At 39.0% G+C, this 72,089-nt stretch overlaps 1 protein-coding gene across 5 annotated transcripts; it reads left to right on the forward strand.

Moving 5' to 3' along the window:
- Positions 1 to 15,323: 15,323 nt before the first annotated feature.
- LOC138815291 (intracellular hyaluronan-binding protein 4-like) lies at positions 15,324 to 58,885 on the forward strand. 5 transcript variants are annotated; one of them, XR_011368260.1, is made up of 5 exons: positions 15,324 to 15,507; positions 27,063 to 27,225; positions 28,110 to 28,160; positions 55,309 to 55,491; positions 57,506 to 58,885. XR_011368260.1 is itself a non-coding variant. In XM_070004585.1 (4 exons), exons 1-4 carry the CDS (start codon positions 15,453 to 15,455, stop codon positions 32,652 to 32,654), a joined length of 342 nt encoding a protein of 113 aa, XP_069860686.1. In that variant the 5' UTR covers positions 15,324 to 15,452; the 3' UTR covers positions 32,655 to 32,719. The 5 variants fall into 5 exon arrangements, 2 of the variants coding, with proteins under 2 accessions (XP_069860686.1, XP_069860687.1); XR_011368262.1 differs by lacking the exons at positions 55,309 to 55,491; positions 57,506 to 58,885 and adding an exon at positions 24,543 to 24,636 and having other exon boundaries at positions 28,106 to 28,784; XM_070004585.1 differs by lacking the exons at positions 55,309 to 55,491; positions 57,506 to 58,885 and adding an exon at positions 32,582 to 32,719.
- The last annotated feature ends 13,204 nt before the right edge of the window (positions 58,886 to 72,089 follow it).

Consider the following 72,089-nt stretch of genomic DNA (forward strand, 5'->3'; position numbering starts at 1 on the left):
TTTTTTTTTGTGTGTGACATAATTAGTGGAAGCTTTAATCAATTTAAAAATAACCACAAACAATGCAATCACTGGATATTGCTCTATTTCTGAAGAAAAAATCGGGTTATAGTAGAAATAATTCTCAATATTTCAGCAAAGGCTGTTCCACACATTTCACTCCACAGAAAAGACAAACCCCATTTATTGTTCAGAACAAAGTGAATGTGCTTAGATACCCAGGATAATGGAGTTAGTTTTGAAGGAGGAAATCATTCTGAGAAGAGCTTCATGATTCTTATGTCTCTCCTTGCTTGGTTGAAAGTCTAATGTTGGTGAATATCCACAAAGTCAATCTCCAGACTGCTTTTTTGTTTTGTTTTGTTTTTATATTATTAAATTTTTTGGGCATCAGCAAATACAGAGTAATACAATTAACATATGAATACATAACACTTAACCTCCACTCAAATGAAGAAATGTTGTTCTCTGAATATAATCTTTGGTCATTCTTCTTTTTATTAATTTTAATTTTTATTTTTTGTGAACATATTGTACATAGGGGTTACAATTACATGGGCAAAATAATGAGTACATTTCTTATCAAGCATTGCAGCCTCCTCCTTTGTTTACCCTTCACATCCCTTCCCAGCCTCCCCCCACCCCCCCACCCAATCCTAACCCTCCTCCCCCCCCGCACCAAAGTTGTAAAGTTTCTTTTTGACATGACAACTTGTACTTCTCATAGTTGCATCGGGTCTACCTGTATCCTTAACCAACTTGTTTTTCCCCATATCCTCCACAAATTATACCGACATCAAATATAGTGGAAGCAGGTGTTGTACTGTGGGGGAGGGACATACAAAGCTACAAAGAAATAATCTTATAAATGATTTAGAAACAAATGCATGAAAGAAAAAAAACATTTAAATACTTATCTAAGGGTTCATTTTCCCAACATCACATTATCTGACCTGTCCTGCTTGACTCATACATATACTAGATATTGCAAATAAGGGAAACCATGGGACCTTTGTATCTTTGGGCTTGGCTTACTTCACTTAATATAATTTTTTCCAAGCCTTTCCATTTCCTTCAAATGGGGAAATGTCATTCTTTCTGATGGAGGCATAGAATTCCATTGTGTATATATACCACATTTTCTTGATCCATTCATCTACTGAGGGGCATCTGGGTTGGTTCCATATCTTAGCTATGGTAATTTAATCAAATTAATTTATTTTTGCTTGCCAAACATCTAATGTGATTTTTGTTTATACAAACATTTGATTTATAATATAGGGCTCCGTAAATAATTTTATGTAAGTGAATGAGCTAGGTCCAGGAAACAAATAAGAAAAGAGTTGTAAAGAGATTATTAGACTTAAATTTTTTTGTTATACTATTTATGTTAGGGTTGTTTCTAAGGTGCTATTCTTTCTTCAATACTTTTGAATTATATGCACATATACAGCACAATAGCACATATATTAGCACAATAGTTTAGTTACATATGGAAAAAAATGATGCTTTCTTTCTTTCTTTTTTTTTTGTGGTGTCCTGCTACAGAATTAACCTATTTTCTCTCATACGCAGGAGATATACAAACATAACAAACCTCAAGTTGTTGAATAGGATTTTAGAGAACGTATTATGAATTTGGTTCACATTTTGTCAAATTCTACTGGTGCTATAATAATATTTTAACAAAGACTTTGGTCATTTTCATTAACATCCACTTGTGTTATAAGGTATCTCAGATGCAAATCCAGATAAGCCACATTTTGAAAGCTCAAATCAGGAATCTTTATTTAAAGGCCCGTGTCTACATGGTAGACTCCTGTCTCATAGACCAGCAGCCTAGACTAGAGCTTACACCAAACTTTTAAAGACCAAAACCTCATGCTTGGGTCGTGACAAAACCCCAACATAAAACAAAAGGCACCAAGAGAGGCAGGATTTCCCAGGGGCTTAATCACAGTATATCTGCATATCCTATCTGTGTTTAACAACAAGGTGAATCTGCAATTCAAAGGGTGGCTTGACTTACCTCTAGGCCTCCTAAGCTGGGCTGACAGCACATCACCTGGTCAGGCTCCATTATGGCTGTGAAAACAGGTGAGGACTGACTTAGACCTAGTCTTTCCCTTATTTGACTTGAACTCAAGTTCTGTAACAATGAAACACTGTAAGGATTTACACTGAATCATGTATGCACTGTTCATAGAGTGTAGAGAAACTGTTATAGAAATAGGAACATCATACAAATATATGTATTGTAACATGTCATTAGACTTTAATGTTTAAAATATTTTGTATATCCTTTTAGCAGAAAAATCATGAGAAAATATATTAAATGTTTTTAGCCTTTTTCCTAAGAAGAAAAATGAAGAAAACACATATAACACTGTGGTAGTTTCACTGTTTTGTCATCTTTTTAAAAATACAAACTTTTGCCGGGCACCGATGTCTCACACCTGTAATACTAGCTACTCAGGAAGCTGAGATCTGAGGATCAGGGTTCAAAGCCAGCTCAATCCGGGCAGAGAAGTTTGTGAGACTCTTACCTCCAATTAATTATAGAAAAAGCCAGAAGTAGTGCTGTGGCTCAAGTGCTAGCTGTGAGCAAAAGGAGCTCAGGGACAGTGCCAAGGCCCAATGTTCAAGCCCCAAAACTGGCAAAAGAAAAAAAAGTAAAAATAAAAATGTTTACAGTTCTGTGAAATTTTCAAAAATCAAGTTAAAATTTTTCTTATGGGAAAGTATCATATATGATACACAGAATTTATTAGTTTTTTTCAATAAATTATTTGAAACATCTGTTGAGGAGGCAGTTCTTCACATAGCTCTCAATGTCCATGTTTTGCCACAAAAGGCAATGACTGCTTTAGTCCGGAACTAACTTCTAAAATATTTTTGTATTGTGAACCACTATAGAAGACACTGTCTCTCCTTGGATAAAGAACACCTATACTATTTTGTATTATAAAGTGTTCAGGTTTCCTAAAGTTGATGTTCCGTTCTCACCATACAACTTACTGCATGAGCAGTGATCACTCAGCTGTCTTCATGTTACCCTGCTGCGTGAATTGGGTCTCAGAGAACCAGGACAAGAAGATGGGGGTTCTTGGGCCACTGCTATTACTGTGACTAATAAAGTCCTTTGTTTCTAAAAAAAAGAAGAGGAAGACACACTGATGCTCCTCCTCCCAGGCTCTCCAAGAATGTCATCAGCATCCACTAGTCCACGAGTGGGAGTAAAATGGTGAACACTCAACCAGGAGGAGAGCACTCACTAGGAGAACATATACACCAGGAGGAGAGCACATACTCACCAGGAAAAGAGCACTCATGAGGAAAAGAGCACTCATCAGGGTGAGGAAGCCTTTATAACAATTGTTTACATCATTCCCTGGCCTCCTACAATCACCCAAAATATGTCAGTATACCAGGATGAGATCTGGAGGACAGATAGCTGCCTCAATGACATAGTATGGGAACAAGCCCTACTTAGGCCCAAGTTTCTCCCTAAACATTACCCTTACCAGCCTATCCCTCTGGGCTGCTTACCTGAGCTATTCAGGACTTGCCAGGCCTCTCTATGCCCATGTATCTACCCAGACATCTCACAGGGCATACACAGTTCACCTGCCTGCTCTGCTGCTACTGCATCTGTAGAGAACCTGGAACAGAAGTGGAAAAGTTGTTCCAATGTCTAAGAAATGAAGTTCCAAGTCCTCGTGCTGGAAAAGATGGTAGTGTTTCCCCCCTAAGTCTTCCATGGCTAACATCATTCTGGAAGGCAAAGAAAGGTCAGAGCCAACCTTCCACACCCCATCAACTGTTGCAGACATCAGAGTTTTGGATAACCTCTTCCCCTAAACCCCCTTTGAGCCCACAGGTACAATCTTCACAGTTATTTGAGCCAAAACTGTCTGTGTCCAAAGAGAAATTAGGAAAACAAGCGTGCCACCAAGTCCAAGCACAGAATGGGGCACAGAAGAGGTGGTCAGCAACCCGGTGGCACAACCCCCACAGGAATACCCACTAAATGTATGGCCTCTGGGAGTCAGAATCAATGCCTGCAAAGGCAGGACAAGGGCAGTGGTTAAATGTGAACAACAGCCAGTCCACCACTCTTTCTGATTTAAAACTACACATCCATGATCAACAAGCCTCACAAAAACTAAACCTCAGGTGTAGATTAAGGAAATTCTAGAACACAGGGAAGACTTCAAGACTCAACAATATGAACACCGAAATGTTCCAAATCCAATATAGACAATTAGAACAATGATCAAAGCAAAGGAATCGCTGCTGCTGACACACTGAACGGTATTAACACTTAAGTGATATTACATCCTAAAAATTGCCACAACAAGGAAAAATTGACACAAGTAATCTTTGCAAGAAAAGTGATTTTTGTTATTGCTACTGAAGTCAAAGCAAAACTTGTATGCCTAATTTATAGCTCTGTGTTAACAGAAGTGGAAAAAGCCAATCTGGAACATAATTCAAGCTCAAAGCAGGCTAACTAGAGGTAGAAGTAGAGAAGAAAGAGCAGAGGTAAGGTCAGATGTATAAGATCTTGTAGCCATTGTAGGATCTGGTTATTCGTTCCTGCTATCTCTGATAAATTAATGAAAACAATCAGAAGGCAAAAGAAGCTAGGCTAATCAGCAAGCTTAGAGTAAAATACAAAGAATCGTATCCTAAAATCTTCTCTCACCAGGATACTTCAAAAGATTTTAAAAATTAGACTCCTTTGAGTATGACAGTTCATTTCTGTAATCTCAGCTCCCTGGGAGACATAGGTAGAAGGAAGGGGGAAGTGAGAACCTATAAGAAAAATAATGGAAAAAGGGCCAAGGTGGGAAGTGTGGTGCTAAGGTTGAAATGCCTATATACCAAAGGCAATGCCCTGGGTTCAAACCCCAGTACTGCCAAAAATTAAAATAAATGAGCCAGCCACCCCATAATCCAAGCACTTGGGAAAAAGAGGCATGAGGAAAGCTACACCAAAGTCCAGCCTAAGGCACAGAGCAAGACCTGTTCTCAAGATAGTTAAGAGAAGAATGATTGTTTACCTCTGAATTCCACATTTAACAAGAGCTTTAGCATCAGTTCCCCATACACAGCACAAAGAAAAAATGGGGTGGGCAGAGAGGATAGACACATGAGCACATGTATGTGGTCAGAGGCAACTGAACTCTGTCACCCCTCCCCCCTTCTAATCCTAAATCCATTCAGTTGTCAAGACCGGATGAAAACCACATTTAAAGTCCTCCTATCCTACACATCACTGACACCTGCCTGGGCTAACTTACCAGAACAAAACACTGTGCATGTTCAACTTCCAGGAATCTGATCCCTCTAGTCTTGCAACAAGGTGCCAGGCCAGGCTGCACATCCACTTCATCAATTCAGAGACCTTGTGGCTTCTCCTGCCCACTGCCAACTGCCCAAGGCATTTCCTCAGCAGCACACTGGGAGTTAGGCACACTGCCCCTATAATGTGGCAAAGAAATGAGCACAGTGTGGTGGTTTCCTCAGGAGGAATGTAAGTTCAAGGATGGCCTGGGCTTGATTGAGACACTGTCTCATTTCTCACAAAATAAAACAAAATGTCTTTCATAGAAAACATCTACACATGGCCAGGAAGCCTGCCAGCCACAGCCTGGCCACACCAGTACCTTCATGAGTCTACATACTTGAGAGAAGCTCCCAGTGGGCTACCCTGAGCCCCAAGGTAACCCTTTCAATGTGGAGTGCACAGCTCAGAGCATGCTGAGCCTCTAATAGGAGGAATGCAAATGGCAGGGTGTCTGGGCAGACCAGGTCTAGGGGCTGAGGGCTGGACATGTTCTTGGCAAGAGGCCAAGAGCCAGCTGGCTGAGACTGGGAAAACTCCAGGGCAAGGGGTCAAAGGTCTTCCAGCTCTGGTGTTAGGGAGGTCATGGGCTAAGGGCCAGACAGCATCTCAAGACAACCTGGGCAGAGGATCTGGGGTCCAGATAGGGTGTTGGGCCACCCAGGGAAAGTGGCCCAAGGCTGGCCAGTGGGATCTGCAGGTACCATGAGATGAGTGACCAGGGCCAACAGGGGTCCCCTGGCAGCTGGGATGAGAGGCTGAGGGCCAGAATGAGGTTTCAGGCAGCCGGATTGAGGAGACAGGATTTCCGAGAAGTCCAGGAGGTCCTCAGTGCCAACCATTCTCAGGAACGGCCATTGTAGGCCCAACAGTCAGCCTCTTACCTTTCTTCCCAGAATCAATACTCCACTGCATGTATGTATTGTGTTCTCCACGTAGTCCACTATGTGTGAATACTCCACTGCAATCACACGTCATGTTCTGTGGGTATAGTCCACTGTTTGTAAATACTCCACTGCATGCACAAATCATGTTCCCTGTGTATAGTCCATTGTATGTAAATACTCCACTATATGTATATGTAATGTTCTCCGTGTACAGTCCACTGTGTGTCAATACTCCCCTGGGTGTACATGCTGTGTTCTCTGTGTGCAGTTCACTGTGTGTCAGTATTCCCCTGTGTGCCCACACTGTGTCCTCCATGTACAGCCCACTGTGTGTCAGTACTCCACTGCATGGACACACCACGCTCTCCGTGTACAGTGCACTGTGTGTAAATACTCCACTGCATGCACAGGCCGTGTTCTACATGTACACCCCATGGTGTATCAATACCCCTCTGTGTGTACACACCCTGTTCTCTGTGTATAGTCCACAGTTTGTAATTCCACTGTGTGAACAGGTCATGTCTCCATGTACAGTCCACTGTGTATAAGTTCTCCGCTGTGGGCACATGCTGTGTTCTCCATGTACAGTCCACTGTGTGTCAATATTCCACTTGTGCACACTCTGTGCTCTCTGTGTGCAGCCCACTGTGTGTCAATACTCCATTGTGTGCACATGCCATGTCTCTGTGTACAGCCCACTGTTTGTCAATACTCCACTGTGTGCATATACCATGTTCTCCGAGTCTCATTATGTGTAAATAATCCACTGTGTGTGCATGTCATGTTCTCTGTATAGCCCACTATGTGTCAATACTCCAGTGTGGGCACATATTCTGTGTACAGCCCATGGCGTTTAAATACTCCACTGTTCATACATGTGATGTTCTCTGTGCACAGTCACCTGCCAAGGGGTCCTTAGGGTGCTTCTGGCTTCTTTGACTATGGTGAGCAATGTAGTATGCACATAGGTGTGTGTCACTGCCTTCTGCTGTTGTCATGCACTTGGGAGCTAGAGGTGCATACCATCTCCCTGCACCGCCATTTGGAAAACAAGCCTCTGCTCTGTAAACCTCCAGTAAACTCTAAGCACATCACCTCTTAGAATCTAGCACAATCAGTCCTCTCTGATTTTGTCACTTTAATGAATTTAATGTTAATTTGGATCCACATTTCCCTAATCACTGGTGTTGGGCATGTTCTCCCTGTACCTCTCATAATATCCACAGGGTCTTTTTTGACCTGTTGGATGAATTTTGCCTAATTTTTACCATGTTTCTTATTGCTACCTTCAAATAGTTTTACAGAAGAGTTTTGATTTATGTGCATAGCGCTTCTTCAACAATCATTCTCCCTCCATCAGTTTCTGTTCCTGCACCTATCCCAAACCCAAACTCACCTATCTCATTCAGTTTCCAAGTTCCATTTTCACATACATCTATTGAGACTGATATGTACATTCTCCCACCATTCTTCTTTATTTTCATTTCCACTCCCATTAGCATCCACCTGCTCTAGTCAAGACACATTTCAGTTTCTTGATAGTCATTTTTGTTAAACTATTAGCTTTTTGATGGGGTTATGGTATGGAATCTCACTACAGCTTGTACCATACTCTAGTCAATTTGGTATGACATACATATATATAGATAGATAGATAGATAGATAGATAGATAGATAGATAGATAGATAGATAGATAGATAGATAGATAGATATCTACATATATATGTTTATGTTTTAGATATATGTCATGCCAGCTTATACCATAGTAAGTTTGGTAAGACCTGTATGTATTTATATATATTTGTTTTAGGTGTAAGACCCACATGTGTTCCAGGCACTAGTGGCTTATGGCCATAATTCTAGTCACTTGGGAGGCTGAGGTCTGATTGTAGTTCAAAGCCAGTCAGGCAAGAAAGTCTGTGATATTATTATCTCCAATTAACCAGCCAAAACCTAAGAATGGAGTTGTAGCTCAAGTGGTAGAGGGCTAGCATTGAGTGAAAAAAATTAGGGACAGCACCCTGAATTCAAGGTCCTGTATTGGCAACAAAAAAGAAGTTTAAAAAGATTTGCATATGAGAGAAGACATGAGCTCCTTATCTTTCTGAGCCTGGTTGCTGCACATCAGATCCATCCATTGCCCAGCCAAAAACAAAAATTCTTCTGTATGTGTGTGTGTGTGTGAGTATGTGTGTGTGTGTGTGTGTGTGTGTGTGTGTGTGTGTGTGTGTGTGTGTGTGTGTGTGTGTGTGTGTGTATGCATGTACGTAATGGTCCTGGGGTTTGAACTCAGGGCTTGGGTACTATCCCTGAGCTTTTATACTCAAGGTTATCATTCTACCACTTGACTCATCTCTGCTTCTGGCTTTTTGGCGGTTAATTGAAGAGAAGAGTCTCACTGACTTTCCTGCTCAGGCTACCTTTGAACCACAAGCAGCATCAGATCTCAGCCTTCTGAGTAGCTAAGATTACAGATGTGAGCACCAGAATCCAGAAGAAGTATTTATGATTTTACTGTTTTTTTTTACAGGAGTCTAAAGTTCCCTGAGCCTTATAAAAGACTTTATATTAGACTCTTGACCATTGTTGGAACTGTTAAGACTTTGGAGAGTCTTGGAGAATTTGCCTTGTGAGAGGAACATGAGCCTGCAGGGCCCAGGGTCAGAATGTTATACCTTAATATGAAATGTCCCCCACCAGCTCATATTTTCAAGGCATAGTGCTCAACTAGTGCTGCTGTTTTGTGAGACCATGGAATCTTTGGGAGGGAGGACTGCCTGGAGGAAGTAGGTTACAGGGGAAGTTGGGCAGCGTGGAGGCTTTGAGGTTATACAGGGTCTCCAGTTTCCTCTCCTTTCTCTGCATCGTGGCCTTCGTGATGTGGGCTGCTCTACTCTATCCCACCCTCAACCATGATGAACTAACATCTCTAATACCATGGATATAACTACACAAAAATGACCAACGCAAATATCTCAGCCGTACATGATGATTGGGCTCCCAAAAGATGGTTCTGAGAGATCCAAATGCTGACTTTGTATTTTTTTGCTCTAGCTAAAAGCTTCTCAAGTTTTACAGAGCACTGGAATTTCCTAGGGATGTTATAAAGTATAAATTCATATTTGGCAGCTCTTAAGGTAGGCCTGAAATTCTGCCGGTCAACAAATCATCCTTGGAGGAGAAAGGTATTAGCTTACTTCTGAACACAAATTTGAAATAGATGTAGAATGGCAGCTATATTTCAGCATCTTAGACAATCCAGCATTAGCAGTGACCTGGTATAGTTTTCAGATAGCAAAACAGTATTTTGGAGGATCTAAGTATCTTGTCTGTACCCACTAGCTCCTTTATATAATTTGGATTAATGATAGAATTATGGATCTATACAGAAGTCTGCTTTTAAGGTGTTTCTGAAAAACAGTACCTCCAGCTAACAATATTGTTTGTTCCTTGTTTACATAGGCCTTCCTCCTCCTCCTCCTGCTCTTGCCCCTCCTTCTCCTCCTCCTCCTCCTCCTTCATTTCTATTTTTATTTTTGGTTGGTTGTGAGGCTTTAGCTTTTTTGTTCAAGGCAGTGTTCTACCACTTGAGCCATACTTCTTTTTCTGGTTAATTGGAGATAAGAGTTTCATGGACTTGTCTGCACAAGCAATCCTCAGATCTCAGCCTCCTAAGTAGCTAGGATTACAGGCTTGAGCACTGGTTCCCATTATTATTGTAAATAGGTCTTTAAGAAGAGCTTGCCCTACTAAAACCCCAACTTTTAGCTCAGTGCTTATCACTAAAACACCAGGTCAGGAGAGAAGACTCAGTACACTCTCCCTGGACTGACAAACCTAGCTCTTCTTCTTAGAACACTCATGCCACAGAACATGGGGAAATGAAGGCATCCATGTCATTAAGGAGATACATGGATTCCACGAGCAGGTCAGAAGTATGACTGGCACTTAGTAGGCACTGTATAAGATTCAGCTGCAATTACCAGCAAAAATAAACAGTATCACATCCACTTGATCCTGTTATGTATCTTGTTTGTCATATATTAATTTGTTGAATTTTTATGCTTTTTTTCTTTTTGCCTGTCCTGGGGCTTGAACTCAGGATCTGGGTGCTGTCCCTGAGATTTTGTGCTCAAGACTAGTGCTCTACCACTTGAGCCACAACTCCACTTTGGGCTTTTGGTGGTTAATCGAAGATAAGAATCTCATGGCCATTCCTACCTGGGCTAGCTTTGAACCTTAAACTTCAGATCTCAGCCTCCTGAGTAACTAGGATACAGGAATACGTCACAGGCACCTAGCCCTTTATATAATTTTAACACATTAAAAATATTTGCCTTGAGCAAAGACACACAAACAAGAAATTCATTCATCCAGAGAATAAATAATTACAGAAAGAAAGGTGACTTTCAAGGCGCTTGAAGCTGCTCTTCGTTGGCTTCACCAAAATGTAATTGCAAGGAGTAACTATTGAGAGTTGAACTCTCAATTGAATTAAATTCTAAGTCTATCTGAAGATTTTGGCACCAAGGCTTTCATGTAAGGCTTGGGCACTGCCTCTAAGCTTTTCAGCTTAAGATTTGAGCCATGGCTCCTCTTGGGGCCTTTTTTGTGGTTGATTGGAAATGAAAGTCTCATAGACTTTCTGCCATGGGCTGGCTTTGAACTACAATCCTTAGATCTCAGCCTCCTGATTAGCTACGACTATAGGCATGAGCCACTGGTACTTGGCAATTTTATATTATATTTAATGAAACTTTTGAAACTCAAAGCATTTTACATTTTGTGTACAGTTTACCTTAACTGTGTATCCATTGGTTGTAATAACCACTGGGATATATATAATATTATATATATATTTTCTACTTCATGGGGATGTGTGTATTTATTTATAATTACTACAGATCATTTTCACATCTTGAGTTATTTGATGTTTGCAAAATTGATCACATCAAACACAGTGTTGTAAGTAACTCATGCTAATGCAGTCTGATTGTATTTCATGAATGTATTTAAGATTGCAATCTCCCAGCAGAAAAATGATCAGTAAAATAGGTGAGACCTATTATTATAAGGTCTACAGTAAATTCAGAAACCAGTGACCAGATAATATCAGCAAGAGACAACTTATCTCCATTTCAGCCATCTTAAAGCAGTTCTTAGTTCTGAAGCAAATAGGATTGGTTTACTTACACTTATTATGGTCCTTTGTGATTTGGACATTAAGATTCAATGCTCATAGGACAAGCCCTAAGAACTTGTATGCTAACCTTGCTGGAAGGAAAATAGGAATAACTGGGGGACGTTGTCTGATTCCAGAAGTCCAATAATAAAACAATAACTCCTTCTCTCAAGTGGATGGTTTTATGGTAGTATAGTGACAGCTTAAAGGTACCAGAGACAACATTGGCTTGCTACCGTTCTTCACAAAGTATGGTCTCTTGTACAGGTATTAATGTTGTTGCATAAAGAATCTTCAGGATGGGATGTAGCTCAGTGGCAAAGTGATTGTCTAGCAAGCACAGTGTCCTGGGTTCAATTCCCACAACCAAAAAAGAACAGACCAAAAAAATAATCTTCTGGTAGTTCACACCTGTGTTCACACCTGTGGTCCTAGCTACTTAGGAGGCTGAGATAGGAGATCAAGGTTAGAAGCCAGCCTCTGTAGAAAATCGTGAGACTATTATATCTAATTAACCAGGAAAAAGCCAAAAGTAGAGCTGTGGTTCAAGTGGTAGAATGTCAAACTTCACAAAAAAAAGCAAAGCAAGAATGAGAGGACCTGAATTCAAAACCCAGTATCAGCACAATTCAAAAAAGAAAACTTCAGAATTTGGGTGCTGGTGGCTCACACCTCTAATCTTAGCTACTCATGAGGCTGACGTCTGAGGATTGAGATTTGACGCTGGATGGGCAGAAAAGTCCCCATGAGATTTTTATCTCCAATTAGACACTCAAAAACTGGGAATAGAGTTGTGTCTCAAGTGGTAGAACACTAATCTTGAGCACAAAGAGGTCCAGCGACAGCGCTCGGGCTCTATGATCAAGCCCCAAAACAGAAACAAAAACAAATCTTAAGAAAATTTAAGATGACTCTATCTGCTATTAAGTCTGACTGAAAATTATGTGATCGATGATGAATGACACTAATAACATTTAATAACAAGACTTCTCATGATGAGTTATTATGTGATGGCACTGTGCTGATCACTGTATATGAATGATCTCATTCCAACTTCAAAGTAGCCCTTGGAGGTAGGGACTGTGATGTCTCCATTTTATGGATGAGAAAACAAGGCCAAGAAATACGTGTCCAAAATCACAGAGTTAATGGGTGGCAGGACAGGGTTCAAATCTTGATCTGGGTACAAAGTACATTTTCTCCTTAAGTTGTGGTTAAAAATTATTATTTTCACAATGTGAAATGTGTAAATCAGTGACATTTAGCAATTCACAATTTTGTGTTACTGTTGCATTATTTCTGGAGTATTTTTATTACCTTACAGAAGACCTATTAAGGAGTAATTCTCCAACATTACATTGCTCCTAATTCCTGTTAGCACCAATCTACTCTGTCTCTATGGATTTGCCTGTTCTACACATATTTTATATCAGTGGAATCATACAATAAATGGCCTTTTACCTCTGGCTTCTTTTAGTTAATACAGTGTTTGGGAGGTTAACTATGTCACTGCATTTATCAAAACCTTTTGTCCAACCAGAAGGCAGTGGCTCACTTCTGTAATACTAATCATAAGGCTGAGATATGAGATTCTTTTTTTTTTTTGGTGCGGTCATGGGGCCTGAACTCTGGGCCTGGGCACTGTCCCTCAGCTCTTCAGCTCAAGGCTAGTGCTCTACCACTTAAGCCACAGTGCCACTTCCTGCTTTTGTCTTTTTGCTTATGTGGTGCTGACTAATTGAACCCAGGGCCTCATGCATGCAAGGCAAGTGCTCTACCACTGAGCCACCTTCCCAACCCCAGTCTATGAGATTCTTATCTCCGATTAACCACCAGAAAGCTAGGAGTGCCAGTATGGCTCAAACTGGTAGAGCACTAACCATGAGAGAAAAAAGCTCAGGGCAGCAAGCAGGCCCTGCATTCAAGCCCCATGACCACAAAAAAGTAAAAAATGAAACACGCCTTCTGTCCATATTATCTTTTTCCCACTTTATTTTATTGGTGAACTTATTTAATGACAAGTAGGGAGGTAGGGAGGTTCCCAAGTGGGTTAAGTTGGAAGTACCAAAAAATTCAGGATCTAGGCTTTCTCCATATGTGTAGTTGCAATGAAGGGTTAGTTGGAGAGAAGAGTTTTTTCCAGACTTGTCTGCCCAGGATGGTTTTGAACCACGATCCTGACATATTAGTCTTCTCAGTAGTTAGGATGCTAGGCATACCACCCGTACCCAGCTTCAATTTCTTTTTACGTATAAGAAAAGCTTGCCCTGAATTTTCCCCCTCCAATCTGCTCTGCCAGATATTCAAGGCAACCTATTCCTCAGCAGTTGCTGGCAAAGAAATGGAATTACAATGAATGATGTAAGATTAATGAAGGTTGAGGCTGGAAGGGGCCCTGTTTCCCCTGTGGTCCACAGTTACCTGATACCTGAACAAAATCCAAAATGTAAGAGAAAGTGATGTCTGTAAGATGGGGCAGCCACTAGTATGTGGGAAAGATTTCCTGAAAGAAACCCATCTGTTCTGAGCTCCAGGCCTTAACTGAATGTCTGAAATGACAAACAAAACTATCCAATCACCAACCTCAACTTGCCCAAGATGAAACTCATGGTCCCTTCCCAGTGTTGTATTTAGTTGTGACAAGCATTCCCATTTCAGATGCCCATGCCAGCAAAAGAATCGTCACATCAGCTTTATCATCCATACCAAACACAGTCCCAAGTCCTGCTGATCTAGTCACTCTTACTTATATCCACTGCTACCATCCTAAGTCCAAGTGACCTCATCAGTTCTTCCCTGGATAATCCACTGTAGTTTCTTCACAGCACAGTTAGAGTGGTCCTTTCAAATATAAATTGGTTGTGTTTAAGGCACTGCTCCTGGAAGAAAGACTAAAATTAGGTCTTTGTCTAATCCTTCTAGTCCCAGTCACACTGCTTTCCTTTGAGCTTAATAAGGTTTGCACTCCATCCCACCTCAAGACGTCTTCATCTGCCCCTTATCACTTTTCCCTTTCACCTTAACCTTCATTTCCAAAGGAAAGCTTTCCCACGCATCCTCATGGTAAGACCCTTGCACTAGGAATCACATCTTGATGGTCAGATTCTTGTACTAGAAGTCATGTCCTCATGCTCAGACCCTTGCACTAGGAGTCACATCCTCATGGCTAGACACTAGCACTTGGAGTCACATCCTCATGGTCACATTCGTGCATTAGGAGTCACATTCTCATGGTCAGACCCTTTCACTAGAAGTCACATCCTCATGGTCAGACACTTGCACTGGGAATCACATCCTCATGGTCAAATCCTTGCACTGGGAGTCACGACCTCATGATTAGATCCTTGCACTTGTGCTGGGAGTCATGTCCTCATGGCTATTTCCTTGCACTAGGAATCACATCTTCAAGGTAGAACCTTGGACTGGAAGTTAGAAAGGATTCCTTCTTTTTTCTCAGTATGCAGACTAAGGTCTAAGGTCCATAACAAGAAGCAGCTGGTGCTTCTTCAACAACACACTAAATGCTAAGTACATGGCTGTTGAATGGCTATGTTAATGTGTAACCTTAACAGAAGTGTGGCAGACATGGAAAGTACCCCAATTCCATGCGGTTACAGGATAGCCAAGACTGACCCCCTGGTTGGCAGTGCAAGTCACCTGCGTCCATCTGTTGTGGTTTCACCTCTGGCCCCATCTCTCCGGAATGGGCCGGGGGTGGGGTGCAGAGGTCAAGTGAAGTAACAGCCACCGGCCTGTGATTGGGCTCTCTGGCTCGCCGGTTGGGAAAGGGGAATGTCTCTGGGTGCTGATTGGCTGTCTCACTGCGGTTGGGTAGGCAGCGGTAGCAGCAGTGGCAGGGGCAGGTGCTTGGAGGGACTGGACAGAGCCCAGCAGAGAGGGAGGAGGCAGGCGGAATGGGTCCTTGCCACAGGATGTGCTGAACGTTGCTTGTGTGGGCTGCCAGCCTAGACCTGCAGTGACCAAAGCTGGATAAGGGTGTTCTGGTGCCCTGTGACAACCACCAGCGATTCTATGCAGGAGAGCTTTTGCTGGGTCGTGGCCAACCGCTTCTACCAGCTGCTGGAAGGTGAGTAGGACCAGTTCCACATCCTGTGCGATGCCAATCGCTCTCGCCAGCAGCAGCAGCTGCATAGCCGCAAGCAAGACAAGACCGCCATGGTGGCTGCAGCTCCGGTGGAGCTACACAGGAACTTAGGTTCCCAGGCCGGACGCTGGCGGCAGCCACAGGGAGTCTCAGAAGGAGCTCAAGAGCCTCCCGGTGCCCGGTGAGCCTTGGCAGGACAGCCCAGGCCCTCAGCCACCAGGTACATGGGTAGGAGAGGAGAGGAAGGGCACCGGGTGCAGGACAACCAGGCCAGCTGCCTAGATCCTCGGCATGAGACCAAGGCACTGTGTGCAGCGAGGATGAGCGCCCTGGAGGCATTTCATGTGCCAAGAGTGCTCTTGGCCAGGAAGGTGGGAGCCTATGAAACGGGGAGCCTGGCTGGCGCCCCAGGTGGTCCTGGGGTGCCACCGAGCCAGCAAGCAAGTCTGGAGCGGGCTGGTGCTACCAGCATGAAGGGAAGGGGGTGGCCGGTGGGGGGCCACAGAGGACGGGGGGTGGGGTTGCCTTTCTCTAACTGGCGCTGGCCTGGCTGCACTTGCATTCCTGAATCACCCCTGACTGCTCTAAGACAGGCGTTCCTAACCCTGGCACCTCCAAGCTTCTAGATGTCTCCTGCCTCATCAGACCATGGCCTGGTGCAGGAAGAGGAAGGGCACCTCAGAAAACACTTCCACCTGACCCGCCCTGGCCTGAGGCATCTGCACCTGCCTCCCACTTCTTCCCTGAGTGCTGAGTGAGGCGAGTGGTTTTCATGAGGTGAGGTGTGTGGTTGTCACTCTTCTGATTGTTGAGGTTAGCTGTGTGGTTGTCACTGTTCTAGGTGTTGAGGTTAGATGTGCAATTGTAACTGTTCTGAGTATTGAGGTTAGGTATGTGGTTGTCACTTTTCTGAGAAATGAAGTTAGGTGTGTAGTTGTCACTGTTCTGAGTACTGAGGTTAAATGTGTAGTTGTCACTATTCTGAGTGTTGAGGTTAGGTGTGTAGTTGTTACTGTTCTGACTGAGATTAGGTGGGTAGTTATCTCTGGTCTGAGTCGAGGTTAGGTGTGCGGTTGTCACTGTTCTGAGTACTGAGGTTATGTGGTAGTTGTCACTGTTCAGAAAACTGAGGTTAGGTGTGTATTTGTCACTGTTCTGAGTATTGAGTTTAGGTATGTAGTTGTCACTATTCTGATGACTGAAGTTAGATGTACAGTTGTTGCTTTTGTGTGTATTTAAGTTAGGTGTGTGGTTGTCACAGTTCTGAGTGCTGAGGTTAGGTATATAGCTGTCACTGTTCTGAGTAGTGAGGTTAGGTGTGCAGTTGTCATTGTTCTGACTGTTCTGATATTGATGTTAGGTGTGCAGTTGTCACTGTTCTGAGTTTTGAAGTTAGGTGTGTGGATGTCACTTTTCTGAGTGTTTGAGATATGCAGTTGTCACTGATCTGAGTACTGAGGTTAGGTGTGCTATTGTCATTGTTCTGAGTATTGATGTTAGGTGTGTGGTTGTCACTGTTCAGAGTACTGGGGTTAGGAGTGTAGTTGTCACTGCTCTGAGTGTTGAGGTTAGATGTGTAGTTGTCACCATTCTGAGTGTTGAGTTTAGGTGTTCTGTTGTCACTGTTCTGAGTATTCAAGTTAGGTGTGCAGTTGTCACTAGTCTGAGTATTGAGATTAGATGTGCATTTGTTACTGTTTTGACTGTTCTGAGTATTGATGTTAGGTGTGCAGGTGTCACTGTTCTGAGTACTGAGGTTATGTGTTTGGTTGTCACTGTTTTTAGTGTTGAAATGAGGTGTGTAATTGCCACTGTTTTGAGTAGTGAGTTCATGTGTATATTTGTCACTTCTGAGTATTGAGGTTTGGTGTGCTGTTGTCAGTGTTCTGAGTATTGAAGTTAGTAGTGTGGTTGTCACGATTCTGAGTATTGAGTATAGCTATGTAGTTTTCACTGTTCTGAGTATTGAGGTTGGGTGTGTATTTTTCACTGTTCTGAGTACTGGGGTTAGCTGTGAAATTATCACTTTTCTGAGTATTGAGATTAGGTGTGTAGCTGTGTCTGTTCTGAGTTGAGATTAGGTGTACAATTGTCACTGTTCTGAGTGTTGAGGTTAGGTGTGTAGTTGTCACTGTTCTGAGTGTTGGGGTTAGGTGTGCTGTCATCACTGTTCTGAGTATTGAGGTTAGGTGTGTGGTTGTCACTTTTCTGAGTAGTGAGATTAGGTGTGCATTTGTCACTGTTTTGACTGTTCTAATTATTGATGTTAGCTGTACAGTTGTCACTGTTCTGATTACTGAGATTAGATTTGTAGTTGTCACTTTTCTGAATGTTGAATTTAGGTGTGCAGTTGTCAATGTTGTGAGTACTGAGCTTATGTGTGTAGTTTTCACTGTTCTGAGTATTGAGGTTTGGTGTTCTGTATTCAGTTTTCTGAGTATTGTAGTTTTGAGTGTGGTTGTCACTGTTCTGAGTATTGAGATTAGGTGTGCAGTTGTCACTGTTCTGAGTACTGCAGTTAGGTGTGTAGTTGTCAATGTTCTGAGTAGTGATCTTAGGTGTGTAGTTGTTATCGTTAGCAGAGCTTGTTTGCCTATTCCTGGCTTGGTCAAGACTCATCCACTGCTTTCTAGGCAGCAGAAGCTCACGCCTGTTCTCCTAGGTCTTCAGGATGCTAAAACGGAATCAAGGTTCAAAGACAGCCTGGCAGGAAAGTTCAGGAGACACTTACCTCCTGTTAACCATGGTGGGGCTGCAGTTCATTGGTGGAGTGACAACCCTGAGCCAGAAATCTTGAGGGACAGTGCTCAGGCCTGAGCATGGACATGCGTGCACACTCACATATACATGTGTGCACATACACACACAAAGTGTGAGTTCATGCCCTGTCAGAAAATTTTAAGTGCTAGCACCTTGACTTGTGAAAATCGCGACTCTACCTTTATCTGTGTGGAGAAGATTTGTTGCTTGAGAATCAGAAGTCTGTAAAATAAAATCTGTAAAATAAAGATGCTGAAAACCAAATGCTATTCGGTATGTCAGTAAGTGTATGACCTTACTTAATCAAATGAGATAATGCACTTTTACCTTACTTTTTTTCTCAAATTAGAGAAATATAAAATTAAATGAGGCAAGGATTCTCCATTTATTTACTGATCTACGTAGTTTTTGCTGTAATAGTTTGAACTGATGGCCTCACTAATTTTTAGATATAGCTGTCTCCCTATGCTTCCTACAAAGCTGAGATTAGAAGTGCATGCCATCATGACTTCATGTCTAGCTTCATTTTTTTAAACAAATGAAAATGTTGTGTCCTTTAGAAGAGTGTGACACTGCAGCTAGTATTGCTAATAAGCTGACTTTTCACAGTTTTCAATTTTAAAATAAATTTTTGTCATTTTTTTCTTATAGTATTGAGGATCAAACTTGGGGCCTCAAGCAAGCCAGGCCAAAGGACATTATCAATGAACTATAGTCCTACCCTGTGGTGGAAATTTTAAACATGTATGACATTGAATGAACACCCTTTATTTTTCCTGACATCAGCACTGTGAATTTATATACACAAATTTAATTACATAAATGCACAGTGCTTTTTCTTTTTTCAAAACTTAAGTGATATAATCGGGGATGCAGTCCACTTCCTGCCTGACAGTGCACTACCAACTTTTCTGTCCATTTAGAGTCTAGGCAATCTGGCTTTTGAGATATATATTTACAAATCTTGAGGTAATTTTATAGGTAGAATAACATTGTAGTTTTTTTCAAGGTGCATAATAGAAGAAAGCACCTCATTAATTTCCATTTATGTAGTTACTGTACTAAATTTATCTGTAATGAGTGTTAAAGTTCTACACAAATTTCTGTAAGCCCTGTTATGAAGGTCTGTGATTTTCTCTACTTAAATATTTTATTTATTTATTTTATTGTGAAAAAACCATACAGAGGGGTTACAATTACATGGGCAAGATAATGAGTATATTTCTTATGAAGCCTTGTTGCCTCCTCCATTGTTTCCCATTCCCGTCCTTTCCCCTATCCACCCCACCCCCACCCCTGCCAAAGTTGTAAAGTACATTTTTCAACATAATGTATTGTAAATCTCATTGTTGCAATGGGTCCACCTGTATCCCTATTTAAACGATGTGTTTTTTTCCTTCCCCTTTAAAATTATACATGTTATGCCAAGGTCACAGGACCCCCACCAAGAAGAACTCTACAGCTGTTTTATTTAAACAGGCTGTAGCTTGGGCCTCATCTTACACTCTGACACAGTGGCGCTCAGGAGGAGAGCACTGAGCTAAGGATGTGCAGGTCTTATAAAGGTACACACCCAGGTGGTTTATCACCACCTATTGCTCTGCTACAAACAAGCAACAAGTGGTCACTGCCTCCAAATTTTAACCCTTCATTTCCCCCCCATTGACTTATAGTCCTGAGACACAATCTTGTAGCTCTGGGCCAAAACTAAATTCCAATACCTCTCGAACTTGAACGGGTATAGTCCCTCTCTGACCTTAGCCATAATATTAAACAATAATATCAATAACAATCAGTTTATTTTTCTTTTCTTGAGGTGTATGCGGAGTGGTTGGGTAGGATGCTTGCAGACTTCTCATGTTTCCCCACGGTCATCCAGGGCAAAGGGTTCAGCTGGTCTGGCATGGGAGCAGTGGATCCAAGCAGCAAGGTCAGGAGGAGTAGTCAGTAGCACCATGTAAGGTCCCTTCCACCGTGGTTCCAGAGATCTCAAGTTGTGCCTTCGAACAAACACCCAGTCCCCTGGTTTAAACAAATGGGGGGTAGGAATAGAAGCAGAATCATAATGCTCTAAGCTGGGGCCACATACTCTTATGCAACAGCTGTAAATAGTCAAGCTTACACAGAAATTCAGTATCATCCAAATCAGCAAGCAATTCAGTCTGAAGACTAGGGATAATGGGTGGAGGGGGTCCATGCATTATTTCAAAAGGAGTAAAGCCAAACTGATAGGGTGAAGTTCTTATTCTAAACAGGGGCAAAAGGAAGGAGTGATACCCAATCTGCGCCAGTCTCCAAGGCCAATTTATTTAAGGTCTCCTTTCTGATTCATTCTTTCTACCTGCACTGAACTCTGGGGTCTATAAGCACAGTGCACATTCTAATCCATCCCAGGTGCTGTGGCTATTCCCTGACTTACTTTTGAGATGAAGGCCCATCCATTATCTGTCCCAACACTGGATGGGAAGACATACCTGGGTAGGATTTCTTCCAGGATCTTCTTAGCCATGATTTTCACAGTCTCATGTTTGTTGGGTAGGCTTCAACCCATCCTGAAAAAGTGTCTACAAAAACTAGCAAATATTTATATCCAAATTTTCCAGTTTTAATTTCTGTGAAGTCTACTTCCCAATACACACCTGGCCTATCTCCACGGAGGCAAGCTCCCTTTGTAACCAGTTGATTGGTGGCATTGGTGAGCTGACAGGCTTCACAATTTTTTTTAAATTTAATTTTATTTTATTTGTTAACATACTGTACAGAGGAGTTACAATTACATGGGCAGGATAATGCATACATTTCTTACCAAACATTGCAGCCTCCTCCTTTGTTTACCCTTCACATCCCTTCCCAGCCTCCCCCCTCCCCCCCATCCCAATCCTATTCCTTCCCCCCCACACACCGACGTTGTAAAGCTCGTTTTGGACATGACAACTTGTACTTCTCATTGCTGCAACAGGTCCACCTGTATCCTTAAACAACTGGTTTTTCCCCATCTTCTCCACAAGTTATACTGACATCAAATATAGTGAAAGCAGGGGTTATACTGTGGGGGAGGGACATACAAAGCAACAAAGAGATAATCTTATAAATGCGTAAGAAACACATGCATGGAAGAAAAAAACATTAAAATACACATCTAAGGGTTCATTTTCCTGACATCACATTATCTGACCTTTTCCGCTTGACTCATATATATACTAGATATTACAAATAAGGGAAACCATGGGACCTATGTTTCTTGGGCCTGGCTTACTTCACTTAATATAATTTTTGCCAAGTTTTTCCATTTTCTAACAAATGGGGCAATATCATTCTTTCTGATGGAGGCATAGAATTCCATTGTGTATATATACCACATTTTCTTGATCCAATCATCTACTGAGGGGCATCAGGGTAGGTTCCATATCTTAGCTATGGTAAATAATGCTGCAATAAACATAGTTGTGCTGGTAGCTTTAGTGTGGTCTTGTTTGTATACATTTGGGTAAATGCCCAAAAGTGGGATTGCTGGGTCATAGGGGAGTTCTATGTGAAGTCTTTTGAGGAACCTCCATACTGCTTTCCAAAGTGGTTGAACAAGTTTACATTCCCACCAACAATGAAGTAAAGTTCCTTTCTGTCCACATCCCCTCCAGCATCTGTTGTTGTTAGAGTTCTTGATTTTTGCCATTCTAACTGGAGTGAGGTCATATCTCCATGTTGTTTTGATTTGCATTTCTTTTATGGCTAGGGATGTTGAACATTTCTTCATGTGTCTATTGGCCATCCTTCTTTCTTCTTCAGAGAAGTTTCTCTTTAAATCTTTTGCCCACTTATTTATTGGGCAGTTGTTTCTTTGAGGATTTGTTGTTGGGGGGTTTAATTTTTTGAGTTCCAAGTATATTTTAGATATGAGACCCTTGTCAGTTGTATGGCTAGTAAAGATCTTCTCCCAATCCGTGGGTTTTCTATTGATCTTGCTAGCTATGAGGCTTCACAATTTTTAACAATTTCCTTGATGAGTTGATTTTTACTTTGGAGTGTTAGAGCATGTCCTGCAGTCTTCGTGTTCCCATGTGAGGGACGCAATGGATTCTCTTTAGAATCCCCTTCCCCAATCTTTTTAGCAAGATAACTTTCCCCTCACCAGTTTTCCTTCTCTGTCCAGAGGTTTATAGGCCATGGTAATTTTCTTTATCCACTGCAAGTCTTCTTGGGGATACTGAGGCTCAGGAGGCAAAGCTCGTGGCCCTGGGTCTACTAGAGTCAGCTCTGGGCTGGAGGGCCAACTCCTTAGCTGCCTGATCGGCCAAGTTATTTCCTTTGGTTATAGAATCAGTTCCGTTTTGATATCCAGGGCAGTGCATAATGGCAATATTTGCTGGTTCCCATCTAGCCGAGGCTTAAAATTTCTTGTTTGTTTTTAATATATTTTCCCTCAGCTGTCAGCAGCCCCCTCTCTTGGGAAATGGCTCCATGGCCATGCACGTTGGCAAAAGCATACCGACTGTCTGTGTAAATGTTTAGTCTCTTCCATTTTCCCATTTGTAGGGCTTTTGTTAGTGCCACTAGCTCTGCTCTTTGTGCAGACATTCCCTGGGGGAGTGCTTCTGCCCACACTATCTCAGTGTCCGTGATGATTGCTGCGCCTGCGTATCTTGTTCCATCTCAAATGAAACTGCTGCCCTCTGTGAACCATGTATGCTCAGCATGTGATAGTGGCGATTCCAACAAGTCTGGCCTCTTTTCCTTTACCCAGTCTCTCTTTTCACGCTCAATTTCATGTTTTCTGTCCTTCCTTTCCTGTTTTTGCCACGGCTACTAGATCCCTAATAGACCTCTCACCGAGAGTCAGATTCTACAGCTGTTTTATTTAAACAGGCTGCAGCTTGGGCCTCGTCTTCAACTCCGACACAGCGGAGCCCAGGAGGAGAGCCCTGAGCTAAGGATTTTCAGGTCTTATAAAGGCACACAACAGTGCAGTTTAGCCCCATTTGTTGCTTTGCTACAAACAAGCAACAAGTGGTCACTGCCTCAAAACTTTAACCTTTCAATACCAACATCAAATACAGTGAAAGCAGGGATTATACCATAGGGGAGGGACATAAAAAGCAACAAAGAAATCATCTTACAAATATGTTCGAAACAACCGCAGGAGAGAAAAAAAAAACATTTCTTCATGTATCTATTGACTATCCTTTCCTCTTCAGAGAAGTTTCTCTTTAAGTCGTTAGCCCACTTATTTATTGGGCAGTTGTTTCTTTGAAGATTTGGTTTTGGGGGATTTAATTTTTTAAGTTCTAGGTATATTCTAGATATGAGTCCCTTGTCTGTATAACCCATGCTTTCACTGTATTTGATGTTGGTATAATTTGTGGAGGGGAAGGGAAAAAACAAATCGTTTAACTAAGGATACAGGTAGACTCATTGCAATAATGAGATGTATTAATCGTTATGTCAAAAAACGAACTTTACAACTTTGGTGAGGGGTGGGGAGAGTGTCGGGTGGGGAGAGGGGGGAGTATGGAAAGGGATGGGAAGTGGAAACAAAGAGGAGGCTACAATGCTTGATAAGAAATGTACTCGTTATCTTGCCCATGTTATTGTAATTCCTCTGTACGGTATTCTCATAATAAAAAAGAAAAGAAGAAACATTTGAATCCTTATCTTGGGGTTCCAATCCAGATGCCCCTCAATAGATGAATGGATCAAGAAAATGTGGTATGTATACACAATGGAAGTCTATGCCTCCATCAGAAACAATGACATTGCCCCATTAGTTAGGAAATAGAAATGCTTGGCAAAACTCATATTAAGTGAAGTAAGCCAGGCCCAAAGAAACATAGATCCTATGGTTTCCTTTATTTGCAACAACTAGTATATGTCTGAGACAAACAGAAACTGTCAGATAAGTTGATGTTAGGCAAAATGAAACATTTTAAATTTAGTCTGAAGATTGAGTGAATGCTTAGCATAGAGAAATGTCAAGCATTTGGGAATACACTTTTTGACATACACCAGAAACATTAATCCTCCAGAATGTGGGAATTAGATGCTTGCCCCGTGGAATTGGAAGTTTTACTGTACTAAACTATCCAAAGCTGTACAGAAACCTATGAGAGGCCCTTTGCTCAGTATATTCTCGAACCATCAGAGACTGTTTCAGCTCGCTTTCCTCAGCTTTCTTCAGAGCCTAGAAACCCTTTGAGCCAAAATGCAACTATTTTATGGGAACTCTTGCTGGAAATTTTACTGTATTCTTTTCCTTTTCTAAGCTTGTGTTTAGATCAGTGATCCAATGCTAATGCAAGCCTTTTATTGGAAAAGGCTGGTGAAATGCAAGCTGCTGTTCTAGTGTGGAAAAGCAAGGTGGGTTCAATTGCAGTTTTGGCCTCTTACAACTGATTTGGGGGGAAAATGTCTGTCACTATTAGCTTTGGTCTTTGGAGATTTAGAGGGAGAATATAGTATTTGCAGGATATTGGTAAATATCCTAGTAAGTAGCCAATTCTATTTAACACTTCAATATACATACAGAAATGATGGAAATGACTTTACTATAAAGCAAGTTTAATTGATATAGTTAAAAATGAGATAGCAGAAAGAAGGTAGAATAATCAATGAAGTAATTCTGTAGTTGAATGGAGATACTATAATGGTAAAACACAAATGCTTATGGGTTGCAAATAGAAAATCTACAGCAAATCTTTTAATTTTTCACTTTGCTAACTTTATTTATGTAGGTGCTAATTCTAGGAATTGAACTTAAGGCCTGGGCTCTGTCCCTTAGCTTTTTCTTTTGCTTATGGTTAGTGCTCTACCACTTGAAGCCACAGCTCCACTTCTGGCTTTCTTAGAGATCACATAACTTTTGTGCCTAAGTTGGCTTCCAACTCTGCTCCTCAAATTCCATTCTTACATGTAGCTAGGACTACAGGAATAAGCCACCAGTACTCACCTTCAACTTGTTTTTTTTGTTGTTTTGTTTTGTTTTGTTTTGTTGTTGTGGAGCTTGAGCTCTGTATCTGGATTTTGTCCCTCAGATCTTCTGTTCAAGCCTAGCACTCTACCGCTTTGAACCACAGTGCTAATTTCAGTTTTTCTGGTGCTCAATTGGAGATAAGAGCCTCATGGATTTTCTGCCAGGCTGGCTTTGAACCATGATCCTCAGCTTTTGACCTTCTGAGTAGCTTGGGTTTCAGGTGTGACCCACCAGTGCCTGGCTCAACTTATTAACAACTTAGTGACATTTTCCCCCTGATTTCAACTACCCCTTCTATTTTGGTTGATCTGATTTGTTTCTACAGTAGAAGTATAATCCTCTATGAAAATATCATAAAGTGATGTAAGTTAGATTTAAATAGTTATTGATATTATAGGATATTAGAGCCATAGAGTGAACTTAAATCCCTTGTGCAATATTTGACACTCAAAAACATTTTATATTCAAGGTAATTACATAATTTTATATTCGTGATGTACAAACAGGATTTTTATTTTAAGACTTGATAGTACTTACTTATTTGTGTTAGAGTATAAAGTTTAGTTAGGAAATAATAATGAGAAAACTGAAAAAAAATCCCTGTATTTTTAAAGTTTGTAATTTTTGCCAGTCCTGGGGCTTGAACTCAGGATCTGGGCACTGTCTCTGAACTGCTTTTGCTCAAGAGTAGTGTTCTACCACTGAGCCACAGTGCCACTTCTGCCTTGTTCTGTTTATGTGGTACAGGGCATCTTGCATGGTAGGCAACCACTAAGCCACATTCCCAGCTCTATGCCTGTATTTTTATTGTGGATACATGAGAGGAATTTAATGAGATGTACATCCATTATTTGAATAAATTTTAATATTTTTCTATATGTACTATCAGCGTGGTGTAATTACTCCTAAGGAAAATCAAAGAAGTATAGCAAAAGCTATAAATAATATTTGAGGACCCTTCTAAATCTAAGGGGAAAAAGACAATTTTGGAAGACAGTTTAAGAAATGACAAAGTTCAAAATTTATTTACTAACTTATTAGATGGCTTAAAATACAGGATTTGATTGCATATTCTAAAGCAGCAGAAGAGAAAAGACAAAAGAGGGTTAGCACTTTGTCCTTGTTTCACCTGGATGCTGGATTCTCAAATGGACAAAAAAAAGATACCTTCTTGAGTGAGTTGAAAACTGAGTTGAGGCCCACACTAGAGACATATAGCAAATATATAAATCCCATTCAAGGGAAGGAAAATCTTTTTAAAATACAATGTTAAGTACAATCTAATATTGTACTTTAAACTACAATCAAAGGTACTGGTATGTACTACTTTCCTGGATGAGGTTTAGAACTATGGTTTCATAAAGCTGCTTTTGAAATGTGAAATGTAGTTAGTTTATTAAATTGTGTTAATAGAGGTCATCTATAATTAACCAGGTGTGGTGCATGCCTATGATTTTAACCCTCAGGAGTCTTGATACAGAATTATTGTGAGTTCCAGGCTAATCTCAAACATATGTAATGACCTTATTTCAAAACACAGCAACAACAAAAAGAAAGAAAAAGATACCTATAATTATATGGTTTATTGTATACTCTCTAAAACATAAGTGAAGTCATAATAGTAATAAGGTTTTATTAAAATGAATAAATTCTAGAAAATAACATCAGCAACTTTTTCCCCTGAAATTCCCATTTATCCAGTGGTATTCCAACTGGTTTTTGGAAAAATGAAATCTTAAGGAACCTATAGAATTGTACCTAGTGTTTCATGGATGTTGTGTTTTAGCCCTCTGCTTTGGTTTTCTGCTGGCAGGCCAGAAATGGACTCCTAGAAAAGGGGAGCAACAATGCTGGAATGACAGCTGGAGAAAAGAGGTGATACTTAATAGAGCTGAGCAGAGATCCTACAGGGAATATGGACCATTTGAGGCCAAGAGGCAGGCCGACTTTACAGCTGAGAAGTTTTCAGCTGAAATGTATGTACAGTCCTCAACTGGGTTGGTTGGGGAACCAGAGGACTTTTCAGAACAGCCATAACCCTTTGTGACCTTTCCATATTACAGATCTTAGGAACATTTTGATAGTTTAGGCAACAAGTCATTATTATTTTAGATGACACCTGAAAGATCTTCATGTATTTCAGAGATGACCTTATATCAAGATTCAGGGCCAGTTGCATAATTAAAACTAAATGTGGAGCTGGGTTCTGTTGGCTCATGCCTGTAATTTTAGCTACTCAGGAGGCTGAGATATGAGGATCGTGGTTCAAAGGCAACCCCAAGCACGAAAATCCTTGAGACTCTTATCTCTAATTAACCACCAGAAAACAGGAAGTGGTGCTATGGTTTAAATGGTAGAGTGCTAGCCTTGAGATGAAGAGCTGAAAGATATCACCCAGGCCCAGAGTTCAAACCCCATGAACAACAAAAATAAATAAATAATAAATTAACCATGGGCTTGGAATGTACTTTATCAGTAGAGCATTGGGAGAGCTCTTTAGAATATACAAGGCCCTAGTATCAATGTCTAATTCCACTGCAAAGGAAAAAAAATATTTTCCATAATATGAGAAGCACACAGTGCAGTGTTTCACACGAGTTAACATAGCTGTTTTGCGAGACACCACCTTAACTTATAAAAAGCTGAGTGTCCTGGTACATGCCTTTCACCTATGTGGGAAGCATAAATATGCGGTCCAGGCTGGCCTAATCAAAAGCAAGTATACAAAAGTAACAAAATAGCTGGACTCTAGTGGCTCACATCTGTAGTACTAGCTACTCAGAAGGCTAAGATCTGAGGATCACAGTTTGAAGTCAGCCCAGGCAGTAAAATCCATAATATTTTCTCTCCAATTAGCCAGATTAGAACTGAGGCCTAATACAGCAGCAGCTGTAAACAACAACAAAAAAAGGTAAGTAAAAGCTCAAGGTCCTGAGTGTAAGGACCAATACTGACACCAGAAAAAAATAAACAAGTAAATAATCAAAAGGAACTGGAGGCATGGTTCAAGTAGAGTGCCTTTGTAGCAAGCATACAGTCCTTAACTCAAGCCCCAGCACAGCAAAACAAAACAAAACCAAAACAGGTGAGTATATTGGATTCTTTAAAATTTTACTTTGAAGTTTTACACTAAGGAGCTAATTTTAGAGTAGGGATATAATTAGGGTTTTGATTTAGCATTATGAATTCTGTCTCTTAAATAGATTGAAACAGATTCTTAATTCTATGATCAGCTAAGTAGGCTATCATGAGACATGTGAAGAAAAGTCTAATATGATACATGATACCAAACTCTGGAAAGTTCTCTGGTGTGAAGTAATGCATAGGACTGGTGCATTCTACCATGTCTCCTGAGTCAGAGCAAAGCCTTCTACAAACGTAGTTATTATTTTGCTTATGCCTCCTGTTAGTAAGATAGTTCTGTATTCAGGGAGTCAAGTTTCTCAAAGTGTTTTGACTTCCTGCCATCCAAATTCATTTAGGACCCTGTCCGAAACAAAGTCTTAGTCAAAGAACATGGCTTTATAAGGCTGGAGTAAGGAACCATTTTCCACCAAGCGCTATTTGGATATTTATAACCTGTCATGTACTAAATGATTTTTCAGGCCTTATAGGGCCCATGGGTCAAGTGTACCTCATCCCTGCTAGAGTCAATTAGAAATAAGTAAATAAAGGACCTGTAGCAGAGAGCAGCACATCTGAAGTGGTGTGCATATGGTGACTAACTAGAAGGGACACATAAAACAGCAATGCACAACCTGGTGGATCTCTCACAAGGTTAGAGAAAGTTCTGGAAAAGCTCACTTTATTTTTTATTTTTGGTGATTATTTCAAATTTTCTCTGTAATGGCCACTTTTATATGTAAAGCTTCTTGGAGCAGAACTAAATTTTTGAAAGGTTTATGTATTTTTTCTCTACTCAGACTTTTATTCTATGGAAAAAATGAAATTTTTGTTCAAATGCAGAAACCGTCGTTGCCATCATTTTTAAAAAGTATGGAACTTTAAAAAGTATAATTGAACATGTCAGTTTTTCTTTTTTTAATAAGTATGGTAGGCTTAAAAAGATAGATTTTTGTGACATGAAAATCTGTCTGTGAAGTGAAATAACATATGTAATGGTAGGGGCACAGGGATATGAGACAATGAAGTGACTTTTCTTTATTTCTTTTAAAGTAATTTGATTTATAAAAACATGGCAAGAATTACATAAAGTATTCTCTTATACCCTTCATTTGGATTCCCTGAATATCAACTTCTTAACATATTTGCTTTACCATTCTCTCCTTTTCTACAGTTTTCTCTTTGTCATTTAGAAATAAGATTTGTGAGTGTTCCTTTATCCCTAAATACTTTATGTATTTGCCAAAAACCATGAGAGAATTATTAAAGTAATTAATATTGATATAGCACTATTATCTGATTCTTTAAATTATTTAATTTGCATTCAAATTTCACGAAGTGTTCTATCTTCTTTAATCTGGAATAAAGTGTAGACCAGTTATTTTTGTAGCATACGTATTTCTCACATGACCCATTGAGAGGACACAACTTCTGATACTCCTACCAAATGTAAATGGCAGTGTTCTCTGGTTTTCTGGTGGTTAATTGGAGATAAGGGTCTCACGAACTTTCCTGCATAGGTTGTCTTTGAACCACAATTCTCAGATCTCAGCCTCCTGAGTAGCTCGATTACACGTGTGAGCCACTGACACCCAGCTCAGGTTTCATGATCCATATGTTAATCTTCTGCATTTTGTGTTGGAGTTTGTCAAGAATTAAACTTCTTGAGTACAAGATTATTTAATTTTCATCAAGTTTTAAAATACAGAAGACCTGGTGTGCTGCTTCACACCTGTTGTTCTAGTAATTATGAGGCTGAAGCAGGATAATTGCAAGTTTGTATCCTGGGTTAGATTAGGAAGACTACGTTTCAAAAAATGCAAACTCAAAACAACAACAACAACAACAACAACAACAACAAAGGAAATGGGAAAAAAGTATATGGAATATATACTGTTTTCAAGGATTACAATATACACAGGGATGATTTTAGGCTTGGTTTCTATCATTAATATATTTGAGAAGACTTTGGTGTTTTGTTGTTATCTGATCTAGATTTCTATAAATGTAGGACTGATTTTCACTGATGTTGTTTCCCATGTATGTGTTTGCTGTTCAAGTATTGTGTAGACTTTTTTTTAAAGATTTGTGTTACAAACAACCGAGAATAGCCAAAGCAATTATAGGCAAAAGAAACATGAAGGACAAATCACGATACCAGATTTCAAGCTCTTCTACAGAGCCATAATAACAAAGACAGCTTAGTATTGGCACAAAAACAGACCCGAAGAGCAATGGAACAGACTAGAAGATCCAGAAGTAAAATCACATACTTTTATTCATCTGACACTTGACAAAGGAGCCAAAGACATACAGTGGAAGAACTAGTGGTGCTGGGAAAACAAGGTGGCCACATGCACAAAACTAAAAGAGGACCCCAACCTGTCTCCATGCACTAGCATCAACTCAAAATGAATTGAAGACCTTCCCATCAAACCTGAACCTGTGAAACTATTGCAGGACAGAGTAGGAGAGACAGTTGAACTTACAGGCACAGGCAGGAACTTCCTGAACAAAGTCCCCGGGTCACAACAAATTGGAGACTCGAAGAATGGGACTATCTTAAAACAAAATTTCAGCATCGATGAAGAAATAGAAACCAAACTAGAAAGATAACCAAGTAAATGGGAAAAAATATTCACCAGCAATAGATCAGAGAAAGGCCTAATATCCATTATATACAGGGAACGCAAGAAACTAAATCCTCCCAAATACAACCAAATATTAAATGGGAAAGCAGCTAAAGAGAAACTTCTCAGAAGAAGAGATACAAATGGCAAAGAAACACATGAAATGTTCATCATCCCTGGCCATAAAGGAAATGCAAATAAAAACACTGAGATACCACCTTACACCAGTCAGAATGGAACACATCCTAATGTCAGCCAATGACAAATGCTGGAGGGTATATGGAGAAAGAGGAACCCTTGCATTGCTAGTGGGAATGTACACTAACACAACCACTTTGGAAAGCAGTCTGAAGGGTCCTCAGAAAGCTAAATATAGACCTCCCATATGACCCAGCCATACCACTCCTAGGCATCTACCCTGAGCAACAGGAACCAGGATACAAGGACACATGCACCTCCATGTTTATTGCAGCACTGTTCACAATAGCTAAGATATGGAAACAACCCAGATGCCTCATTACAGATGAATGTATCAAAAATTTGTAGTACATACATACAGTGAAATATGCAGGCATTAGAAAGGATAAAATAATGGTATTCACCAGAAATTGATAGAATTAGAATAAATCATTTCAAGCAAGGTAAGCCAAGATCAGAGAGACAATTGGCACATGGCTTCCTGATATGTGAATGTTAAATCCAAAATGCAAAGAGATATGACAAAATAAACAGGATTCAAGAAACAAAGGACCTCTACTTAATTTGTCATATCATTCCTAAATGACTCCATGTTCTCGACCTTATATATGGTAGATAGATAGATAGATAGATAGATAGATAGATAGATAGATAGATAGATAGATACCATATATATGTACCATATATATGTACCATATATATTTACCATATATATGTGCACATCTGAGGGGAGCTAGGAGCAGGACACAGAATCAGAGGAAAATAGGAGACTATATAACAGAGGGGCACATCAGCTACATTGGACATTGAATGAAAATGAACTAAGGAATTCAAGGGCAGCAATGGAAGGGAGAGAATTAGAGGGAAAGAGGGAGCAGCTTACACTAAACAAAAGGAAAGAAAGGTACATATCAACCGATTTGGAAGAAATAGTTGTATTGTCAAAACTTATAGAATTCACAAACTTTATAGACCATGATAATGACAATTTGCCTTGTAAAGGTTAAAATGTGTATATGACTTTAAGTATTACTATCCCACAATACTGTGAAATTTGTGAATTTTATGTAATCACTGAATCTCAATAAAAATTATTTTAAAAATTATTAGCCTTTGGACTATATTCTAACAATTCATAATGTGCTATGATTTTTTTCTGTATTTCTATGTCTAGTATAATTTACGTAAGGAATTTTGATAGGTTTCCCTTATTTGCAATATCTAGTATAGGTATGAGTCAAGCAGAAAAGGTCAGATAATGTGATGTTAGGAAAATGAACCCTTAAATATGTATTTTAATGTTTTCATTTCTTTCATGCATGTGTTTCTAACGCATTTATAAGATTATTTCTTTGTTGCTTTGTATGTCCCTCCCCCACAGTGTAACCCCCGCTTTCACTATATTTGATGTCAGTATAACATGTGGAGGAGATGGGGACAAACAAGTCGTTTAAGGATTCAGATGGACCTGTTGCAACAATGAGAAGTACAAAATGTCATGTCAAAACCAGCTTTACAATGTCGGTGTGGGGGGGGAGGGGGGTATATTTGGGTGGGGGGAGGGGGGTAAAATTGGGTGGGGGGAGGGGGGAGGCGGGGAAGGGAAGTGAAGGGTAAACAAAGGAGGAGGCTGCAATGCTTGGTAAGAAATGTATGCATTATCCTGCCCATGTAATTGTAGCCCCTCTGTACAGTATGTTCTCAAATAAAATAAAATACAATTAAAAAAAATAATTTCTCTTTTCTCAAAATTACATTAAATGCTAATAAAGAAAATTGGAAAAGAATAGAATTTTAAATCAGAAAAAAATGTTCTGTTTTAAAATTGGTTTGGGTTTTGTTAGAAGGTAGAAAAGCCAATGTAGAGAATTTATTTAGCATAATGTTTTATATGAAAAATGTAAGATTAATCTTCATTTCTGCATTTGTTTTCAAAAAAAGAAAATTGTAAATTCGATCTTTTTTTTTATTGTGGTAAGAATGGCTTTTCTTAGCCATGAGAGAATGGTAGGATAATTTACTGGTGCAAGTATTGAAGCTATTAATAATCCGGATTACTTGATTTCAGGATCCGTTTTTGTTTTGGTCAGTCATGGGGCTTGAACTCAGGGTTTGGGAACTTTCTGCGAACTTCTTTGCTCAAGGCTAGTGCTCTACCATTTTAAGCCACAGCTCTACTTTCAGTTTTCTGGTGGTTCATTGGAGATAAAATGTCTCTTAGACTTTCCTGCCTGGGCTGGCTTTGAACTTTGATCCTCAGATCTCTGTCTCCTTAATAGCTAGGATTATAGGCGTGAGCCACCGGCGCCCAGCCAGGATCTCTTTTAAATAAGTAATTTGTTTTTAGGGAAAATGTTTTGGAAAGCCTATACAAATTTAAAAAAGTTAATAAACAAGGTGTTAAAATGATTAAAAAGATGTATTCATTTAGAACTACATCTTGGAGTCTAGTAGAAAAAAAGTAGGTCCTCAGAAAGCACAAGGATGGGCAGAAGGGAAAGCGGGCAGGTGATTACACCACCAGATCCTGGTAGTGTACCACACCATACAGGAGCCTGGATGAGGCAGAACACGGGCAGAGGCTTGGGCTCTCTTATCATATTGCATTGTCATCTTTGACTAGACCAGTGGACAGGTTTGATTGAGACAGGCCGCTGAAAGGATGTGGAAGCCCAAAAGGGGGCATGAGAAGCAGAGGGAGAGGCGGTCCCAGGAATAGAGCTTTTGATGCATTTGACCACACACGGAAACAAGATTTTGAAACATACAGTGGGAATGATAAAACGTAAGTCATTTTATATGTGCTATTTTCTACATAAATTTCAATAATATATGAATCTGTTCATTATGTATGAATATTTAGCCAAATTCATATCAGTATGCTATTATGCTATTACTTTTTGAAAGGCTATCTTGGGACAACTTTTATGATCGCTTTTTCTGATGTAGAAATTGACTAGAGCGTCAGTAGTAGCTTAAAGGAATACTATTCATTTCTCTAGAGCTATTAGAACTGAAGACTGCATAGGTAGATATGGAGCTTGTACCTGGGGATTAGGTAAAGAGACCAGGTAAGGGGTGAATGTGTGTCTTCTGAGAGCCTACGATGTAGTGTAAATCTATGTACCTTTATTTGCTTTTATTGAGAATTGTGATCACTGAATTATGCTTTATAATTATGTATCCTTAAGCAGAGACTGATTTGGGGCTTTGATTTACTGACATAATATTTTTGGTGAAGGACCTAGGTGATAACTTTATATTTTTGGTTGTGGGGCTTGAACTCTGGGCCTTGGTGCTATCCCTCAGCTCTTCAGCTCAAGGCTAGCACTCTAGCCACAGTGCCACTTCCAGTTTTCAGTGATTTACTAGAGATAAGAGTCTTACAGACTTCCTTGCCTGGGCTGCCTTTGAACCATAATCCTCAGATCTCAGCCTCCTGAGAAGCTAGAATTACAGGCCTGAGTCACCGGTGCCCAGCTTCTAGGTGATAACTTTTTAAAACAAGTTTGCTCTGTTGCATTTAGATTTGAAACTGCTTTTAAGGATCTTTTCGTATTTTATATTAGCTAATGATTTGTGACAGATGTCTACATACTTGTTGATGCCCAAACAAGTATATGGCCTGGCATATTTATGTATGTCTTAATAAGCTTTCTTAATTCCCACATATTATATACTTTTTGGAGACCTTTCAGAGTCCTTTTAGCTTCTTGGTATTGCTTCTTACTTTATAGTCATTTGTAGATGTGGGTTGCAGCTCCAAGAGAAGTTTCTCCTGTATCTTCCTCCTGTTAGACATTTCTTTATGGTTTAATGATACTTTCGATCTTTGCCAGTTCTGCTAGAGTAGGTATGTATTTGGTTTTACAGGGGTGTTGACCTTCATGGTGTCTGCTGACCAAGTGGTAGGATTTACTGTAGGGTAAGGGATGATGTAGAGCAAGGAACTGTGCAAGACCAGCTTTCCATAAATTAGAAACTTGATGCATCTGTACTTCTATTCTTCTTCTTTTAAAGAGTCTAAGTTTTTATGCAATCTTGTTTTTATTTGTTGTTAGTATTATTCTGGATACAGACAGTTCCACGGTGACCTGGAGTTCTCTGTGTCCCAGGCTGGTCTCTAAATTGTTAGCTTACTACTGCCACCTCCTAAATGCTAGCATTACAGACATGTGCCACAATGCCAGGCAGAACTATACTTCTTTGAGTATCTGTTCTAAAAGACAAATGTATAAAATAATAATGCCAAATGTAACATTAGTTTTACTACCATTCTCTTCTATAGAACCTGAAGAGAAACTTTTTGAGTGGTTACTCAATCTGGAATTCCATATTCTCAATGATCTTTTTCTTACTTCAATTGTATGTATGTATCTAGATATACATATATACGCATATACACATAATATCTATATGTATGTATGAAGAGGTGGCTGTGTCACTTGTGGGGCTTCCAGGAGTGGTGTTGGCATTCATTTTGGGTTTCTTTGTGACAGGAATTTAGGTGTTGATAGTTAATAAATCAGTCTTAGAGTAAGACATTTTAATGTGTGAAGGATCTGGGGCTTGAACATAGGGCCTGGGTGTTCACCCTGAGCTTTTATGCTGAAAGCTAGCACTCTACCACTTGAGCCTTGTCTTCACTTCTGGATTTTTGGAGATAAGAGTCTCACTGATTTTCCTGCCCAGCCTGGCTTTGGACCACAATCCTCAGATCTCCGCCTCCTAAGTAGCTAAGATTACCAGTATAAGCCACCAGCATCAGGTAAGACTCACTTTTTGTGGTTTTGAGTTTGATTGTTGTTTAATTGTTTCTGTAGTTTTCAGAGCTGAGGTCTGAACTTAAATCCTTGCACTTGCCAGATGAGTTCTCTTACACTGAGCAAGTCCCCAGGCCCTCCTGTTGTTTTTAATCAGCTAATGTGCAGTCAGTGCTGTCATGTGAACTTTGGATCCATGCGGAAGTGAAAGCCAAGAGATGTGCAGTTCATCCCTTGTTCATGCTGAAAACACTGTAATGACAATTTGGAGTTTCCTAGGGCTGCCAGCTATTCAACAAATAAAGGATTGATATCCATCCTATATAAAGGGCTGAAATTAGACAGCAAAAAAAACCCAGAAATAATCTAATTACATAGTTTTCAGAAGAAGAAAAAGATGGCTAATAAAGTCATGAGGAAATGTTCAACAGCCTTAGCTATAATAGAGAACATGCAAATTAAAACTGCAATAAGATTAAATCTACTTCAGTTGGAATGACAGCCACCAAGAAAATGTGGTAAGATGAATTAGAAAAGGAATCTTTATACTCTTTTGGTGGGAATGCAAACTAGTGCAACCACTATGGATATCAGTCTAGAAACAGACCCTTCCAAAGACTCCATTATACCAATATGAGGCGTATGTCAGTAGAATATATCAATATACCTGAAAGATGCCAGCATAACTCATGTTTATTACAGCACTGTGCACAATAGCCAAATGATGGAATCAGACACCTGGAATCTTCTTGAACTGATAAAGAAGAAGTAATATAGATGTACCATGGAATGTTACACAGCCATGAAGGAAAATGAAATCATGTCGCTCTCAGAAAAGTGGATATAACAGAGGACATCATAATAAACCAAGCTAAAAATAAAAATAAAAAAAAACACAAGATATGTGTTTGTTTCCGATATAGAAGCTAGGCCTAAAGAGCATATATATTCATAGACATGATTGTACCTTTGTGTATATGGGCAGATTTACAAATTGAGTCTACAGGACTGTTTAAGAGGGGAAGGGAAAGGGAAAAAGAGAGTGAATAATTTTGAGATACATTATAATTATATATGAACATAACATGAAAACTGTTGATCAATGGAAAGTTGGGGGGAGAGAGAGAGGCTGAGGCAGAGAACTAGCAAGAAGGTTGGCTAACTAAGGGGAAAGAGAATGAATATGGTTAAGTAGATTTTTGTCAAAGTAAAACTGAAACTTTTTGAAATTGTTTTAAGAAGAGGGAGAAGGATAACATTGTGTGGAAATGTCACAACAAAATCTCCCCTTGTATAACTAATATATAATAATTTTTTAAAGGAAGGGACTTGTTGCTCACATCTATACTCCTAGCTACTCAGGAGGTTGAGATCTGAGAATTAAAAGTTTGAAACCAGTTCAGGCAAATGAAACTGAGATAGATATTCGAATCTCTAGTTAAACAAGAAAAAAAAATAAAAAGCTGGACGTGAAAGTGTACCTCTAGTGATAGAGTGCCAGCCTTGAGAGAAAAAGCTGAGCGAGGGGAGAGAGAGAGAGAGAGAGAGAGACCCTAAATTCAAGACTCGGAACCCATACAACAAAAGAAAAACAAAACTAAAGTAGAATTTTATCAAAGTTCATGGCAAAAAGAAACTGTGAGGTTAAAAAATTGTTATTAAATTTTTTGTCAGTCATGGGGCCTGTAACCTTAGCCTAGGCACTGTCCCTCAACTCTTCAGCTCATGGGTTGTACTCTACCACTTTAGCCACAACAACACTTCCAACTTTTTCTGCTTATGTGGTGCTGAGGAATTGAACCCAGGGCCTCATGCATGCAAGGCAAGCACTCTACCACTGATCCACCTTCCCAGCAATTGTTATTAATTATTAAAGAGTTGTATAGAAGGGTTACCATTTCATAAGCATGTAATGAATTTTTTCTTTGGGGGCAATTTCACCCCTTCCTTTGTTATCTCCGTTTCCCTCTCCCATCTCTACCTACAAATTGTATAGTTCCACAGTTCATTTTCCTGTTAGTGTCTACTGAGTACCACTGCTGCATTTTTTCACCATTGGTTCTTCCATTGCTTTGCCTCCTATTACCCACCAAAGACAGCTAAAGGAAAAACAGGCAAAAAGCAAGAAACAAAGACCAAAAAGAAAAAAGAAAAAAACACCATCTTCATCAACAAGAGGAAAAAATATATTAAAAACTTGTTGCAATTTCCTGAAATTCCTGTTGATAAATATTATTTTATATGTTCACTGGCACAGAGGCATTCATTGCACCTTTGGGTCCCTTCCTTAAGAATACCTCTTTTAATTGTGAGTGTTTTTAAAAATTGAATGTTGTTTCTACATACTTAGAACAAAAAATATTTAAGTTGAGATGTATTTTATTAATGCAATATAATTTATATGTACTTTTAAACCTTAAAAAGCCATCACTGAAAATTTTTTTTCTGAACCAGGTTGTAAAAAATGCTGCATTCCATATGTGACTGTAAATTTTTTACAGCAGTGTTGGGAATTGAACTTGGCTTGTTATAACAAACACTCTGTCACTTAAGCCACAGCATTTTGTTGGTCTTCTACTGTAGTTCCAGGCCCAACATAGTCTTATTTTTAAGAAGTATTTTTAATACTTGTAGTTTAAGAATATTTATGGTTGAGGCTGGGAATGTGGCTTAGTGGTAGAGTGCTCACCTAGCTAGCATGAAGTCCTGTGTTGGATTCCTTAGTACCACATAAACAGAAAAGACCAGAAGTGGTGCTGTGTCTCAAGTGGCAGAGTGCTAGTAAAAGAAGCTCAGAAGCAGTGCTCTGGCCCTGAATTCAAGCTCCAGGACTGACCAAAAAAATAATATTTATGATGTCCTCTCTGTTTCCCTCTCTCTGTCTCTCTTTCTGTCTCTCATGTTGACCATGGTGCTTGAACTCAGGACCTGGATGCTTAAGACCAGTGCTTTACCTCTAGAGCCACCATTCTACTTCCTTTGTGGTGATTAACTGGAGTCTCACAAACCTTCCTGCCTGGACTAGCTTCAAATTGCAGTCCTCTGCTTCCTGAGTACTAGGATTACAGGTGTGAACACCTCAGTTTATGACTCCTTTAAGTAGCTGGAATTTTCTAAGATAAGAATTTTGATTTATTTATAGTCCATTCTCCCTCCCCCTCTCTCTCTCTTGGTTGTAGGGCTTGAACTCAGGACGTAGGCTAGTGCATTAAAGCAAGTGCTTTACCACTTTGAGCCACAGCTCCATTTCCAGTTTTCTCGTGATTAACTGGAGATAAGACTCACACATACTTTCCTGCCTGGATGGCTTTGAACTGTGATTCTCAATCTCAGCCTTATGAGTAGCTAGGAGTATAGGCATGAGCCACTGTTGCCTGGCATATAGCCCATTCTTATTTTATGGAATTTTCTAGTGATAAAATTAATTTTCATATTCTGGAAATTTATATGGATGAAAAATTCATTTTACTGTGGCAACTGTATGTGCACATAACTCCTTGAAAAGCAAACACTTAAGAAATAAGACACTAAATTTGAGCTCAGTGACCCCCACTTGTAATTTCTAGAAACTTGGGAGGATCATGGTTTGAGGTTATCTGGGGGAAAAGACTGAATATCAACAAGCCAGACATGGGGATATACATCTGTAATCTCAGCTATGCAGAAAGCATAAGTAGGAAAATTTTGCTTCAGTGCAATGCTCTTAAGTTTAAAATTTAATAAAACATTTTTTTAGAAAAAGAAGAAATGGGCCATTAAAATTTGCTTTTGCAATCTTATGGTTGTAAAAGCATTAGTGTAAACGCATTCATATGACTGCAGAGGCTTTTGCTGTTTTTCAATGGCGTGGAGTTAATGGCCTTGAAGGAAGAGGACTCAGTGGAGGAGACCCTGTGTGTCCTGGATGAAGAGTCTCCAACTAAGTAGGGTGTTTCACGTATTTTCCTCATTAGGTTGTAATCTTTTCATACATCTTAATGTATTAATAAGGAGCAATCCAGCTCAAGCTATCTAATGAGTAATTTTTTTAGCATAATCATCTTATTTGGGTTCTAAAACTTGCATTCCCATTTTTTTCTGTCTTAACAGTAGATAGCATTGTGTCTTGCATTATGACCATAGTCATTCTCAGTTTCCTTTTAAAAATATTTTTGTTATCTTTAGGTAGTTGTACAAAGCAGTTGATGAATACAATGTGTCTTGATCAATGTTACCTTTTCAGCATTCTCCCCCAATTCTCCAAGCCACCCCTTCCTTTACTTATCTTAATTCTAGGTTATGTATGGAAAGTTTTGCAATTTACCAAAGCTGTTTTTGTGTACTCTGCATCTTGATTTGTGTCACATCTTCACACACACCCTTTTGACACACCCTTTCCCTTATTATGTCTCAATTCTGTGGCTTGGATTCTTGCCTGCATTCTCCAACCTTCCCCCTTCATCAACCCCTTCCTTCTCCTCCCCTCCCCCTTCCCTTCTTACTAGCACCCATTTCCTGGTTCTTATTTTGCTGGGCTTTGACTTAAAATCTACACAATTGCTAATGAGTGGTTTTTTTAGGTACTGGGATTTGAACTGGAGCCTTGAGCTCTTGCTCAGCTTGCTGACAGCTAGTGCTGTACCTCCTGGTTTCTGGTGGTTATTTTGGAGATGGAGTCTAGTAGACTTTTTGCCTGGGCCAGCTTCAAACCGCAATCCTCTGTATCTGTCTTCTGAAGAGCTAACATGAAGCATGACCCACTTGTGTCTACTTCTAATGGGTTTTAATGAAATTAATGGGTTAAATTCAAATATTCTGTTCTTTACCCACCTCTTTCCATCAGTAGCTGTTCAACTCATTTTTTTCTGTTCCTGTTATTATCACCAAGTCCCTCTTTTCTCTCTTTACTTCTTGTTGCTTAGGTGCCTGGTCCGTATCTAGCAGGTTTATACCTTAAGTCCACTTTTCCTTTGGAGTTCGTATGGGATCTCGCTTAGCCAAACCCCAGCAGGATGACTTCTCACAGTTGTCCTACGTGCCTGTACCCACAGGCAGGCACTGTAATCATTTGAAATCTCTGCAAGGCTTGACCCCCAGTATTCTAAAATGAGTCCTCAGTTCCACATAGCAATCTGTTTCAGGGTTTCACTTTTACCACCTTACAGCTTAGTCCTTCTTATCTACTCAGAACTCTGACACTACCCTTTCCCTTTTGCCCCACACCTCCTCTTTCATTCTCCCTGTGCAGCTTTGTGTGATAAACAAGGTGGGAGTCATCAGATGGGAACTTCACAGTTTTTTCCCTGTCAAAGGTACAAACCTGTCTATAGCCACTCATCTCCTAAATTCCTGCCTTCCTGGTAAAAGCCCATCTTCTCACAGCTCTTAGAGCTTTTGGTCTTCTCTCTCTACTTCATAGAAGCTTCATATGTCAGGTTTTTCCCTTCTGTATTCATCTCATTTCTCCCTGCTCTGGTCTTGGAATCAACAGTTTAAACACAGTCATTCTCATGCTGGTTCTGGGACTTGAACTCAGAGATGCGTGTTGTCACTTGGATTTTTGCTCATGACTGCTAGAGCCATGCCTCCAGTTTTGCTATTTTTGCTGGTTAATTGGAGATAAGAGTCTGAAGGATTTGTGTACCCAGGCTGGTTTCGAACTGTCGTTCTCAGATCTCAGCCTCCTGAGTAGCTAGGCTTACAGGTGTGAGGCACTGGTGCTTGGCACTCAGAAATCTGCTGACCCTTCTCTTGAGCCTCCATTCTCTCATGATTCCCTCTTTCTGAGTTGTGTGCACTCTTTCTTCATTTACATACCCCATCTTCATTCCTCACTTCACTCTTGCCCTCTTTGTGTTCTGGAAGCTGTCACCATGTCTCCTGATGTAATGGATGTTTCAACCTGAGTCTTCTTGGTTCTCAGAATCATTGGACTTTATTGATTTCTTAAACATGTCCTCTAACTGGCTTCTGATATCACAGTACTGGTTTTCCTTCTGTGTCTCAACATCTCCTTTAAAGGCTCATCCTTGCCTTGTAGGTCTTTTAAAATGCCATCTCTTTCAGCTTCTCTTCTTCTAGAGCCCGTTTGTGGGATCTTATGTATCCTGTGCCTTAAACTGTCATGTATATCTCCAGAATTATCTCTGAGTCCTTCCTTCAGTATAATTCTGGCCACCTTCCCTGATCCCATATATTCCTTGTACTCCACATCTCCAGGATTTAGCAAATTACTTTCATTACAAGCCTCTGAGCCTCCTCAGTTGTTTCCACAAAGTAGAAGCCTAGGAATAACCTATGGAACTCCCTTTGTGACTCCCTCTCCAAAATTCAATCCGTCCCTCTGTTCTGTGTGATTTGTACCATACCTCCAACAGCACAGTCATCTGGCTGTCACATGGCTCCCTGCATTTTCACCTTGTGTACCAAAGTGGCATTCAGACTGCTGTTCCCTCTACCTCACTGCATACCTCCCCCCAGTGATTTCCTTCTCTTTTTTAGTTTCTGACCTGACCTACACAGTCCTACATGGTCATTCCCCCATAGGACCCGCAGTTCCACCCGTGCCTTCCCTGGGTTCACCTCATGTCTCCTATTTTTAATCTCAGACATATACCTGTCCTCTCCTACTATCCTCACATCTGACATGCTTTCACAAGTATTGATTTCCTGTTCTCTATACTTCTTCCACTCATCTTCACCTTCAAACCATTAGAACTTTTAAGGAAGCGTGTCTAAAGAGCATAGACTTGGATGCAGAGTGCTGAGTACAAATTGTAGCTCCACCACTCACCAGACTGGAAAATTTATTTAATCTTTCTTCAGTAGTTCTGTTTTCTTCATCTGTAAAATGGTAATAATACAGTACTTATGCTACAGAGTTGTTATAAGGAGTGTGTGTATGTGTAAGGGAGAGAATGTACACATAATGCCTAGCATCTGGTTAGCACTATAGAAATATCACTGTGAATATATATATATATATATATATATATATATAGATAGATAGATAGATAGATAGATAGATAGATATATAGATAGATAGATAGATAGATAGATAGATAGATATAGATATAGATATAGAAATAACAATGTTATCACTGTGACTTATAAGAATAAAAAGGCCACAATGATTGGTGATTATCAGAAGAATTAATTTGCTATTCAAAGTTGATGGGAAGCTGCTTTGTTCTCATAACTCCACATTTCTCCCATGATCACTCACCTCCCACCCCTCCCACCTCCGGGTCCTTCCTGGTTTTCAGGAGTACTTCATCCCTGACCCCATCTGAAGTGCAAGACCAAAGCCGGGCACTGATGGCTCACTCTTGTCATCCCAGTTACTTAGGAGGCTCAGATCTGAGGATCACAATTCAAAGCCAGCTCAGGCAGGAAAGTCCATGAAACACTTATCTCCAATTAACCACCAGAAAACCGGAAGTGGCACTGTGGCTCAAGTGGTAGAGAAGTAGCCTTGAGCTGAAGGGCTGAGAGACAGCACCTAGGCCCAGAGTTAAAGCCCTATGACTGACAAAAGAAAAGCAAAGGGAAGTTCACGACTAGGATGATACCTCAGTTAGAAAATCCCAAATGGAATATAAATTCCAAACAGAACAGTTTGGATAATAAATCCCCAATAGGACCAGATGAAGGATCTCCAAGAAGAGTATAACAACTCTTTCCTGATCTCTTCTTCCAGCCCAATCCTTTTATCTATCCAAAGACCTATATTAAGGACTTACTTCTCCCGTCTTGTCCCAAACTTCTTATATACCTAAGGATGGAATATGAAAGATTGACCACCCCCCTACTGTCCCAGGTGCATATGGACACCAAGCAAAACCCAGGTATGTGTGGACTTGATGTGCAGGCAGGGCAGTCTGACCCAAGCCTGGCCTCCAACATTCCACTGTGAGCTGATTGAATGTCCCCATCTCTCAGCCCTAATAGCCTTTTGATAACCTCCTTGATAACCTCTGCCCCCTGACTGAGACTCCACAAAAGTCCACCTCCAACCCCACCTCCTTGTAGCCTCCATTCCTCCAGGAAGTTTGGTTGCCCCTTATTGATTCTCAGTAAGTAGTCCTAGCCTGTCAAGATGGAGAGTCCACCACCATGCCATACCACCAGCCGACAAGGAGTGGGTGAGGCTGTAAGAGCTGTTATAAGTTTATATCAGCTTTTAAGATTTACTACATTCTTTTTTCTTTTCTATTTTAAAGATTTTATTGTGAAAATATCATACAGAGGGGTTACAATTACATGGGAAATGTAATGAGTATATTTCTTATCAAGCATTGTTGCCTCCTCCTTTGTTTCCCCTTCCTAGACCTTCCCATCTTGCCCCTCTGCCCGGCCAAAGTTGTAAAGATAGTTTTCAACATAATGGCTTGTATATATCATTGTTGCAATGGGTCCACCTGTATCCCTATTTAAATGGGTTGTTTTTGCCTTCTCCTACACAATTCATACCAACATCAAATACAATGAAAGCAAGGGTTATTCCCTGTGGGCTGGTGGTATGGCATGGTGGTAGAACTCTTGTCTAGCATGTAAAAGTCCCTGAGTGTTACAAAAAAAAAACAAACATAAGCCTCAATCCATTGTATCTGGCCAGAATATATTGAATTTTGCATGCCACTATAAGAAACAATTTTGTTTTGAGGTTGGAAATTGGTTATATTACCTAAATGATTAGCAGATATCCTTTTATTTATTACACATGATGTTCTCACTTCACTTCTTTTACTTGTATGTTTTGATATAAAATCAGAAATATGAAATATTCAGATGATGTGGGAGAGAAAGGATGTTTTAATTTGGCACTGATTGGAGTGGGAGGAGATTGAAATCAAGTGAATGCATGGCACATGTCAGTTTTCATAATAACCTAAACATCTCCCCAGTTTGTACAGAAATTTGACACTCAAGCATATCATAACTTTGCATAATACATATTTTCATTGACGACTTTCTTTCTGAGAATGACTAAACATGAAAATATAGTACTGACTTCTATCAAGGATCTTTCTGTTTTACTTCTAAATTAAACTTCTGAAAAATTTTAAAGGCTAAAACACATGAAAACCTGAGAAAAACTGAGTTCACAGTCACTGAATTATATACAAGGAAAGAAGAAACAACATTTTTAAGTATCAGACCTAAATAAATAGGATAACACAATAGATTTAAATTGTACAAAGGAAACCATTAAAAACAAAGACATCAGAGTAAGGAAAACAACTATAAAATTAATCTTTAATTCTTATTACTTTTTGTATATTAAATATTGTAAATATTTTTTGAAAAGATGGAGAGTCCAACCTGCTCCTATCTCTTTTTCTATTTTTCTTAACAAAAACTACAAAATATGTTGGAAAAATAGGATTAATATTTAATATGATGAATTAAGCCATGAGTTGTCTAAAGAGATATAAATTTATATGAATGTTGGGAAATTATGTGAACTGGATACCTCTGGGAACACATAATATTCTTTCTGAACCAATGAACATTTATATATAGTTGGGTGATATAAGGGTGAGTAACAGAATGAATTATAACATCATCCTAACCTTCATATTTATGGAGATACTGTAGCATTCATAAAAGACTAACGATTGTGTGATCTATCTGAGAGATGGCAATCTCCATGAGGTCTAGTCAACAAATCTCTGCTGACTATAGCTGTTACTAAGCATCTAGTTGAACTCCTGGTGCTGCCCTATAGAGTAGCCACGTTGGACAACCATGCTGAGAAATCCTTGTTTCTGTACTCCCTTGTCAAGCTTTTGAAAGTTGGAAAAACTATATCAAATGACAGTAACACTGGCTGATCTCAGTCTTGCCTAATACTGATTTAACATTGCTGCTTTCAATAATATATAATGTGCACTTCTCAGTTATATAAATTCTAGATGGATACTGTTTTCTTTTTACTGACAATCACAGTTGCTCTTCTTTTTTGATGTTGCTTCCTTAGAGGAAGTTGAAATGTTCCTTGTCCCATATGTTCAATAATATGTGAGGATAACTGTCACTACTTGTATTTTGTTATAAAAAATAACATTTCCTAAGTATTACTGTGTGCCAACATCTTCTCTTTATAGAACTTCTGTGTATTAATTCACTGAACTCTGGATTGCTCTGAGCAGTTAACTGTTAACTTTCTTACATGGAAGCACAGGGGTTAAACAACTTATTAGTAAGTACTCAGACAAAATTTGAGTCTAACAGTACATCAGACAGAGAATGGTAGGAATCGTTCATTGGCATTCAGATGATCATCCTGTTAGGGACTTCCCTTAGCTGGGCACAGGTTGCTCAGGCCTATAATCCTAGCTCCTCAGGAGGCTGAGATCTGAGAATTGATATTCAAAGACAAGCCCAGGCAGGAAAAGTCCATGAGATGCTTATCTTGAAGTAACCACCAGAACTGAAAGTGGCAATTTGGTTCAAATTGGTAGAGCACTAGTTTGAGCAAAAATACTCAGGGTCAGCTCCCAGCCTCTGAATTCAAGCCCACAATGGACACACACACACACACACACACACACACACACACACACACACAGAGAGAGAGAGAGAGAGAGAGAGAGAGAGAGAGAGAGAGAGAGAGAGAGAGAGAGAGAGAGAGAGAGAGAGAGAGAGAGAGAGAGAGAGAGAGAGAGAGAGAGAGAGAGAGAGAGAGAGAGAGAGAGAGAGAGAGAGAGAGAGAGAGAGAGAGAGAGAGAGAGAGAGAGAGAGAGAGAGAGAGAAGAGAGAACTTCTCTTAAAAAGAGAAGATATCGGTTCTGTCATCTTGGGGATTGCCAGAAGGATCACTGATTATTTCCCTAGATAAGATTGATGGAACAACCACCTCATTCCTTCCCTTCATGAAAAGAAAATGTTGGGAATATGTTTCCTTCCTTGTTAGCTTGTACCAGGGTTTGAACTCAAGGATTCAGCTTGCTTGCTTGTCACTCTACCACTTAAGTCGTGCTTCCAACCTAGCTTTTTTTGTTGGTCATGGGGCTTGACCTCTGGGCCTAGGCGCTGTTCCTGAGCTCTTCAAGTCAAGGCCAGTGCTCTACCACTTGAGCCACAGTGCCACTTCCGGTTTTTTTACTGGTTATTTGGAGATGAGTCTAACATACGTTACTCCCTGGGCTGGCTTTGAACCACGATCCTCAGATCTCAGCCTCCTGAGTAAGGAGGATTACAGGTATGTATCACCAGTGCCGGTCCAGCTAATCTTTTCCTGGTTATTTGTGAAATGGAATCTTGTATACTTGTTATTCACAAAAGCTCAATTTTCCTATATAGGACTGTAGTTACGAGCCACCGTGGCCTAGCTGAGTAAGTATTAATACAAGGTATCTATCTTCTATTGCATTTTGTTTCCAAGTGTATTCATATAAACAGTGCAGATTTTGCATATTTATGTGTTAGGTTAAATTTGCTTGCCTCAGTCATATCTGGTTAGTAACTTTTGCTTAGTTCTAGGGCCCACTTTCTTTGGTTCACTGTATTTTTCCTATATTCAGGTAGAAAGGTACCTTACTGAAAATGTGGATTTGTGGACTGGTGTTTTAGGTATTCTCTTAGAATATCACAACTCTTTTTCTAAGCCCCATTACCCTCTTACTCCCTAAATCTCAGTGTAGTACAAAGGTGAAGGCTTTAGAGATACAATGCAGTATCCTTGTGGTACCCTGGAGCCCCTGCAAGGTCACCACACGGACCTCTGATGGGTCTTCGTGGGCTGGTGATGGGGACCTTCCCAGGACACACATTCAGAAGTTCCACTCCCCTTCTTGGGACCGGAAGCAACATGTGCCACATATACTTTCTATTTTCTAATATTTTCCTTCAGTGATATAAACAGAACCAGAACATAGAAATATTATGTTTTATTACAGCAATATATATTAACTATATTATTTCAACCTTTAAAACCATGGTTTACTTTGAACCATGATTTTTTAAATTATATTTCTATATATTTCCGCTAATTTCAGGAGGCTTGGGTCTCCTTTCTCTTTTATTTTCTCCTGTAACTTTTCTTGTTTGGGAACAAATGTCATGGACTGTCCATCCATTCAAAACTAAGCTTATTTCATTAATTTAATAGAAAAGGAATCCAGCTTGCCTGCATCTCAGGGAAGCTTTGCATATAATGTTCATCTGATAATTCACATCAGTGAATTTTCAAAGTCATGTTGATAATTTTTTGTAAACCATTCACTAAAAAGGTCCCAAAAAGCAAGAATAAATAATAATGTTCTGATTTCTAACAAGGTTAAAAAAACAAGTATTTCAAGAAAACACATTCTAGTCTTCCCAGATTCCATGGTGAAGAAGTCCTTAACACTACCCCCTCCTTTCAAACTTGTAGCTTTATTCAGTTTTACTAGCTTTCATTTCGGTACTAGCACCAGTAATCTCCTTGTAGTATTTGACAGTGAAATTCCATTTGTTAATAGCTCAATTCATATTGACAATGGTAGACTCATGAGTTAACTATCATAGAACATAAAATATTGAATAGCATTAATTATATGCAACTATTCCATAAATTAATATAAGTACCACATATATGCATCTTCATCAATTTTTAAAATGCAAAAGTTGCATATCTGTGTCATAAAATAAATCAGATCACTAGTATGAGACTAAGCTAAACCTATTTCATCATCCCCAATATTCTTTGTAAAATTTTCTCTTCTCATTAACTTTTACCTTAAGGCCTTCTTTTCCTAGCAACCGATGATATGTTGATGACTCTACATTTTAGTCACCTCCGTATAACTTTTTTCCCTTTCCACCTGCAGTTAGTAGCTCATGTTAAATACCTGAGGAATAATTGGTCCCAATGTGCCTGAAAGATGCCAGGAGTACCAAAGTCGACTGGCTGTGCCCACTCTGCACTTTTTTACTTAGGGAATGGAGTATCAGTGTCAGGGGTGTCAGGGAATCAGGTGGCTGGAGCCATGGTACTATGAATTATGGGTAGTAGAACAGAGTAGCAGAAACTAGGATACCAGGGAAAGAAGAATTGTGACTATAATCATTGAGTTGCAATGACTGGGCGTAGGAAGCACATCTGGAGTTCACTGCTCCTGCGGCACTGAGCCCAGGACAGCCGGGGAGGTTCCAGCTCTAGATCAGGACCAGGCTTTGTGGACAAGACCAGATAGGGCATCTGGGGACCTGAGCGGTGGCCGTTTTGTGTGGGCTGGGAACTTCATTCGTGTAGTCTAGGTTTCTCCATGGAAAAGCGCATTCACTCCTGTGCCTCTCCTGTCTTTAGGATTCCTGCTATTCTCCTGCCTGCTGCCATGTCCAACTACAGGTGTCAACTTCTCCACACTGCTGAAAGGCCATCCCAGACATGCTCACAGGGCTTCCCATGCATGCATGCAGAGCTCTGGGGTGCCATCCTCCAGCCAAACTGTACCCGCTGTTCAGCTTGGCCTAGGGGTCCACGAACTACAATCTTACACAGGAAGCCAGGGGTACACAAGGCCATCCTGCAGTCTCAGGAATCCTTTCCCTCCTGCTCAGGTGTGGGGTGGCTGTGAAGCCAACCACAACATCACATTTGATTATCTAAAAGGAAGAATAAAAAAGCTTCACTGTCCCAGAAACAACTGCCCCTAGGGTTCTTTGTGTACATGAGGGGTGTGTGTGTGTGTGTGTGTGTGTGTGTGTGTGTGTGTGTCTGTGTCTGTGTCTGTGTGTGTGTGTGTCTCTGTGTGTGTCTGTGTCTGTGTGATGTGAGAGAATCAAACACAGCTGAGGTTTGGGGTAAAACACTTCTTCACTTCAGCATTGAGTTTTGGTATCTAGTGGTTGTCCCCCCCCCCCAATTCTGAGTCAACGTTCTAAAGTTGTCTTTCTTTATAAATTTTTTTTTGGGTCCGGTTGTGGGGCCTGAACTCTGGGCCTGGGCACTGTCCCACAGCTCTTCAGCTCAAGGCTAGCGCTGTACCACTTGAGCCACAGCGCCACTTCCGGCTTTTTTCTTTTTTCTTATGTGGTGCTGAGGAATCGAACCCAGGGCCTCAGGCATGCAAGGCAAGCGCTCTACCACTGAACCACCTTCTCAGCCCCCCTTCTGTATACTTTTATCCTTGGATCTTCTGGATGTTCAGATTCCTATGGTCTGCTTGTGAACTGCACCATTTGCTTGTTGAAGGTGGTGCCTTTTAAAAAATTTATGAAGCCCTTTGATCACTTGAAATGCTGTTTTTACTGTGTAAGTGCATTTTACTTAGCCCAACTCTTGGGGCCTTCCCTGTGACTGGTAATTCTGAGATTAGCTTAGGGCTAATATGAGATACTATCCTTTCAATCTATCTTTCTAGTGAAAGAAGTTGGGCGTCTTTATTGAAATAATTGTCTGGTTGTAAAAAAAACAAAACAAAAACAGTGTTATAAATGTACAATCGCTTGATTTTAGTAAATTGTGCACTGTAGTGATAATTTTTTTTTACTAAGGTGAATAGTTGGAATGGGAAAAAAAATCACAAATTCTAAAACTTAAAAATTGATCAAATAACAAAAAAAAAGAAAGTCACTGATTAGGAATGTATTACAAATATAAATGTTTAATAAATAAATGAAATATTTGAAATTCTTATCCACAAAGGAAATATGTATCAAAAAGTCACTGAGATTCCATATTACACATCAGAATACTTATCACAACTCAAACAAATAAAAACAAATGCTGGAGAGGTTGAAATAAATCAGGAATATTCAGTTGTGTGGCATTATAAACTAGTGCAACCCATAAGCAGCTCAGAATGGAAGTTTACACAATGCCAAAAAAGACACATATTTTAATGACCTTTACAACAACTTGGATACATATTGAAGGAATATGATTCAACATGAATATCCATGTTCATGGCAGGAGCATTCATAACAATCAATCTCTGCAGTCCACCTAGGTGTACCAGAAAGAGGGAATAAAGAAAATGTAATATTCATAGCTATAAACATATACTGGGATATAAGAGAAGTGAATGCTTCTACTATTTCATTTCAAAAATATTTTTGGATATACACAATTTTAATTTCACTTGGTTTTATGGCATTGTGTTTTTGCTTTGGTGAGGAACCTCCATAATGATTTTCAGAGCAGTTATAGCAGGTTAAAGATATCCTATAATATGTGGATGGTAGACCAAAATTTAAATATATCAGTAAACACATACAGGACAATCATATATAGTTTATAATTTGAGGCAATGTTAAGAAGGCAACAATTGGGGGAAAAGACAATTTTAGAAGCTTAATAAGAAATTATCTTGAGAAGTTGAATAAAGAGGTACAAAATGAGATTCATCAAAAGCTGGTGAATGATAGAAGATGGAAGAAGGTTAGAAAAACAGATTCATCTGCATGGTCAACTCGACTGAAGTATATGCATATTTGGTGTACATTGATGAAACTCATTCCAAAACTGTGAGCTATTCTTTTGCATCTCTTGCATTTGAGGTAGAATAGGTCCAGGCTCAGCTCATGCCAAGAGGTAGATGCATTGTGACAACAAGTTCAGGTTTGTACTGAAGATCATCATATTGAAAAAAATAACTGAAATTAATGGCACCCTTCTAGACTTGCATCTATACAAACAGACAACTTCCTGGTTGCTCACTCTGTAGCTTCAATTCTTTAGTAGCAAGAACAATTCTAGGAGGTCTTTCCTTGCCATACTTTTTGAGGTTTTCACTGAAAATTGAACTTATTAGAATCTCAAACGTTTCCGTTTGGGGGTGGTGGATACTGATGGCTTATAACTACAATCCTACATATGCAAGAGACGGAGATATGAGGATGGGGGTTCTAAGCTAGCCTGAGAAGAAGGTCTATGAGATTTCTCTCTAGTTACCCAACAAAAAATCAGAAGTGGTACTCTGTACCAAAGTTGGAGAGGGCTAGCTTTGAACCAAAGAGCTGAAGGACAGTACTCAGTCCCTGAGTTCATGCGCTGTGACCAACAAAAAGTAAGTTTCATTTTTTGACTCTGGTTTCCTCTTCTAACTTACCATGTGCTTTATCAGGAAGTCTTGCTTAAGGTTCCTATGTCTCACTCAAGTAGATTTTGTCTGTCAACAATAACCAAGTCTACAAAGTCTACCTAGAGTACAATCAGCAAGTTTAAAACAAATATAATATTTTTTAAGTGTGGATGTGCAGACCTTTGACTAATTCTTACTTTAATGAAACTATGTTGGCCTTCCTTCCACTTGAACAATTGTGTGTAAAATAGATGCATCCCTGGATTTAATAGGTTCTTCCCAGAATCCATTTTTTCAAGATTGTTTTTCCATTGATGCATAAAAGTTCCAAGTTGTGGCTACTATTATTTATTGTATTGCTAGTTTTAAGCATGGGAAAATATATCAAAGGTATTTCAAACTTGATTTGTATGAAAAATGTTCATTCATTATCTAAATTCAAAAAACATAAATTACTAAATGCACTGTTTCTTTGGTGAAAAGAAGAGCATGCGGGTCAGAGATAGTCTTCCATGTAGGAGTCTTAGAGGATCTGACTATCTAGTGGTCTGGCTTTTAGTAGTAGGTTGACATGATGGGTCTTTCCAACACTTCTAGTTTGGAAGTAGAGGCCTGGTGAAACAAACACATTTGTCTCTGACTTACTCTCTTTCAGGATGTCCAAGGCTGATATTGATTGTGAACGATAATAATTGTCCTCCTACCATTTCCTTCTAAGTAATTTAACTTATATTTGGGATTTTGCAACTTGTAGCAGCTTATATGTAACAGTCTCCTGTGGAGCGATTTAAGAGCGAACCTTCAGTATCTGTGTTACAGTATAGTGGTGTCATAACAGTTCCTTATATTTTATAATATAAGATAAATAAAAATGGTTTTCTTAGGAAATCTAGCTAAATTATGTATTATTAAACATTATGATAATCGTGTGTCAAAGTTTATAGATCACTTTATTTTCAAAAGAAAATCGAAGTAATCACAATATTGATATTTTTGAAATGTATAAGGCATGTATATTTCCAAAGGCAATATTACCCATATTTCCAGTTTCCTATTTTGTCATGTAGTTTATTAATTTTGTATTTTGTCCAAATTATAGCTTACTATATATTACTTGTGCTATAAGAAATGGAATACAAATTCAATTCTTGTGTTTGTTTTCATTCATTTGTATTTATCATAAAGTTGTTGTGCAAAGAGGTTTCAATTCAATGAGTTTATTAGTATAATGCATCTTGATTAGTGTTACATTGATCTACCCCATCTTTCCCAACACTACCCATCCTCCAAGTTACCTGGTTCCATTTTTACATATGTATCATTAATATTATGATTGTATTTGCTATCCCTTCCTGTTTTCATTAATCTGCCCCATCTTAAACTTCTTCCCCAGCTGAACATGATTTCCTTTCTGCTACTTACTTTCTTGAACTCTTCGTTCTTGGTTAGTTATTCAGAGAACCACCATCACTGTAATATTTCCATAAGCATACCGAATATTGGGCTTTTAAAGTTTATTTTGATTTCAACATGTACATAGGAGTTGACATTCAATTCATGAGTACATGAGTACACTGGATCTTGATCAATGTCACCTCTTTCATAATTTTCCCCAATGCTCTCACTACCAACTTTTCCTCAATTTCTTCATTTTATGGGATATGCATTAAGTTAGATCATTGCATTTATCCCCACTTTATTGCTTCATATATCTATTTCTCCCTACCTTGATCCCAGCCCTACTTCTGAGTACTTGATTCCTGGTGTTTATTTTGTTGGAAGGTTAGTTAGCTAGTCTAAGGAATTACATTATTTAAATTCTCTGAACCAACCATATTTCAGTTCATAACTAGGTGTATACTTGGATTCCACCCCAAAGTGTGCATATTGTATTGATCCTGATCATGTCTACCTTCCTATATAAAAGAAAACATATCTCCCTGGGTTTGACTTTCTTCCCATATTTCACTTAACATGATTTCCCCCAATTTCTTTCCTTTCTTTGCAAATGATGCATTATCATTCTTTATAATGGATAAATAAAATTCCACTGTGAATGTTTATACACACATATGCATATTTATATGCATATAGCTATCATATTTTCCTGATCAACCTGTTTACTGAGTGGCATAGTCCATATCTAAATGCGATTTCTTGTACTATAAGACTTAGTATCATTTGCCTAATCTTGTGCATACAGTCTATTCTATAACAAAAATCATTCTATTAATTTCCTAATCTAGTCATTTACATTTCTATATATGTTGGCTCCTATAAATCACAGGGATTCATAATTGTGTATGATTCTGTTTTTAAGAGCAAGACTAAATGCTTGCTTTTATATAGTTGACACTTGCAAATAATTTATTATATAATTATATATACATACATATACATATATAATTTACATATTGACATACATATATATACATATAGTGTGTGTGTATATATATATATATATATATATATATGTATATATATATATTATCTATGTGCTAGAGCTAGGACTTAATTTCAGGTCCTTTTGCTTTTCTTTTTTGCTCAAGGTTGGCATTCTTCCATTTGAGCCACAGATCCACCTTTAGCTTTTTGGTTCTTAGTTGAAGGTAAGGGTACCATAGTCCATTTCACCTTCTCTGTGAGTACCATGGTCCATTTTAGCTTGTCTGTCTTGAAACTATGATCCTCAACTTTCAGCCTTCTAAATAGTAAGTCAAGCACCACTAAACCCAACCCTATTCTTTTTGAATTAAAAATTAATTTAAATAACAATAACTTGTAGTATTTTCTTTCTTTTCTTTCTTTTTCATTTTTATTGTGAAAATACTGTACAGAGGGTGTTACAATTACATGGTCAAGATAATAAGTACATTTCCAATCATGCATTGTAGCCTCCTCCTTTGTTTCCCTTTCCCATCCCTTCCCATCCTCCCCTCACCCCTCCCCCAATCCTAGTCTCCCCACCCATCAAAGTTGTAAAGTTCGTTTTTCCACATAACTACTTGTACATCTCATTGTTGCAATGAATCCACCTGTATACCTATTTAAACGATTTGTTTTTTCCCTTCCCCTCCACAAATTATACCAACCTCAAATACAGTGAAAGCAGGGGTTATACCATGAGGGAGGGACATACAAAGCAAGAAAGAAATAATCTTATAAATGTGTTAGAAACAATCACCTGAAAGAAAAAAACATTTGAATACATATCTTAGGGTTCATTTTCCTAACATCAACTTATCTGAACTTTTCTGCTTGACTCAGACATATACATTTTCAAATAAATGTCTTTTCATTTAAACTAAATTACACTGCTTAATTTTTTTTCTTATTCCAACTTACCTACCAAGAAAGAAAAGGAAAAATTCAAAACTAAAGAACCTCTGAATCTAACAGTTCTCAAGCCTGCCAACCACAGTTTCTTTGCTGGAAGATAGAACAGGATGATGTTTTCTACAAGCAAAGCAGCAGAAAATACTCTTTACTGAAGTAGCTGCAAATCTGATAAGGATGAGGACAAGCAAATTTATTCAGTAAGTATTACAATGTGTTTGCTGTGGTAGGCTGACTCTAGTGGATAAGTTTAGCCTATCTTAGAGGATGTTCATAATCATGTGGAGAATAATCAAAGGTGAATATGTAATTAGAGAGGTGTGATTTCTGGAAGATGAATGTTTATATTGTAGTTTGTATACTGTTGAAAATGAGACGGTTAAGATAGGGATGTTTATGTAATTTTTCTGCTTGTAAGACAAAGAATTATACTAGCAATACCTTTGAAAACTGATTTTAAAGTAAGGGTCCTTACAGTTTCTGTTGCAAAATAAAGTTTTACCCAATAAGTAGTTGTTTATTCTGAATTGGTTTAGAAATGAAATATCAAAATATTATTGAACACTCAATAATAATGACTTAAGAACATGCCACGGATAATCACAGCTACTTAGTAGGTAGAGATCTGAAGATAGCTGTTTGAAGCTAGCCCAAACAGAAAATAACTCTGAGACTCATACAGACAATTAGCCAAGAAAAAAGTATGAAGTTGTCCTGGGGTTCAAGTTGTAAACTGCTAGCACTGAGCAAAATGGTTCAAGGAAAACACCAGGCCATAGTTCAAACCTCAGTACTGGCACAAAAATAACTTATGCACCTAAAACATACAAATATGTTTATTTAAATAAAGTCATTCCTTGTATCCTTCACAGTATAATAATAAAACAAATTTTATACATATATAATTTATAGTAGTAATAGAATATCAGTAATTATACTATACATATATCATTTATATATTATAATAACATTACATATATTATACATACATTATAGTAATAACAATACTATCCATTAAATTAATACATGTTTTAGAACAGTGAATAGATTTTTTTAGTACAACAAAGTACCTATTCACAAAAAAATATTCCTTTTGGATTATATATCACTAACAAACTATTCCATGTGCATTCAAGGTACTTAATGATAAAAGCCTGTGTTCATAAGCATAGGTGTCGTTGACATGGATTTGTTACTCCTTAAACTATTACACCAATTACTTCCACAAACATTGAAAGCTGTATGATGTTCATTCAGCTATATCTCTAGAAATTAAACCGATCTTTATTTGATACAAAGATCATTTGATACAAAGTCATTACCCATACCCTTTTCATTTAAAAATATTTATATTCTGTAGCAATTTTGTTGCCATTATAACCATAATGAAGAAGATAATGTGGCTTCATCTACTCCATAGTTCTTAAAAGGTAATGAATGTGACATTTAAAAAATTGCCTCAGATATGCCGTGTGGAAAACTGGATTTGAATTATGGTCAGTCTTAGGTACTTGGGAAATTTGCTTGGCCTTGTTGGCTAGGTCTTTTTGAGTGATATATTGAATTCCTTTCCTAAATTGCAGAACTGTCATGAGGACTATAAATACTCTAGTGCAGGTGCAGTGCTTGGAATGGTGTTTTGAATAAGTCCCAGATAAATCTGCTTCTCTCACCATGGTCACAGCATCCTTTCTGAATGCCTTCAGAAATATTTACCCAATTGATGGTAATATCTGTGAAAATTTGTCTTTACTAAAAAAAATGTTCTATTCTTCACATGAAACAATGAAAGTAATGTTGGGGCTGTCCTGTGGCTTTTATTCTGAAGGAGGTTTGCCTAAATTTATTTACTATATTAGTGGTACCAGTAGCATTCTTTAGTGCTGCCCTTCATGTTTCTAGTCTGTGTTCCATCTGGAATACAATTGTAACTTAGTTTATAATCTTTGTTACCAGAATAAAAAATACAAGTGTCTTTCCAATAACAAGACAATTTAGGCAAACATTGCATATTATATGCTTAATACTTTCCTGAAGTATATTTCTAATTTCTTTTAGACCCATAAAGGATAGCTCAGAACAGGGAAAGAGCATTGTAAGGAATAATAAAAAGTACTATTATGGTGGTCTTAATGACAAAGTGTAAGGAATATATAACAAAACTGATGGTAGGTTAATTTGCTCTTTTTGCTATTCTCTCCCCCTTCTTTGTAGAAAGGTTCTCACTATGAAGTGACAAATGATCTAGACGTTTCAAGCCTTGTCTCAGTGACAGAAGAGATGGGATTAAGGATATGTGCTACTATGACTGCTTTTAAGGAAGTTCACAATAAAGCAATACTAACACATATAAAGAAACTTTTGTAAGTGATGTGTATTCACTTCCTCAATTGCCAAAATTAAATTTATATGTCAAAACATCAAATTATTTACATTACAATATATGCAGTTCACCTGGAATCACTAACACCTCCACAAATCAAATGCAAACTAAAAGCTCGATCTCAAAAACCAACATCTAATCAGTATCTGAAATACAAGAAGATAAACAAAAAACCTAAATGAGTGAGACCTTTCACACTGGTAAGAGCATTGATAGCTGGATTTTAAACCAGGGCTTGAAATGATCAGATGTCATTAAATATGTGATTAAATTGCAGGATTGACCTTGGTCTCAACATTGGAGGTACAATTCAAAGGCAGCTAAGGTTGCTGCAGTATTGTTGCTGCATATTCAGTGTGACCCTCCCTAATAATGGTAGTGTACAGAGTCGAAGCTAAGTCAGTAAAAGTTATAGGAAGTATTCTCCACTGAGAAAAATTGCAGGGGTGATCCTCCCTCTTGCGTTGAGAATGTACAGCTCATCTCATTTTACTTTAGGCTCTAGCATATTTCTGATCTGAAGACAATTATAACACTTCTGTGTGCAATGAGTGTGAGCAGTGAGCAGGGTAGGTGTGTATTACTCTAATACACATATAAACCTTAGAGGTATGGGATGACCCGACCCTCAAACTTCATTCTATGTTGTTGAGTTTCATGGAGAAATATTAATAATTAACCAATTCAGATTAATCTAAGTCTGATTCAGGCAACTGAGATAAGACTTTAGGGTCATTCACTCCAGTCAGTTTGTGACCTATGAAATAAATCATATTATTTCACAATGTATATATTTTTGTGAAAATTTATGCAAAACCACATACCAAATGTATAAAAGGGACACTTATCCATCTCTTATATTAGCAGAAGTAACAATACTCCAGAAATGTACAGATGCTCATATAATTTTATGTATCTTCTTTGGGAAAAAGTGTATCAACAGTTTGTTTAGAGGTGTTCATATCATTACTGTTGAGGATCTTCTTTGGAAAAAGAAAAGTTGGGAAAGTGTGTTTCCACAGTTTATTTTGAGGTGTTCTGAATATCAGTACTGTCACTAACTGCAACAATAGAACAGCACAGATGATGGGATACCTGGACAAAGAACTGAGAAATCACAGAGAGGGATAGGAAAGAAGACACCTGGGGATCAGAAGGCTCATTGTTCTGGATCCCAAAATCCTTCTTAATATGCTTTATATTCATTTTATTACAGGGTTTTGGTCAGTGGTTAGATGTATGTGCACAAACTATGGCATAATCTAGTCATTAACATGAGGTATTGTTTGTATACATAGTTGTCACTGTGTATGTAACTCCCTTACTGTTAGGGTGCAGAAGGGAGCAATAATCATATCAACCGTAACACAGACAACAATATTATCTCCAAGGCCTTAATCTTTTAGTGTCCTAACAGCTCTAACTTAAATAAATTTAAGGCAAAAAATTATGTGTCTGTCTTCACTTGACTGTTTGACCCTTCCAGGGCATAGCTTTCATTCTTCTGAGTGCTGTTTGAGATGGCTTTTCGATCTCTTATCCCTTTCCAGGTCTCATGACTCAACTGTAGAAATCCTCACATGTATTCTTACAGATGTATTATTTTGAAAATGATATTTTTATAGAATAGATTCACTTTATAAGCTTAATATTCCCTTTCTCTCCCTCTGCCTCTCTATCCCTCTCCCTCTTCCTTTCCTTCTCTCTCTCCTTCCCCCTCCCTCTATTCTCTGTAGTAAAGAGAGACTCCAAGCCTCAAATATGTGTGTGTGTGTGTGTGTGTGTGTGTGTGTGTGTGTGTGTGTGTGTAGTAATAAGATTAGACTCCAAACCTCAAACTCTTGCTTGTTTTTTTCACTCATGACTGAAGCTATACTACTTGAGCCAAGGTTTCACTCTGCCTTTGTCTGCACAAGTGAACATAAATGTTTCATGGATTGCTACTGCAAAAGGCTGTGAACCTTGATCTTTCAATCTTAGCCTCCTGTTTATATAGGAATATTGATGGGATACTGGCATCCACCTTTATTATCAAGTGTTTTTGTTTTGTTTTGTTTCTTGCTGTTGTTTTTGTTCATTCAAAATCTGTAAAGAAAGCAAATTATTCATAAACAGCACTCTTCAAATAAAATACGTATTGTTGAAAGATTACCTTAATTATGCTATTCTTCTGCATTACTTTTATTACTTGGTATGTACATTACTTAATTTGATTTCTTGAATTCTATTGTTTCACACAGTAGAGTCATATATATATATACATATAATTTTCCTTGTCTTGGTTTATAATGTGTTAGTTTTTTCACAACAGTTTATTAAAGTTTATCTCTGTACTACTGAAGCAAGACCTTTATGATTATTCAATATCCTGTAATTCATAAGTTCATCTCTTCTTGTGGCACTATGTGGGTACCAGGTAGTTTCCTGTAATCACTCCACATGTTTTAGAAGTCACTGCCAGACACTTTTCTGACCATATATGAGTTCACTGTTCTGCCAAATATGCAAGGGCATCCTTTGTAATTCTCCTTTGATTTTCATTGTTGTAAATCCTATGATGGTCATGTTGATTTTCTCCCCTGTTGCTTTCATCACTGTATTTGGGAACTACTGATATATACTATTTTACTTCACTCCATTCTCCTTGTGACTTGGCCTGTACCCCTCTCAGAGCAGAGGGCCAGATATTGGGAATATTAAATTTAGTCTTTATTTCATAAATATATCTTTACTTTCTAGCAATACATTCATTGAGTTCATTCTGTACATTTAATATCTTGATAATAATTACTGTATTTTCGCTGCTTTGCCTGTTATTTGCCTTCAGGGAAGAACATAACTCAGTACTGTACCCTAGGTAAATGAAGGGTCTCAATCATGCCTCAGTAGATGTTGTTCATTGGATAATGTTTACATCATGGTCTGCTTGCCTGATTTCTTTACATTATTTTTCAATATAGACCTTTCTTCTGGAAAATATTTGTGGGCCTCATGAAGATCAATTCCTAGTGGAAGCAGTCATTAATTTTATTCCAAAATCATTTTATGGTGCCCTCTGAGTTTCTTCAGGGTCTGCATAGTACTGCTTTATATTCTTGGATACGTTTTAAGTATTGGTGCATCCAATGATAATTGCTCAAGTCACCATTTGGATGATTGAAAAGAAAACCATACTGCAATCTCACCATATGACAATTTTCTAGTTTTAAATTCTTTTAGATTAAAATTAATGCTGGAAGATTGAACATTCTGTATATTTTATATTTTGCTAAGTATTTAGTTTTAGTTTAGGTTCAATATAGAAGCATAAAGTTAAATCATTACTATTTAATTGATTTTAGTATTTCTAAAATATTCAGAGGAAAAATTCTATTAATTCATAATTTGAGGACAATAGAGTGTCCATTATGACTAAATGAGACAGTTTATAGTTTTTGTGTTCCAAAGGTGGTGGTGGGGAATCAAGTCCAGTGCTTCATATGTCTTAATCTACTTTGTTCCCCTGAGCCTGATGTGATCTGTGGTTTTATTAGAAAAAGTTCACTAGGAAGGAATTACTTGGTTAGTTTATCCAGTATCTCTCTCATACATAAAAGTAATTTAATTCTACACTGACAGAAAATGGTAGTCTTATGTTGCATTTATTAGTACTAACTATTTTTTTCTAGCCCTTCTCTTCACTTTCAATGCATTACCAGTTTCCTATCCTCCCCTCCCAGTAAACTTGACTTAATCCACTGGAAACGCCCTTCCAGTCATCTTCTTCCTTAGAAAGCCCACCCTTAACTAACCTACTCTCTGGTAGTCCTTCTATGAATTCTCAAAGCCCTGACTGCAACCTGACCCCTTCCTGAAAGTCCTGCTCTGCTACAGGGAAATCCCTCTTCCACTCCACCCCTTCCTAGAAGTCTGTTCGGCACTACCAGAAACCAGTCCACATCCCTATCTCCTCCCTTTATGTACTGCCTTAGTTCACCAAGAATCCCTCCCTTATCCACTGGATACAACCCCCTAACTACCCTAGCCCATCCCAGTCTGGCCCCTCCCATATAATTGTCCCTCCAAGACCCTCTTTTCCTTTCACACCCTGTCCCCAACCAGGCTTCCCCCTGGAGTTCCTCCCAGTTTCATCAGAAACCCCCTCTATTACTAGCCTACTTCTCAAAGCCCAATAATGAACCTACCTCCTCCCACAAAGCCTACCATGCTACTCCAAAAACGTTCCATCTCCCTATACCTGCTCTTGAAACTCTGCCTTGCTAAACCTGAAGTTTCTCGCACAGCTCACCACCTCCCTGGAAAACTGCTCCACCACATGCCTCCCCACCTCCCACATCCACTCCCTCTATGCCCTGCCTTGCTCCCCAGATAAACCTGCCTTCTGGGCTCCTCCCTCGGATCCACACTCTGCTCTATCAGATGTCCTGCCTATAATTATCCTGTACCCTTGAAACCCTTCCACTCCTTCCCAAAGCTCCACCTCCAGCTTGCCCCAATGCTTCAAGCCCTGCCCTGCTCCATCAGAAAACACCCACCACTCTATCCGATCTCTCAACACCCAAATTGCTCCACCTGAAACCACTGTACCAATTGGCTTCCCTCTGGAATCCTGGTCAGGCTCAATTGGAAATCCCTGTCCCTCCCTAGTCCCTTCTTTTAAGGTTGCCTTGCCCTACTGGAAACCCAGCCACAGTAGGTTTGGTACTGCCTTGCAATACTGAAATACCCACCCAACTGTACTCCCTGTCTGCAAGTTGTGGCTGGGTTTACTGAAAACCTCATCCTCACTAGTCTAGTCCATTGGATTCTCGCCCTGTTTACACAAAGCCCTCCTAATAAGGCTTGTCAACTGCTACCACATCCTGCTCCATAGAAACATCACTTCCACCTTACCACATGCCTCAAAGTCGTACCATGCTCTAATAGAAACCCTACCCCTTACTAGCCCACTCCTTCGGAGCACCGCCCTTCCCTCTCAAAGCCACACCCCCAAAAACCTCTCACTGATAGCCCTGCCTTCCTCCACCAGAAACACTGCCTTCTTTCAGCCTCTTCCCTCAATTCCCCTCCCTGCTCCACGGGAAACCCCACCCTGCCTATCCCGTGGAGGCTCTCAGTGCTCCACCAGAAACCCTCCTCCCCTGTAGCCTTGTTCTTCCATTTCAAAGTCCTGTCTGCAAATAACAAGCTCCCCTTTTGCCCTGCCTTCTTATACTGAAAAACAGGCCACCTGTCGGCCTTCTTCCTAAAGCCATGCCCTGTTCCCCTGGAAACTCCACCCCGAACAAGTCTAGTCTTTCCGGTCCCCTCCCTACTGTCTCATAGCCCTACCCATACTGACCTCTCCCCTCAAAGCCCTGCCCAGTTACACCACAGAACCTTTGTAAGTATCAGCTTCTCGCTTGAACCTGACAGGGCCCCACCAGGATCCCCACACAACCTTATCCAGGAAGGTCTCACCTAGTAACTGTTTTATTCCAAATGTGATTTTATATTGGTCATAGAATTCACACTAATCAATAGGATAAAATAGCAGTGTTGCAAACAGGAAACATAAAAATGAGATAGCTATTAGATGTCTAAGTCCAGTTTGGGGTTTATGTAGGCTTCACACAAAATGTTTCTGCCAAATAAATAAATGATGGCATAATAGCTAAAAAGATTTAGTGTCATTATTAACATCTAACACATGCTGAGATTTTTATTTATACCTCTCTTTCTCCCTTTCTTTTTTCCCTCCCTCTTATTTTCCTCCCTCCCTCCTTTCTTTTCTCTTTCTTCGTTCTTTTTCCTTTCCTTCTTTAGCACATGACTATGAATTTATTTTGTTTGCTAAACAACATTCCTTTTTTGATTTACTTTGCTCATAGGTTATCAGTTTTGCTGAGGGCCAAACAGAGTCTGAATTCCTCACCTGTCAGCGAATTTGAGGGATCAAAAGTGCATTCCAACATGCCTGGTTTTCGATGTGCAGATCTTATTAATTTCCTTGCTGACTGATGCTGAACAGTGATCATCTCAAATTCTATCTCTTCAGTTAATGATGTGAACTCCAGTAGCCTGCCCTACTACAGATTGTCTAAATGAGTGATTGAAGGCAATTTGCTTTTAATCTCTTTTTTGACATTCCTATGGCTTGAACTTTGGCTTGAACTAGGATGCTTTGGCTCAAGGCACTTGAGCGACAGTGACATTTTTGTTTTTTTCTGTGATGATTTGGTGACAAAAGACTCACAGACTTTCCTGCTCAGGCTGGGTTTGAACCACTATGCTCAGGTCTCAGCATTCAAATAACTACGATTACAGATGTCAGGCACTGTTGCATGCCTACAATTTGAGTTTAATCACTGGCATAAATATTAAAATAGGTTTGTTCCTGTTAAAATATAGGGTAAGTAAGTGTGAAAATATAGTTTCACTAATCAGATAATGTAAGGAGTTATTTTGCTGTTTGTCATTTTGAATGTAATTTTTGAAAACATACTTTATTTCTTGAAAATGAGATTAAAGACTTTGAATTGCCTGATATGCTATCTCACATCTATGATCAATATTTGTTAGAAGTCAGAGATCTACGGCATCACAATGTGAACATATCCTCGCCAAAAAGGTATGCATACCAATCTCAAAAACAAGTGAAGCATGAATACTCATACCATTAATCTCAGCAACATAAGAGGGATAGGTACCAGTGACATGGTCCTTGCATTGCCTACATAAAAGAGATTGAAAGATGACCTAAAAGTACAAAAAGCAAGAGGCATGTAAAGATTAGTTATAAAACTAAATGCATGTATAATTAAATGCATTTTAAAATGACATATTCATTCATTTTAATTATGAATTTGATTTTATAACTGTATTTCTCCACCCTTCATGTGCTCATTAATGTGCCTTTCAGCACTTGATTCAACTCCCACATATGAATACTCAATTCTGGGTGCTTATTTTGTTGGGCTGTGAGTTAGCTTTTCTAAAAAAATACAGTGTAGTTCTTAAAGAGAAACTTCTCTGAAGAGGAAAGAAGGATGGCCAGTAGACACATGAAGAAATGCTCAACCTCCCTAGCCATAAAAGAAATGCAAGTCAAAACAACATTGAGATACCACCTCACTCCAGATAGAATGGCTATAATCAAGAACTCTAATAACAACAGATGCTGGAGGGGATGTGGACAGAAGGGAACCTTACTGCATTATTGGTGGGAGTGTAAACTTGTTCAACCACCTTGCAAAGTAGTATGGAGGTTCCTCAAAAGACTCCACATAGAGCTCCCCTAAGACCCAGCAATCCCCCTTTTAGTCACTTAACGAAATGACCACAAACAAGACCATACTAAAACTACCAACACAACTATGTTTATTGCAACATTATTTACCATAGCTAAGAAATGGAACCAACCAAGATGCCCACAGTAGATGAATGGTCAAGAAAATATGGTATATATACACAATAGAATTCTATGCCTCCTTCAGAAAGAAAGGCATTGCCCCATTTGTTAGGAAATGAAACGACTTGAACAAAATTATATTAAGTGAAATAAGCCAGGCCCAAAGAAACCTAGATCCCATGGTTTCCCTTATTTGCAATAACTAGTATATTTCTGAGACAAGCACAAAAGCTCAGATAAGTTGATGTTAGGTGAAATGAACCCCAAGATAAGTGTTTAAATGGTTTTTCTTTCTTGCTATTTTTTCTACCATATTTATAACATGATTTATTTGTTGTTTCGTATGTTCCTCCCTCACGTTTGAACCCCTGCTTTCATTCTATTTGATGTTGGTATAATTTGAGGAAGGGAAGGGAAAAAAACCAAATCATTTAAATAGGGATACAGGTGGATACATTACAACAATGAGATGTAGAATTAGTTATGTTGAAATGAGAACTTTACAACTTTGGCTGGGGGGAGGGGCAGTGAGTGGGAGATGGGAAGGGATGGCAAGGGGAATTAAAGGAGGAGGCTACCGTGCTTGATAAGAAATATACTCATTACATTGCCCATGTAATTGTAACCCCTCTGTACGGTATTTTCACACACAAAAAAAGAATTATTGGTATAATTTGAAAATATATTTGAGTAATAAATAGAATAGAAAAAATATTAATTCACTTTTTTATCACTACATATCTTTTTGTCTAAATATAAATCCCAGACTTAAACTAAGGGCCTAGAATAAGCAAAATGGTTTCTAGATCATTTCTTTCCACAGAAGATGACAGCAGCAGAAGGAAAACCGATCCACAACCTGCAGAAGGAAGAAAGAGTTTAATGTCTCCTTAATTCTTAGGTTTCCATGCTCAATGAGGAATCCTCAGTACAGAGGACAGTTTAAGGAACTAACAGTTCCTGTGCTGTTCCTCATAGGAAGCAGACACCAGTCTCCCATCATGCTTGAATGATTATCTTGGCTGTGTTCTGAGAGGGTCCAGGAGGACTCTGTCATGGTCACTGGAGACTCAGAATTGCTCTCTAAGACAATGACATAGAGGAAAGTGGTCACAAGACCTCAGTCTGGGTTTTGTCAGGTTTAGATGATTCGTAACAGGCTCTGATGCCTTCTGACTAAGAATGTGAATGTATCATGAGGTTCCAGTACAAGAATTTATCATGACATGTGTTAGCTTGCACCATTTCCTAATGAAAGCCAACAAAATATAATGCCCTCTGGGCATATTCTCATCAATATTTATTAGTTTAAAAGTTATAAAATCAAGTTGATGATGAGGAAAAAACCCAGATAAAAACAAAATTTCAGGGGCATTTACAAAAATGTTGTTCTGTACATATCAAATATGACAAATTATTAAAACTTAATGAAGCTGCGTAAGTTATATTGATTTCTTTTGTTCTACTATTGCAAATTTCTTTTACATTTCAACTCCTTAATAAAAAGAAGCTAGGCCAAGCACTACCAGTGACTCACATCTAGCTGTAACTCTAGCTATTTAGAAGGATTTGACCTGAGGAAAGTGGATTTAAGTTTACCCCAGGTAGGAAAATCTGTGAAACTTTAATCTCCAATTAACAGTTCAAATTCCAGAAGTGGAAGTTTGGTTCAAGTTGTAGAGTGTCAGCCTTGACTAAAAAAAGCTAAAGGTCAGCTCCTTGAGTTCAAGTCCCAGTATACACACACACACACACACACACACACACACACACACACACACACACACACACACACACACAATCTACCTCAAAAATAACCAGTGACCAGGAAACAGAAACAAGATAATAATTTTCTTTATTTTCTTTCGTTTTTGCCCCCTCCTTTGTTTCCTCTTCCCACCCCTTCCCACCAGCCCCCCCTCTCCGTAAGACCCCCCCACTGGCCAAAGTTGTAAATTTCATTTTTCGACATAACGATTTGTACATCTCATTGTTGGAATGGGCCCACCTGTACACCTATTAAACAATTGTTTTTTCCCTTCCCCTCCACAAATTATACCTACATCATATACAGTGAAAGCAGGGTTTATACCATGAGGGAGGCACATACAAAGCAACAAAGAAATCATCTTATAAGTATGTTAGAATCAATTGCATGAAAGCAAAAACATTTGAATCCTTATCTTCAGGTTCATTTCACCTAACATCAACTTATCTCACCTTTTTGCTTGTCTTAGACATATTTGTCATTTTTTTTCATTTATTTCTCTTTGGGAAGGTAAAGGGGGCAGAGAAATGGAGGCACAAAAGATGAACATATGGAGCAGTGGTACTCAGTTGAGACTATGTTGAAAGTGCACTATGCAACTTGTTGGTGGGGAAGTGTGAAGACTCAGGGTCTATGTTGAAGGGGCAGAATGATGCAGGCTTCAGCCTCAGGATTATCTGAGGACTGTGTTTGGGATTAGGAAAGCTCTTGGTATGCCGGGCTAGAGAAGGAAAATGTTTTCTCTCCCTATCTCAAAACACATGTCTTAGACTCCTGGGAGCTGAGGAAGTAGATGTTCTGGCTGCTTAAGCATAGATGAACAGCTGGTCAAGCATTTTCCTGAGATTGGAGAAGTGGTTTGAGCTTGTTCTAAAATAGTTTAGATAATAATATATCAAGATATTGTCTCATAGGTCAAATAAAAATGTATCTGTTGAAATTTTTTGTATGAATGTCTTCTGACCAAATCTTGGCAAAGATCATGCTTGCTTGTCTTTAAATACCCACTAATAATAAATCACAGCATGCAGAGACAATTGTTCTTTGCACTCTGCATCCCCTATGTCCTTTTGATTTCACGACCCTTATCCAGGGACCCCAACGCACTAGACGTTGACAGGGAAGTAGAGGAAAACTGGAAGAGACGAAAGGAAAGGGTGATATTGTCCACAAAGAAATGCACTCATGGAAATAGATCTGTGGCTCAAGATGAGTGCGATTCTTCAGCGAAAGGGCTCAGGGACAGTGCCCATGCCCTGGGTTCAAGCCTCATGACTGACTATAACAAAAATAAAGACAAAAGAAATGTAGTCATTACCTCACTTATGTAACAAAGCTCTCTACATCACAATATTAATAAAATAATAATAATAAGGAAGTTAATTAAAAAAACAAATCAGTGGGAGAGAAAAACTGAGAGAGCAAGGGATGGGCTGATATTTCCAAAAAGAAATATACTCATACCTAAATTATATGACTATAACCTCTGTTTAAATCATCTTTATAATAACAATATAAAAGAAAAAAAACAGAAATAGTGCTGGAGGCATAACTCACATGGAATAAGTTCAGACTAATATGTAATAGCAAGTTCAAATCCCATTATCAATTTCCTCTTCAAAAATGGTTCTTCTCATCACTTTTATTTCCCTAGCTTATGAGAGGGGGTGTAAACAGTTAAAGAGTGAGGAATAAGTCATACATACAGGAGAAATTTAATCTATCAGGCAGAGAACAGTACCTGTAAAGAGCAGTACAAGCTAGAATACATGTTGACTAGAACACATGCTGACGCCATGATTTCTGAAATTAAAAAAAAAAAAACCATAGTTGAATTTGAATACAGGCTGCACTGTATACTAGCTGGGGATGGAAAGTTAACTAAAGTCTCTGGACTTCAAATTCTTCATAGGTAAAGTGAGCATAACAATACTTATCTCACAGGATTATGAGACCTGGATGTCATCAAACATGGAGCAGGTTGTGTGTTAGTTGTGTGTGCAACACTCAAACCCTGCTGGGGGGGGGTATAAAATGGCATGATGTTTACCATATTACTTAACAGTTACACAACAACTACTACAGGCTCACACCTGTAATCCTACTTAAAAAAGAGGCTGACACCTGAGGATCTTGTTTCTAAGCCTGGACAGAAAGTGGATGAGACTCATCTCCAATGACTTCTAAAAAGGCTGGAGGTGGATCTTTGGTTCAAGTGGTAGAGTGCTAGACTTGAGCATAAACCTCAGGAACAGTGCCCAGGCCCTGAGTTCAAGCCCTAGGGCCCGCACACACACACACACACACACACACACACACACACACACACACACACACACACACACACACACAAATTGTTGGCTTTGTGGACAAGGACTTGCTGGGTAGCTCAGGCTGCTCTTTAACTTAAATCCTCCTGGGTACTGGGATTACAGGTATGTCTAACATACTTGAATTCACTCAGAATAAAATTCATTCAAATTCATGATGATACTATGGCTTAAAGCTGTTCACACTAATTTTCAAGTATACAAAATATAAATAATATAGGTGGATATGGTACTATGCTACCACATGGTAATTCCAGCCATTACTCAGGAACCTGAAACAGAGAAGAATAAAGATTTGAGGTAAGTCTGGTCTACACTGTAGGACTTAGTCTCGCAAAAAAAGAAAATTTTATAAATATTAATCTCCTGTGAAATATACAATATGTTAAATTTATATAATGGAACAAATAGATCATTATAATGGAAATAAAATCTTGGCACAAATTTTAAATACATACATATGTGTGTATATGTATTATATATTATATATTTAAATTTAAAGAAGAAAATTTTCAAGTGGTATTATCTGCATCTGTCAATCTGTCACCCACCTATTTACCAACAACAGTGATTTCTATTTAGTGTTCAAAAAATGCTGTTTTCTCACATAAGTACAAAAAAAGTTCAAAACCAAAAATTCAAAAGTTGCATTATCATATGTACAAAAGTACTTTATTCCCTACCATAAGGATTTGGAGAAAATATGCATTAAGTTAATGGCATGGAATACTGCTCAAGAATGGAAGTCTAAGAGAATGTAGATTGTGTGTGTGTGTGTGTGTGTGTGTGTGTGTGTGTGTGTGTGTGTGTGTGTGTGTGTGTGTGTGTTCCATGAGTAAATAATGGAGTCTGAATTACACATATTACTCTTACTTAGTCTTTTTGCTCAAAGCTGCCATTCTACTACTTAAGCCACATTTCCACTTCTGGATTTTGATTTCTTTCTTTTTATTTGTGGGTCATGGGCTTGAACTCTGGTCTTGGGTGCTATCTCTCAGCTCTTCAGCTCAAGGCGAGCACTCTACTGCTTGAGCCACAGTGCCACTTCCAGTTTTGTAGTGGTTTATTGGAGATAGTCTCGCAGACTTTCCTGTTCAGGCTAGCTTTAATTGTGATCCTCAGATCTCAGCCTCCTGAGTAGCAAGGGTTACAGGATTGAGTCACCGGCACCAGCTTAGATTTTGGTTTCTTTCTTTCTTTCTTTCTTTCTTTCTTTCTTTCTTTCTTTCTTTCTTTCTTTCTTTCTTTCTTTCTTTCTTTCTTTCTTTCTTTCTTTTTTGGGGGGTCCGGTAGTGGGGCCTGAATTCTGGGCCTGGACACTCTCACCTCTTCAGCTCAAGACTAGCTCTCTACAACGTGTGCCACAGCACCACTTCTGGCTTCTTTCTTTTTGCTTATGTGGTGCTGAGGAATCGAACCCAGGGCCTCATGCATGCAAGGAAAGTGCTCTATCACTGAGCCACCTTCCCAACCCAGATTTTAGTTTCTTAATTGGAGAAATATTGCAGATTATTTTGCATAGGCCGCTTTAAACCAGGATCCTCCATTTTTGGCCTCTACAGTAGCTAAGAGTTAAAACATGAACCAATGGTGTACAGCAACTATGTTAACGTTTTTGTCATGTTTGAATGAATTTTAAATTAAGACATATATGTTACTTTTGAAAGTGGCAGGAAATAGTAATTAATGTTTAACAGAATTTAAAATATACATAGCTCAGAATGGCAAGTAGCTGGGAAGAGGATGGAATAAATAAAAAAATACTTATGACTGTTTTCAGACTGTGCATAGAAATGATTGAATTGTTGGAGAACAAAGATATCAGATAGTTGAGGTCCAGCTGGCTGCCATACACATGATGCCAGCTGCTACTTTTCACAAGATTGTGATGTTGCTGGTGACACAGCTCCGTTTCCAGTTGGGAGCCTGAAATATTTCTATTGATCTAGCAGGAGAAACACACCAGTACAAGAAATGTGATTACCAGTGCCGAATGCAAAAAGACATCCAGTCCAAGGAAGACAGAATAACTTTATTTCTGAAAGAATTCTCTTACAAAGAATCCTGAGCTGAATATGTTGGTGAATGTCTGATATCTCTGAAATTGAGAGGCTGATTTTTTTTATTGTGAAAATACAATATAGAGGAGTTACAATTAAATGGACAAGATAATTTGTATATTTCTTATCAAGCATTGTTGCCGCTTCCTTTGTTTCCCCTTCCCATCCCTTCCCATTTCCCATCCCTCCCATTGCTCCCCGCCCCCTGCCACCACCCCCCGGCCAAAGTTATAACCGCTGTTTTCACTGTATTTGATGTTGATATAGTTTGTGGAGGGGATGGGAAACAATAAATCATTTAAATAGAGAGGCTAATTTAGAAGTTAGCTTGAGACCACCCCAAGTTTTAGGTCAACAGAAGGACACATAGAAAAACCCTATCTTAAAACAACAACAACAAAATAATTCCCAATGACTGGGAATGTGGTTAATTTTAGAATGGTTGCCTAGCCTGCATGAAGCACTTGATTTGATTCCTCAGTATGACATAAACAGAAAAACTGGAAGTGGTGCTGTGGCTCAATTGGTAGTGTGCTAGCCTTGAGCAAAAGAAGCTCAGAGAGATTGCCCAGGCCATGATTTCAAGCCCTAGGACTGGCAAAGTTTTTTTTTTTAAAGAACAAGTGCAAAATGCTGTTTGTTGGAATAAATATGCTGAAGAGTTCTTTGTGCTCAATAGCAAATTGTGTTGTTGGACATTCATAATGAACTTTGTTAGGAAAAAGTAAAATAAATTAATGAAATAATATCTAGCATTGGACAGGACATGGTGAGATCTACAACTGATTGCTGCCTATGGTTACTTCATACAACTATCGTTACAGATACAATTGTCAGATTGTGATATTGTAAAGGTACAATCATGGG

Source organism: Dipodomys merriami, unplaced genomic scaffold (genome assembly GCF_024711535.1).
Source record: "Dipodomys merriami isolate MVZ:Mamm:240054 unplaced genomic scaffold, mDipMer1.0.p SCAF_634, whole genome shotgun sequence".
Classification (NCBI taxonomy): Eukaryota; Metazoa; Chordata; class Mammalia; order Rodentia; family Heteromyidae; genus Dipodomys; species Dipodomys merriami.

Excerpts from the sequence above, each read along its gene's own strand:
- LOC138815291 (XM_070004585.1), top strand. The coding sequence starts at position 15,453 with ATGCAGGAGAGCTTTTGCTGGGTCGTGGCCAACCGCTTCTACCAGCTG. Across the intron at positions 15,508-27,062 it reads CTTCTACCAGCTGCTGGAAG|GCCAGAAATGGACTCCTAGA; the intron begins GTGAGTAGGACC and ends TTCTGCTGGCAG. Across the intron at positions 27,226-28,109 it reads GAGAAGTTTTCAGCTGAAAT|ATTAGAACTGAGGCCTAATA; the intron begins GTATGTACAGTC and ends CCAATTAGCCAG.